This window comes from Saimiri boliviensis, chromosome 1 (assembly GCF_048565385.1).
Source record: "Saimiri boliviensis isolate mSaiBol1 chromosome 1, mSaiBol1.pri, whole genome shotgun sequence".
Taxonomy (NCBI): domain Eukaryota; kingdom Metazoa; phylum Chordata; class Mammalia; order Primates; family Cebidae; genus Saimiri; species Saimiri boliviensis.
This window is the reverse complement of record NC_133449.1, coordinates 159382608-159453632: the sequence shown is the minus strand read 5'-3', so window position 1 is coordinate 159453632 and position 71025 is coordinate 159382608. Positions and strand designations below refer to the sequence as shown.

The window sequence follows — 71025 nt, the reverse complement described above, 5'->3', positions numbered from 1 at the left end:
CTAGCCCTGGACTAACTCTCATTCACTTCTCAATGCTGGCTTCCTGCCTACAAGCTCTCATTCTGAGCTCTGCTTTCTAGGGGGAGCTCAGGCTAATACAGAGTTAAACTGGCAAATCAAAGGGTAACCATATTTAAGAAACACTGGCAGTAAGCCCTTGTGAAATGCCAGACCAGTTTATACTCCCACCATAAGAGTATGAGATATCCATTTTCCACTGTTTTGCCTACCTGGAATATTATCAAATTGGAGTGGATAGTTTTGGCACTTTCTAGCTATGTGATCTTGAAAAAGCCACTTACACCTCCGAGTCTTGTTTCAAGACACATAGAATAAGAAGAATAATCCCTGGCTTGGTGAAAATAAAAAATCATCCAGGCTGTGAAAGCGCTTTGTGAGCTATGAAGTACTAAGCACATGGAAGAAATGTGTTTTTAATCCCAAGTATATGAAAAACCAAAACTGGTTTTCATTTTTATAAAGAGTCCTTCAGAGTAAATCCATAATAATAATGGAAAAAGCTGGGAGTTAGTCAGACTTTGGTCAAATGAGGTCTTGTGAAGGGAACTGAATCTGGGCTCTGACCTCAAAAACTCACGGTTTTCTACAGCTTAGGAGTCCTAGAGAACTGCTGTCACCAATGCTAGCCACCTGCCCAGCTACCTTCCTCACTTGTGGTTTGCTACTTGAAAACTATATTAATGACAGGTTTGTCTGTGTTGAATCTATCTGCAGGCTAATCTAAAAGTCATAGTAAGTGAACAGAGGGGGAAGAAAAAAGAAGCCCTTGTTTCATCAACATCCATGCTAGTCCCTGCGGGGGCTCTGCCCAGGGAATGTGGCGGTGGCAGGGCTAAAGCTTATTTCCCAAGTGTAAACGTGGCAAAAGGCTGCTGGCCTGTTTTCATTCTGGGAAATAATTTTGAATCATTTTTGTTTTTGAATGGAACTGAACTTTGAACTTTTTTTTTTTTTTTTTTTCTCTCTGAGACAGGGTCTTGCTCTGTTGCCCAGGCTGGAGTGCAGTGGCTATTAGAGTTTACTGCAACCTGAATTTCCTGGGCTCACATGATCCTCCACCTCAGCCTCCTAAGTAGCTAGGACTACAGGCACATGCCACCATGCTTAGCTTATTTTTAGTATTTTTTGTAGAGGTGGGGGTCTTGCTATGTTGCCCAGGCCGGTCTCTAACTCCTGGGCTCAAGCAATTCTCTGCAAATGTGGCATCCCAAAGTGTTGGGATCACAGGTGTGAGCTATTGTGCCTGACCAAATTCCATCTATTATTATTATTTTTTTTTATAGAGATCATTTTTTCCCCTATACCTGATTCCTACTCCTACAGTAGCTATACCCTTACCCACACGTAACTGCCCCAGCCAGACACCTGGGAGCTTCCTTGGTGGCTTCTTCCTTTGATTTTTACCACCTGAATAGCTCTAACACATGCCTCTCTATTCCACTCATCTCTTTTTCTTCTGCATGTTTGTCCTCACCCACCTCTGGGCACACACACTGAACAAGGGGCTATAGCTCCCAGTGAAATGAGCGTGAAATCATGAAACAGTAAAGCCAGAAGTGACCTTAGAGATTAACTAATCCACTCCCCTTATTTAAAGATAGAAGAAGATGAAGCTAGGGTTTGAACTCAGGGCTTGGTTCCAAGTTTCCTGCTTTTACATTTGGCTGGCAAAGAAAAAATTATTCAAAGACACTTGTTAAAGCACAGGAAGGAAGACTTTATTCAGGACCATCGTGATAAGTATGGGGACCACTACAGTGGGGTCTTGCAGTAGAGGAGAGAGATTGGGCTCGACTCCCAATATAACATGGGCCAGTGGGAATGTATAGCCAAGGAGCTCGGTGGGGTCACTGGAAGGAAAATTGCTAAGAGCAAACATCAGGAGTAAGGGGGATTGTGGCTAAACTCGCCTAACAGGATTCTTGCTGAGGACAGGCCAGGGTAATCAGACAGCACCTGGGGGATGGTAGAGGTCAAGGAACCCAGTCATGGGGGGGGCTCTCAGTAAACCGACTTAGAGTTCTTTGCCAAAACCGCTTTGCTATGAGGAAGTGCACAGATGCGGCCACAGAAGATTCAGAAGCCTGACAAAAATTTGGCCAAGCAAAGAATGTTCTCACCTTCCCTCTTGCACAATTCACCACCCAACCCTAAGGCTTGCTTCTAGGAGAGCACCAGTGTATTGCTCACTGAATGGAGCAGAACAGAACTGAAGACTGACTTCCTGCCTAACTCGGTGCCTGGCACAGAGCAAGCCCTCGGCAGGTGTTTGTTCAGTGGATGAATACTGTTTTAAACTGTCTGGAACTTGCTGCCATATGGAAGCTGGCAACTAAAACAATTTTTTTTCTTTTTCACCTTTAAGCAATTCCTTCCTTTAGAAGGCAGAACAGGAAATGGGGGGAGAAAGGAAGGTTGCGATTTTAAATTGTGTGGTCAGGGTAACCCTCTTGAAAAGGTAAGGTTTGAGCAAAGATTTGAAGGAGGTAGAGCGAGAGCCCAGTGGATATCTGGGGAAGGAGCCTTTTAGAAGGAGCTAAACCAGGTCCTTAAGGTGTAAGTGAGGAGCGGCAAGGAGACCTGTGTCACTGTTAGGGAGTGAGCAGAGGGGAGAGGTTTAGGGGATGAGGTCCCAGAGGTAATGGGAGCTGGGGGTGCACTCATGTAGGATCTCAAAGGGCATTTAAAGGATGTTGAGTTTTTCTCTGAAGGGAATGTGGAACCATTGCAGGATTTCAAGCAGAGTGGTGATGTGATCTAATGAACATTTTACAAGGGTCACTCCTGACATCATTTTGGAAATGGACTGTAGAGAGACAAGGATGGAATCAGGGCACAGTTAGTAAATTGCAGTAGTGATCCAAGCAAAAGAAGATAGTCCCATGGACCAGGGATTCTGGCTGTATTTTGAAGATAGAGCCTATGGGATTTCCTGATGCCCGTAGTCTGCCATATGGGAGGGGACAGCTTGAAGTTAGGCAATAGGGAGGCCCTGGCTGGGCCAGGGGACAGTTCCTTTCTCAGTTTGACCAAATTCAGCCACTGAGGGTTTATTTCCTCAGAAATTACCAAGACGATTTCTGCTCTCTGAGGTCAAAATAAAGACATCCAGGAAGGGACTAGACACTTTTATATTTAAGAGAAGGAAATGAAGCTAACTTGTTCAGTCTCTTGTTTATTTTGTCCCAACTCACAAAGTATGGTCATGACCACAGAGGAAGGCATATTTCACAAGAGGCCAGAGAAGGAGCCAGTCAGTCAGTTGCTAAACACATTAATCAGATCTTCAGCGCTCCAGCTCAGGCTGAGGCGAGGCGGATGTGGGAGAGCCCAGCCCGTTTAGAATGGGGCCAAGGGCTCTCCACAGGAGCTTCTCCCTGTGCTGTGAAAGTAAAATGCATTAATACAAGTAAAGTGGATAGAGGGCAGCACACTGTCAGTGCTATCAGTGCTATGGAGGTATTGGTTATTAGGCCATGGAGCATAGTCCAGTCCTTTCATTAACAAGTGGGAAAACAGGTTCAGAGAGAGGAATTCATTTGTCTAAAACTACATGGGCTCTCCGGCTTTACTTATGAGCAGCACTAAGTTGGCTTCTTAAAAAAATTGTTGAACAGCCTGGCCAACATAGTGAAACCTGTCTCTGCTAAAAATACAATAATTAGCCAGGTGTGGCGGTGGGCACCTGTAATCCCACCTACTCGGGAGACTGAGACAGGAGAATTGCTTGAATCCAGGAGGCGGAGGTTGCAGCGAGCCATCTGAGATTGTGCCACTGCACTCCAGCCTGGACAACAAATAGTGAAACTCCATCTCAAAAAAAAAAGTTGTTTGGACAATTGAGATTTCCTTTGTTGCCCCTCTTACCATTTATTCCTGGGAAGTTCTTTTAGACGTTTCAGCTGTCATCTGAGAGTTTAATGGGTTGTTTTATTACTCTTGAGCACTGGTGGAAGTGAGCCTCTAAGCTAGCCATCAGTGGCCACTGCCTTCTGGCGTTCCTACCCTGGTGTACTAGGGTAGATCTGTGTGACCAACAGCATACAACAGAAGTGATGGGATGACACTTCTGAGACTAGATTATAAAAGACTGTGGTTTCTGTGTTGGGCCCTCTCTTGCTGGAGCTCTCTCTCTCCCCTCTCTCTCTGTCACAACACCCCCTTTATGTTTGAAGCAAGCCGCCATTTTGTGAGCAATCCCATAGCCAAGTCCCGTGTGGCAGGAAACGGAAGCCTCTGGCCCACAGCTGGTGAGGACGAAGGCCCGCCAGTAACCAGCGAGTGAGCTCAGAGGTGGATTCTCCAGCTCCACTTGAGTATGGAGATGGTTACAGACACAGATGACAGCCTGACTGCAAACTTGTGAGAGACTCTGAGCTAGAACCACCCAGGTAAGCAACCCCTGGACTCCGACCCTCAGAAACTGTGAGATAATAAATGTTTAGGCGCCTAAGTTTGGGGATACTTTGTTCTTTCCTTACCACCACTGTAACAGTTAACCTCTGACACACTGTATACTTCTCTTTCCATCTCTGCCAGGTCCACTATCCTATTCACGGCTTCTTGTGCTCCCTGCATGTTCCCATAATGAACTGTCTTCTCTGAGGTCAAACCCAGAAGTCATCAAACCAGCTGAATCAGTCACAGTACCAACGGGAAACAGATGGTGGGCTAAAATAGATAGTTGGAAGAAAGTTTAATATAGGAACTCTTTGCGGAATTGTGGGTGGCGGGGAGAGCAATGAAAAGGAATACGGCAGTCCTTGGGGCTGCAGTAAAGGTGGGTGTTCACTTCAAAGGTGGCTGCTGTTTATGGCCTAAGACCTGAAGAGGCAAGGGTGGGAGCAGTTACTGGACTCTGGAGACAAATAGAGCTGTATGAAGAGGGTCCCCTGACAGGACATTGGGCCACAGAGCCAGCCTTGCAGCCCCTGGGGTAGGGGTTGTGGGGCAGAATGCAAAACACCTCAGCTCCTGCAGGTGCTTCCCTCTTTGATGAGCTCACCAGAAAGCTAGACATCAAGGAAATCTATCTTAGTTTCCCTCAGAAACAGACTGTGGGATAAGGGTTTAAGTGCAAGTCATTTATCCGAGAGGTTCAGAGGTTCAGGGTACACCAGTAGGGAACTGAGGAAGTGATATAAAGAAGTGAAGGCAGCTGTTATGATTGTGTTATTAAGCCAGCTGTCATGGGTGACTGGAGCCTAGTCGCACAGAGAAACTCTGGAAACAATGTAAACACACCTCTCAGAATTATTCCACTGAAGAGTAAGGGAGCTGGGGTATTTATACCCCTAATGTCTTTGGTTGAGGGCTGCTCCTGGAGAAAAGGGTTAATTCTTGGATGCTTTTGGACTGACAGACCAACCTTCTGTGGTTCTGGGAAAAGCTCTCAGACACAAAGATACAGACACTGGCAATTAGAACTCTGTGAAACACTGAGGTGGAGAAGGCCCAAGAGATTTTTGCAGAGATTGGCAGTGTTTGCTACCAGGCCCTCTGATGGGGTACATTCAGATGAACTTCCTATTCACAAGGCTGGATGGAGAAGTGTGCAGAGGGTGAATCTGGAAGCAAAAATAAAACAAGTGCATGCTTAAAGTTAATAAGTAAAATTTACTAATACGCTCTCAAATATAGATGCACTGTATAGGTTTCGAAACGATAATTTTTCCCTTTTCTTCTCACAGTTACTGTCTCTACCCTCTCTCGTAACCATGTAGCTAATTGGCTGATTCTGCTTGTGCACTGTGCAGTGTGCATTGCAGTTCTCATTGTGCCTGTGCATCTCACTGTGCCTTAGCTAGGTCAGGAATCACTCCATTTCAGTGAGGAGAAAAAGAGTCACAGAGAGTAAGAGTCATTCAGATGCAGTAAGAGTCATTCAGATGCAAGACATTTAGAATCAGTTCTTTTACTTCCTGGTTGGGTAACCTTAGACAAGTTAACAATCCTCTTTGGGCCTCTGTTTTCTGATGTGTAAAATAGGGGTTAATAACATTTTCATCCTAAAATAGTAGTATAATGCTTATAAAATCCTTGCTATACAGTAAGTTCCCAATAAATGTTTTGTTCAAGTAAATGATCTTTTTTGAAAAATATAATATAATGCATATATATATTTGAGACCAAAGTTTACTTCAAAAATTAGGCTGACTGAATGGAGATATCTGCTGGTAATAGACATTCTATTTTCTCTAGCTACATGACTGTGTAATAATTGAACACTTTGGAATTAAGCCATGAGAATTGATTCAAATAATTATAACCACACTAATGAGACCATATGGCTATCACTCCACTTCAAAGCTGTAAAATGAAATCCTTCCATTGCCTTTTCTTCCTCCCTGTCTGCTTAGCACCTTGTTCTATCTCAGATTCCACGTTTGAGAAATGTCATCATTTACCATCCTTCCTAATCATTAATTCAATGAAGTATTTCAGCCATAATACAAAAGTTATAATTAAAATAAAAATTCCTGCATCTTATTTTCAGTCTAGAAGTTTCTTTTTTCTTTTCTTTTTTTTTTTTTTTTTTTGAGACAGCATCTTGCTCTGTCACCCAGGCTGGAGTGCAGCAACACAGTCTTGGCTCACTACAACCTCCACCTCCCAGGTTCAAGCTATTCTTTGCCTCAGTCTCCCAAGTAGCTGGGATTACAGGCACCCAGCACCACACCCAGCTAATTTCTGTATTTTTAGTAGAGACAGAGTTTCACCATCTTGGCCAGACTGAGTCTTGAACTCCTGACCTCATGATCCACCTGCCTCAGCCTCCCAAAGTGCTGGGATTACAGGCGTGAACCACCGCGCCAGGCTGGTTATTTCTTTTGATTTAGCAAGTGAGTGGAGCTTCCCCGAAACAGTAAGAAGGCGTTTGTTTGGGAATTTTTTTCAGGAAGAAAGGGGAAAGGAGGGAGACTAGTAATTTCAGGAATCCTGGTGTTTATTGCCTGACTTTTGGGAAGAACTGAGCTGTTTAGAGGCTTGTAAGCAAGGAGCTAATGTCTGAGCCAGGGCAAATTCATCAGTGAGACAAAACACGTCACACCCACACAGGTATTGCTTTTAATTCAAAACTGTAGTGATCTTAAGATCCTTGAGCCTTAGCTTTAAAAAATTTTTGGAGGTACAAGTGACTCCAGAGAACATTTAACTCAACTCTCTTCTTTTCACTTCTGGAGCCTGAAGATTTAGAAAGGGGAAGGAACTTCTGCAAGATCACATGGCAAACTAGTGACAGAGCCAGGACTAGAAGCCATGGTTTAATTCTCTGTAGTACCTTTACCTTGTGCCAGTGACACACTCCCTGCCCCTTCTCCTAGTCTTCCACTGTCTCAATGAAACCCTTCTGCAGCATCTCTCTACTTCCATACCTCCAGTATTAGGGAGCCCATGACATCCCAAGAAAGCCTGTTCTGTCCAATTTCAGATAGCTCTTTAAAAACATTCTTTGGATGAACTGAGATCTGCTTTTCAGCTGACACTCTCCGACTCTAGGTCAGCTTCCTCTGCCCCAGGCATATATCAGAGGTTTGCTCAGGTTCTCCATTGTCTACCTGAGTCCTCCCATCTCTAGACTAAACATCCTATTTTCTTACAATTCTATCTTTTTTTTGGCTGCAATGATCTATGATTGTGCCACTGCACTCCAGCCTGGGTGACAGAGCAAGACCTTGCCTCTTTTAAGGCTGGGCACAGTGGCTCATGGTTATAATCCTGGCACTTTCGGAGGCCAAGGCGGGTGGATCACCTGAGGTCAGGAGTTCGAGACCATTCTGGCCAACATGAAACCCTGTTTCTACTAAAAGTAAAAAAAACTAGCCGGGCATGGTGGCTAACACCTGTAATCCCAGTTACCTGGGAGGCTGAGGCAGGAGAGTCGCTTGAACATGGGTGGCGGAGGTTGCAGTGAGCTGAGACAGTGCCATTGCACTCCAGCCTGAGCTACAGAGTGAGACTCTGTCCTCAATGTCCCCCCCACCCCCCCAAAAAAACAATGAACTTTATCAAAGTTCAGAAGCAAAGAAGATTATCAAAGATTATCAAAGCAAAGAAGATTATCCTCCATAATGTGGGTGGACCACATCCAGTCAACTGAAGGTCTTAAGGAAAAGATAGACCTTCCCTAGGAAGAGGGAATTCTGCCAGCAAATTGCTTTCAGACTCAAGATGCAACATCGAGTCTTCCCTGGGTTTCTAGCCTGCTGGGCTACCCTGCAGATTTTGGACTTGCTAGCCTTCACAATCATGCAAGCCACTTCCTTAAGAATCACTCTCTCTTGTTCTCTCTCTCTCTACACACACACACACACACACACACACACACACACACACACACACACGGTTCTGTTTCTCTGAAGAACTCTGTGAGTTAATACAATAGTTTTTCAAGCTTAACAGCTTTGCCTTTGGCACAACTTCAGAACTGGAAAGAAGAGTCTTACTTGACCTCTCATCGTTATTCATTTATTCATTCATTCAACTTACTCTGTACTAGGTGCTGGTGATAGAAAGAAAAATACTGTAACCAGAAATTTGAACTTAGGGAGGACTGTGATAAAACCAGACCCCACTCAAAATTGTTAGTGCAGAGTGGCAAAGAGTTTAGGCTCAGTAGTCAGGCCATCCTGGGTTCATACTTTGGCTCTAACAATTGTCAGCTGGTGGCCTTGGCAAGTCACTCAACCTCCCTGAGCCTCAGTTTCCTCATCTGTAAAAGGGAGAATTTGGATTAGATTGTTTTTAATTTTTCCCTTTAATTTTGGACATGCAGTGTTTCAATTTAGTGAAAATTCAGGAAGGAAAGAATTGTACACAGTATGAAGGCTCTACTTTAGGGCCTAGGAAAAAAATCCTGTATATGAGCATGTCATTCAGATATACTGTCTTTTCAAATAAGTAATATTTACCAAGCACATGCTCTTTCACATTCATGATTTCACTTCATTCTATTTCATCCTCATTAAAGCCCCTTAAGGTAGGCATTAGCATTCACATTTTGTAGAAGGGAAAACAGTCTCATAGAAATTAAATACTTCATCAAGATCACAGTTAGTAAGTGCCAGAACCAGGAATCAGGCTCAGTTTTCAAAAATTCTGAACTACATGATCTTGCATTACCTCCTTTTTCCTGCAAATTCTTGGCAGTTCAGAAGAATGGTATGAGTTTAAGAACTCTGAAATCTGTTTCAGCATTGTGTTATCTTCAAATAGTTTGTCAAAGTATAGTCTTTAAGCTGGGAGTGGTGGCTCATGCCTGTATTCCCAGCATTATGGGAACCAGAGCAGGTGGTTTACTTGAGGCCAGGAATTCAAGACCAGCCTGGGCAATATGACAAAACCCCATCACTCCAAAAAAAAAAAAAAAAAAAAAAAAAAAAAAAAAAAAAAGAGTAGGACAGAGATCCAGGATGGCCAACTAACAGCAGCTCAGGATTGCAGCTCCCAGTGAAGGTGCAGGGAGGGAGTGGATGCCAGACTTGCAGACGAATTTTTGTTGCCCATGGACCAGGAGATTCCCAGCGGAGGAGCCTCACGGGTCGCCAGTGTGACTCTTTTGGCAGGTACGGCTGTTTTGCCGACACGGCAGTTCTCAGTGTGGAGTATGTGGGACTGGGTGCCCTTTTAGTTGGTGTTTGGAGCTCTGGGAAGGCAGAGTCACCCATTCAGCTGATTGAAAAGGGGACTGAGGCCAGGAGCCAGACCAGGAGATTCCCGGGCAGAAAAGCGCCAGGAATCTCAGTGCTGCTGTTTCAGCCAGCGCGGTTACCGAACAGGAAATTGCATAGATCCCGGCGCCTTTTCTGCGGGCGACTGGGGCACCTGGGAGAGAATCGATGGTTCAATTAGGAAAAGAGAAAAAGGGAGCTCTGAGGTGGGGAGCCAGGTGATTGCGCTCAGCCGGTCCCACCCCCACAAAAAAGCAGCAATTGGAAATGCTGACAGTTGAGACTTTCACAGCAAACACAACTGAACCCGGGAAGGTCCAACTCTGTGGGGGAGGGGTGTCTGCCAAAGGAAAACAAAGAAATAGAAATAACATCACCACCAACAAGTAGGACGTCCACTGAGAGACCCAATCTGAAAGTCAGCAATTACAAAGATGACAGGTGGATAAATCCACAAAGATGGGAAGAAACCAGTGCAAAAAGCCTGAAAACATCTGAAATCAGAATGCCTCTCCTCCTTCAGGGGATTGCAGCTCCTCATCAGCAAGGGAACAAGGCCTGATGGAGAATGAGTGTGATGAATTGTCAGAATCAGGCTTCAAGGTGGGTAATAAGAAACTCCTGTGAGCTAAAAGAACATGTTCTAACCCAATGCAAAGAAACTAAGAACCTTGAAAAAAGGTTTGACAAAATGCTAATGAGAATAGACCATTTAGAGAGGAATATAAGTGAATTAATGGAGCTGAAAAACACAATACGAGAACTTCACAAAGTATGCGCGAGTTGTAACAGTCAAATTGACCAAGCAGAAGAAAGGATATCAGAGGTTAAAGACCAACTCAATGAAATAAAGAGAAGGCAAGATTAGAGAAAAAAGGGTAAAAAGGAATGAGCAAAGTCTCCAAGAAATATGGGACTATGTGAAAAGACCTAATCTACGTTTGATAGGTGTACCTGAATGTGATGAAGAGAATGAATCCAAGCTGGAAAATATTCTTCAGGATACTATTCAGGAAAACTTTCCTAACCTAGCAAGGCAGGACAATATTCAACTCCAGGTAATACAGAGAATGCCACAAAGATAGTCCTCAAGAGGAGCAACCCCAAGGCACATAATTGTCAAGATTCACCAGGATTGAAATGAAGGAGAAAATGCTAAGGGCAGCCAGAGAGAAGGGTCAGGTTACCCACAAAGGGAGGCCTATCAGACTCACAGCAGATCTCTTAGCAGAAACCCTACAAGCCAGAAGAGAGTGAGGGCCAATATTCAACATCCTTAAAGAAAAGAACTTTCAACCCAGAATTTCATATTCAGCCAAACTAAGCTTCATAAGTGAAGGAAAAATAAAATCTTTTGTGAACAAGCAAGTACTCAGAGATTTAATCACCACCAGGCCTGCTTTACAAGAGCTTCTGAAAGAAGCACTACACATAGAAAGGAACAATCAGTATCAGCCATTCCAAAAATATACCAAAAGGCAAAGAGCATCAAAATAATGAAGAATCTACATTAACTAATGGGAAAAACAGCCAGCTAGCATTAAATGTCAGCATTAAACTCACACGTATTAATATTAATCCTAAATTTAAATCGACTAAATGCCCCAATCAAAAGACACAGACAGGCAAATTGGATAAAAAGCCAAAAACCCATCGGTATGCTGCATCCAAACCCATCGCACATGCAAGGATATACAAAGGCTCAAAACAAAGGAATGGAGGAAGATTTACCAATCAAATGGAGAGCAAAAATAAATAAATAAATAAAAAGCAGGAGTTGCAATTCTCGCCTCTGATAAAATAGACTTTAAAGCAACAAAGATCAAAAGAGGCAAAGAAGGACATTACATAATGGTGAAGGGATCAATGCCACAAGAAGAGCTAACGATCCTAAATATATATGCACCCAAAACAGGAGCACCCAGATACATAAAGCAAGTTCTTAATGACTTATAAAGAGACTTAGACTCCCACACAATAATAGTGGGAGACTTTAACATCACATTGTCAATATTAGACAGATCAATGAGACAGAAAATTAACAAGGATATCCAGGACTTGAACTCAGACCTGGAACAAGTAAACTTAATAAACATTTACAGAACCCTCCACCCCAAATCCACAAAACATATATTCTCAGTACCACATCACACGTACTCTAAAAGTGACTACATAATTGGAAGTAAATCACTCCTCAGTAATTGCATAGCATTTCACAGGTTTAAATGAACTATTGGTTGGCTGCTTGTTTGTTGTTTTCCTCCATTATTCCTTCCTGTCTCCATTGTTATGCACATTATTGGCATAAAAAAGGTTTTAAATACCCATTTTTAGACTGCATTCTAGCCTGGCTAATAGAGCAAGACTCCCATTCTCTCTCCCTTTCTCTTCCTCTTTCTTTTTTTCATTCTTTCTTTCTTTCTTTTTTCCCTTAAAAAAGTATAGTCTTCAAAATGTTAAAAATATAATAGAAAGCATGAATAGAAAGCATGAATGTAGTAAATGAAAGCATGAATCAAAGTTTTATACAGATGTTTAATGAAGGAACCAGTAGGATGACAAGGAATGCTAAAATAAATTTAATAGATTAGATGCAAAATTGGTTAATGACCTATAGGAAGGTAAAATCATAACCTTTGAGGTTATCTTTTCTATGAGACAGAAATCAATTGTATTTCTGCTGGATGGTGCAAGCCAAAACAATAAAAAGCACATTTGTACCATATCAGATGTTCTAAAGTTAACATCTAACTTTATGGCATTGTAAAATGTCTAAATCCCAAGTAATAGTAAATAGTCCATCAAACAAAGGTCCGTATCCTTAGAGAGTCTGATAGTTCTTCAGAGCACACATGTCCTGCTCTAGTGTGATGTTAGTAGGACATGTAGTCATCCTTTTAGTGTATTTCCAAATTTCTGGACGATTTTTCTTATCAGTCTGCCTCAAAAATTATAATAAGAAAGATGAATGATTTCATTAGAGGATATTTGGCTTGATTCACTTGCACAAAAGCCTTGTTGTATGGCCAGCAAATCTAGAGCTATATGTTTCTGAGCAGCTATTGCAGCTTCTGGAGTTATCACAAGGAACTAGGGTTAAATTTTCCATACCCAGCATCATTTCAAAGATATTCTCAACTAGATTGAGATATAGTTCACATATTATACAATTAATTTATTTAGAGTGTACAATTCAATGGCTTTAAGCATTTACAGATTTACACAACCATGACTACAATTAATTTTAGAAGATTTTTATTACCCCAGAAAGAAATACAACAGTCTTTAGACATCACCCCACATTCCCTGGTAGGAAAACACTAATCTATCTCTGTTGATTTGCCTGTTTTGGTTTGGATATTTCATATAGATTGAGTAATTGGATATGCAGTACTTTGTGCCTGGCTTCTTTCTCTTTAGCATACTATTTTTAGAGTCCATCTATCTTGAAGCCTACATCAGTAGTTTTTTTTTTATTGCTAAGCAATATTTCATTGTATGTTCATGTAGACTTACTCCAAGAGTCCAACTTTATTCTTTTGACTTTTTTCTCTTTATTAATTGATGTGATATATTATATCAATTTTTGGATGTTATACCAACCTTGCTTTCCTGGGATAAGTCCTAGTTGGTCATGTTTTATAATCCTTATATAATTCTGGATTCCATTTGTGAGCATTTTGTTGAAGATTTTTGTGACTATATTCATAAGAGATATTGGTCTGTAGTTTTCTTTTCTTGTGATATCTTTTTTTTTTTTTTGAGACGGAGTTTTGCTCTTGTTACCCAGGCTGGAGTGCAATGGCGTGATCTCGGCTCACTGCAACCTCCGCCTCCTGGGTTCAAGCAATTCTCCTGCCTCAGCCTCCTGAGTAGCTGGGATTACAGGCACGTGCCACCATGCCCAGCTAATTTTTTGTATTTTTAGTAGAAACGGGGTTTCACCATGTTGACCAGGATGGTCTTCATCTCTCGACCTCGTGATCCACCCGCCTTGGCCTCCCAAAGTGCTGGGATTACAGGCTTGAGCCACCGCGCCCAGCCTCTTGTGATATCTTTGTCTTATTTTAGTATCAGCATAATACTGTGAAAGAAAAATATCTTGGACCCCCAAAATCACTAAGGAAAAGAGCTGGAAACTGCTTAATGCAAATCTGCCTTCCATTCTGTTCAAAGCTATCCCTCACTAGGTGTGGTGGCTCATGCCTGTAATCCCAGCACTTTGGGAGGTGAAGGCAAGTGGATCACCTGAAGTCAGCCTGGCCAAATAGTGAAACCCTGCCTCTACTAAAAATCCAAAAAATTAGCTGAGTGTGTTGGCATGCATCTGTAGTCCCAGCTACCCAGGAGGCTGAGACAGAAGAAGCACTTGAATCCAAGACATGGGGGCTGCAGTGAGCCAAGATCGTGCCACTGCACTCCAGCCTGGGTGACAGAGTGAGACTTTGTCTTAATAACAAAAACAAAGACAAAAATCCCCACAAAGGTATCCCTCTTCTTATTGACATAGATGCGTCTCTGATCGCCTTCCTTGTAAAGGCTAATAATAAATGCAAAACAATGCAACCATTTGTGTCTCACCTGTGACCTGGAAGCTCCATCCTGCTTTGAATTTTCCTGCCTTTGCTTCAAGATGTCCCACCTTTCCAGACTGAATGTACTTCTTCCATATGTTGATGCATGTCTCATATCTCTCTAAAATGTATAAAACCAAGCCATGCCTGACCACCTTGAGTACATATCATCAGGACTTCCTGAGGCTGTCATGGGCACGTCCTCAATTTTGGCAAAATAAACTTTCTAAATTAACTGAGACCTGTCTCAGATTTTCTGGGTTCACAAATGCATTGGGAAGTGTTTGTGAAGAATTGGTATGAATTCTTCTTTAAATGTTTAGTAAACTCACTGGTGAAGCCATCTGGTCTTGGACTTTTAAAAACAATTACCAGTTTAATCTTTTCATTTGTTATCAGTCTATTCAGGTTTTCTGTTTCTTCTTGAGTGAGTTTTGGGAGTTCATGTCTTTTCTAGGAATTTATCCTGTTCCTCTAAGTTAGTTAACTGGTTGTCAAAGAGTTATTAATAGTATTTTCTTGTAATTCACTTTATTTCTGAAAAGTCAGTAGTAATAGCTCCAATTCCATTTCTAGCTTCAATTTCATAAATTACTTTTAGTAATTTGGATCTCAGTCTTTCTTGTTAGTTCTGGTTAAAAGTTGGTCAATTTTGTTGATCTCTTAGAAAAAAATCAACTTTTGGTCTTCTTGGTTTTCCTTTTCTCTATTTTGTGGACATGCATTCTAATCCTTATTATTTTCTTCTTTATAATTGCTTTTGATTTAGTTTTCTCTGATTTTTCCAGTGTCTTAGTTGGTAGGTTAGGTTGTTGATGTGAGATCTGTCTTCCTTTTTAATTTACAGGCATTCATAGCTGTAAATTTTCCTCGACATTCTGTTTTAACTACATCCCATAGCTGCATCCCATAGCTGTGTCTTCATTTTCATTCATCTTACTTTATATTTTTTGTATGATTACTTCTTTGATACACTGATAGCGTGTTGTTTTATTTTCATATATCTGTTAATACTCCAAATTTCCTTCTGTTCTTGATTTCCAATTTCACTTTATCATGATTGGAGAATATACTTTGCAAGAGTTCAGTCTATTTAAATTTATTGCATCTTGTTTCATGGCCTTGCTTATGTCCAATTCTCGATAGTATTCTATGTACATGTGAGAAGAGTATGTAGTTTGTATTACTCTGTTGTTTGGTAGAGTGCTCTGTAGATGTGTTTTAGGTCTAGAGTGTATATGGTATTGTTCAGTTCTTCTAATTTCTTGTTGATCCTCTGCCTGTTTGTTCTTTACAATATTGACAGTTAGGTATTGGGATCTTTGACAACTGTTAAATTGTCTACTTCTTCCCTAAATTCTATCAATCTTTATGTTATTTTTCTCTTTTCTTAGTGCATATATTTATAATTATTATAATTTCCTGATGGATTAATGCTTTAACACAAAATGTGCCTCTTTATCTCTAATAATGTTTGTTTTTGTTGTTTTTGAGACAGAGTCTCATTCTGTCACCCAGGCTGGAGTGCAATGGCGCAATCTTGGCTCGCTACAATCTTCATCTCCCGGGTTCAAGCAATTCTTGTATCTCAGTCACTTGAGTAACTGGGATTACAGGTGAGCACCACCATGGCTGGTCAGTTTTTGTATTTTTAGCAGAGATGGGCTTTTGCCATATTGGCCAGGCTGGTCTTGAACTCCTGACCTCAAGTGATCCACCTGCCTCGGCCTCCTAAAGTGCTGGGATTACAAGCATGAACCACTGTGCCAGGCCTTTTTTGTTTTAAAAATCTACATTTTCTATTACTGATATAGCCACTTTGGCTTTTTTTTTTTTTAACCAGCAACATAGTCATTTATTATCATTATTATTGTTATTATTATTTGAGATGGAGTCTCGCTCTGTCCCCCAGGCTGGAGTGCAATGGTGTGATCTTGGCTCACTGCAACCTCTCCCTCCTGGGTTCAACCAATTCTCCTGCCTCAGCCTCCTGAGTAGCTGGGATTACAGGAGCCTGCCACCACACCTGGCTAATTTTTTGTTTTTTCAGTAGAGACTGGGTATCACTATGTTAGCCATGCTGGTCTCGAACTCTCGACCTCATGATCCACCTGCCTCAGCCTCCCAAAGTGTTGGGATTATCAAGTATTATGTACTATACATGATCGTATTTGCTGTTCTTTCATATGTCTGGCAATGTAGTAGGTTTGTTTAAACAGCATCACTACAAACACATAAGTAGTGTGTTGTGCTGTCATGTTACAATGGCTACGATGTCACTAAGTGATAGAAATTTTTCAGCTCCATTATAATCTTTTTTATTTTTACTTCAGCTTTCCCAAGGTTGCTGTTTGCCTTATGTACATGTATTTCCTTTCTTTTGCTTTCAATCTATGTATAGTTTTGAATCTAAAGTGTGCCTCCTGAAGACAGAATGTAGATTAGATCCTGAAGACAGAATATCGGTTAGATTTTTGCATTTTAAAAATCCAGTCCGGCAATCACTGCCTTTTGATTGGACTGTTTAATCCATTTGCATTTAACGTTATTACTCATATGGTTGGATTTACATCTGCTACTTCACTTTTTGCTTTTATATCTTTCAAGTATGTTCACTCTTATTCTTCTTTGACTGCTTCCTTTTGCATCAAATAAATATTTTTCTAAAGTAATAATTTATATTTTAAAATTTATTTTCTTTGCTTGTTTATTCCAATATCAGAAAACCAAAGCCAAGACATTAATTTCCACCTCATTTTATATGCAGTCTTTAGAAGTGAGTGACTTTCTCTTTTCTCAGGGTCCTTAGTGTTTGCTAAATTTGCTGGCATGACGGTAAATAAGCATTATGATATAGTTTGGATGTTTCCCCTGCCCAAATTTCATGCTGAAATTTAATTCCACTGTTGGAGATGGGACCTAGTAGGAGGTGACTGGATCATAGTGGCAGATTTCTCATGAATGGTTTAGTACCATCCCCTTGGTACTGCGCTCATGATAGTGAGTGCTCTTGAGATCTGGTCATTTAAAAGTGTATGACACCTCCCCAGTCTCTTTCTTGCTCTTGCTTTCGCCATGTGATGTGCCTGTTCCTGCTTCACTTCTGCCATGATTGTAAGTGATGCTTCTTGTACAGCCTACAGAACCATGAGCCAGTTAAGCCTGTTTTATAAATTACCCAGTCTCAGATATTTCTTTAAAACAGTGCAAGAGAAGCTTAATACACATTACTAGCACAATGCTGAAACCCTGTAAGCCAAGTAATAGGTATCAAACCAGTTTCCTGGGAAGGCTTTGTAGCCTCACTTCCACACAGGAAGTACAGCACTTCTTCTTTAATGGTTATATGATAATAGCTGATTAAATGAATTTATTCTCAAATATAACTCTGGATTCCTTTGATCATATGATTGATTTTTTTCAATACAATCTGGTAAAAAGGATGGCGGATTCATGGAATCTGTTCAAATAATTACGTAGCCAAGGACTCAGTAAAAATACTTACTCTTGAATTCTGACAGGCTAGTGGAAACAAGGTATCATTAAAACTATTTTATTTCAGTTTGCAATAAGCATTGTTTGCTAAATTGAGGGTTAGCAGTAGATCAAGAAGAAAGGACTTTCTTTTGTACTCATCAGAAAATGGGACATTAAAAACAATCTAACCATATTCCAAAACAAATAACCATGATTACATTTCCCTTGTTGGCTTATTAGGCTCATGTGATTCATTCTTGACTCACAAGTCTTGGATCAGCAGTATACTTCCATGACTTTTTGCTTCAGGACTAAAGCAGAGTCCTAGCAATCCTGATTCAGTGTTGTGGTTCAGTCTATAGATGTTTATTTGTGGTCAGAAGTCAGTGAATACTGAGAAGTCTGGCCCTATAAGTCTATTTCAGCTAAGAGCATCTGGTACAATCTTTTTCACCAAGGCTCTGGGGTTGTCCTGTGTTGATGACTCTTTAGCTTATAGACTCTTTAGGCAAGCATGGAAGAAAAATAAAAACCATCTTTTTTTTGATTAAACAAAAGTTAACAACTGTAAAAAATTAATAGAGCCTTCAGTTTAATCAGAATAGGAAAAAATAAAATCTTCTATTGTGTTGTGGATTTTGTCAGTGTTTCCTCAAGGGTAAGAATATACTATGGACATGGGGACAAGGACATATCTACTTTAAAAAGTAACATAAAGAAGGTAAGACATAAGTTTTTTTTTATCAGACATCTTGTGGGCTTAATATATGATGAAATTCTGACAACATTATTGAGCCAATTAGGAAATATGGAGCAGGCCAGGCACAGCGGCACACACCTGCAATCCCAGTATTTTGGGAGGCCGAGGCCACCAGTCACCTGAGGTCAGGAGTTTGAGACCAGCCTGGCCAACATGGTGAAACCCTGTCTCTACTACAAATACAAAAATTAGCCGGGTGTGATGGTGCCCTTGTAATCCCAGCTACTTGAGAGACTGAAGCAGGAGAATCATTTGAACCTGAGAGGCAGAAGTTGCAGTGAGCCAAGATTGCACCACTGCACTCCAGCCTGGGCAACAGAGTAAGACTGTCTCAAAAAAAAAAAAAAAAAAAAAGAAAGAAAGAAAGAAGGAAATATGGAGCATATCAAAATACCTAATTAATTCTTGCATCCTTCTTATGAACAACACATCGTGTGTTATAATATGAGAGACTAAAATGCTAAATCCTTAGTATTTTAGCCATCTAAGAAGCACCAACTATGATTTGACTTGTAAAATCACATGTAAACATTATATTTTTTCTAAATTCTGGAACTTATCATGGGAATGCAACATTAAAAAGAGTTTTCAAAGAAGAATTATCGCTAGTATAAGACAGAAGCATAGATGCCTAGGAACAACGAAAGATTGTGGTTTGGCTCTCTATTAACCAGAGTGACAGTACACTCAGTAAACACAACTAACGGTATAATTATAAGGAACTTCAGCTATTTCAGCAATGACGAACTGTTGTTGTTTTGTTTTGTTTTTGAGTTGTCAAGGGCATGATAAAGTCAGCATAAAGTGGAGAAATTTATTCTGATTAGATACACATCTCCTATTCGGGCGGATAACAGAAATTAGAAATAACTGTTACTATCCCTTGTTAAGAACAAAGTGAATATTCTAAAACTAGTCTGTCATTTTAACATAAAGAAAAAAAAAACCTAAATTCTCCTATTGCATTAATATAACAATTGCCAGTAAAGGATTCACAATCCTTTTTAAAAGTTTTATGAGTAAGCCCATTAAAGCAGAGCTAGTTTAGTGACAACTTTAACATATTTCATTGTCTCTTTCCACACTCATTATTTGCAGGTGCAAATAAAGTGTTATTTTCCTCAAACTTCAATTTGCCCATTCAAATATATGTCTATACTGAGGGAGTGGGCATGGTGGCTCATGCCTGGGATCCTAGCACTTTGGGAGGCCGAGGTGGGCAGATCACCTGATGTCAGGACCAGCCTTATCAACATGGCGAAACCCTGTCTCTATTAAAAAATACAAAAAATTGCTGGGCATGGTGGTGCACAGTTGTAATCCCAGCTACTTGGGAGGCTGAGGCAGGATGATTGCTTGAACCTGAGAGGCAGAGGGTGCAGTGAGCTAAGATCATGCCACTGCACTCCAGCCTGGGTGACACAGCAAGACTCTGTTTCAAAAAAGAAAACAAAACAAACAAACAAACATATGTATTTACTAATCTTGCACAGTCTGGTACATTCATTTTGCTTCCAGACAAAATTTACTCACTTTTCCCTTAATAAGCCAAGCTGCACTCATAATTGTATATGCACCTTCCTATTTCTTTGCTATTTCAGTTCTTAGTATAGCCTCAATAACCCATATAAATTACAACTTTTAACCAATTTCTGTTTCCTCTTTTATTTCCTCACAGAGATAATGGCAGGCAAGTAACTGAGTATGACTTGAAATATACAAACATTTAGCAGGCCAGCATAGGTCAAAAGCAATCATTATAATGTCTTCTGTGGCCACACATCCCTTTCGCAATTTTTTTTTTTTTTTTTTTTTTTTTCATGATACAGAGTCTTGCTGTCTCACTCAGGCTGAAGTGGAGTGGTGCAATCTCAGCTCACTGCAACCTCCACCTCCCAGGTTCAAGCGATTCTTGTGCCTCGCCTCCTGAGTAGCTAGGATTACAGGCATGCACTACCATCCCTGACTAATTTTTGTATGTTTAGTACAGACAGGCTTTTGCCATGTTGGCGAGGCTGGTCTCAAACTCCTGGCCTCAAGCGATCCACCCACCTCAGCCTCCCAACGTGCTGGGATTACAAGTGTGAGCCACTGTGCCAGCCCTTTCTGCATTTCTTTAAGTGGTAAAATAAAACATATACATTAATATAATCTAAAGGTTTATCAGCTCTGAAACATACACAAATAAGGGGCAAAGCTGTGCAAATGGTGTATAATACCATGCTTGGTGACCAATGTTTTTGCATTCTATCTTTCTTAGAAATTATCTAAGCAGCTAAGATTATTCATCAGTTTCCTTGATCTAGTATCGATCTAAATTCTCAGTTAATTAGAGATCTTGGAAATTATGTTTAAGCTGATATATTACAGAGTAACATAATCACTGATGACTGATGACATAAACTATTTAGGAAATTCAGATTAACTACAATCTCCACGATAAAACACTCTTCATCACTCTCACATCATCTTGCTTTATGTTCTTCATGGTTTCACAAACTGATATCATTTTGCTTATTTATTTGCTTACTTATCTTTTTGTGAATATTTTCCTACTAGATGTAAGCACAATAAATAAAGATAATTTGTCTTCCTTAGTGCCTAGAACATGTAGGAGATATTGAATAAATAGCTTCAAGTAAAGGAAAACAGTAATTCTTCACTCAGCCTCCTTGGTAGGTTCTTGGAAACTTTGATTTTAAGTGAAGCTATATATAAGGAAACCAATTTTACCATAGACAAATGGACATGAAGAAGAGTTAAGTTCCTACAGCATATTTCTGATAACAAAACCCACCAAACTTCTAAATAAAGACTAAAACACTTTCAATATTGAACATTGACATAATTGTGAGCCATACATACATTTAAGAAAGATTAGTAAAAATAAGGAAGAAAATTATTTGCCTGCTTATTTTAGTTTAGAGTTCGGTGGCCAGAGCCTGTCCTGGCAGCTCAGGGCTCAAGGCAGTAACCAGCCCTGGATAGGACGCCATCCCATTACAGAGCACACTCACACACACCCACAGTCATTCACACTGGGACTACATAGACACACCAGTTTGCCTAACATGCACATCTTTGGGACGTGGGAGGAAACTGACCGGGGTACCTGAAGAAAACTCACGAAGATGGGGAGAACATGTAAACTCCACAGAGACAGTGGTCCCAGCAGGCAACCAATTGTTTTTCCTCATCAATGTTATAACGGAAGAATATGATTCAGGGATCTGCTGTACATGAATAAAATCTTTACTTATCATAATTGTACCAGATGTGAGGAATAGGTTTCATTTTACTGTTTTTACAAGTAAGGAAACTGAGATGTTAAAGAGCCTTTAGCTATTGGATGACAGACTCAAAATTTTGGTTTTCTGATGTCTACTACAATATATCATATTATTCCCCACAACTAAATAAATATGTTTGTACAAGTAAAAAATGAAAATAAAAAGTCTTGTGTAGATATGATTCCTAGAGAGGGTATTTGCTACGCATTGCATCCTAATGGGTGCCCCTTTAGGCAGTGACTTGTTTGTTTTTTGGATACAGAGTCTCTGTCACCTAGGCTGGAGTGCAGCGGGGCAGTTTGGCTCACTGCAGCCTCTGCCTCCAGGGTTCAAGTGATTAGCGATTCTCCTGCCTCAGCCTCTCCAGTAGCTGGGATTACAGGTGCCTGCCACCATGTCCGGCTAATTTTTGTATTTTTAGTAGATATGGGGTTTCACTATGTTGGCCAGTGTGGTCTGGAACTCCTGACCTCAGGTTATCCGCCTGCTTCGGCCTCCCAGAATGCTGGGATTACAGGCATGAGCCACCATGCCCGGCCAAGGCCGTGTTTTGATGGAAGCCAATGTCATTAGACTACAACTTCTTCTGTACGAGTTTCCCCCACTCTCAGGGGCTCTCTGAGAGAGTATTATTTCTTTGAGATCCTGATCTCTTTGGAATAGTTGTCATAGAGGACCAAGGAAGTTGTGTCTTCCCTGGCTTTTGCTGTAGCAAAAGCTTGATTGCTGAAATTGGCTATTTTCCCTTCTCCTACATCCCAACACAGCATCCATTATTCTTCCCTTCAGTGCTCTCTTAGCAAAATCAGTCCAGCCAAGGCAGCTGACTTTATGTGGTATGATCCCATGGGGATTCAAGCTTTATTTCTGGATTCTTTTAGGGTCCCAGGGCAAGTCAATGTTAAAGAAATACTAATAAGCTGCTAAATGGAAAGGGAGACTAGGCCTTGGCTGGCTCCAGTCCTAAGCTTCCCCTTGTCTCAGAGGGAAGTCAATGTTCACGGCAGGGCACATGGAGTTACCAGTTGTCCACCCAAAGGAACTCTTCTAACCAGGGAAAATGTTGTACTAAGATTGCCCTCCTGTTGCAGTAAGCCAAAATCACACCACTGCACTCTAGCCTGGTGACACAGGGAGGCTCCGTCTCAAAAATGAAAAATTTAAAAAAGACTGTCCTCCTTCAACTCTTTTTTTTTTTCTATTAAATGAGAGTTTTGTATTAAACTGTTCAGAATTGGGTTGACCTTGTTTTTAGGATCCCACATTATCTCTTTTGAATAAAACATGTTGTTGCGTGACAGCCCTTAGCGTTTTTGTCAAATCATTTCCCATGTGAATCCACTTTATCTTCATTGTCCTTGGCTTAAGAAGATGGTATCTGATAATGATGATTTAGAGGTAATTTCTGCTGACCTCATCCCTGAATCAGAGGAAACAGCAGAGAGTAAGTTCTAAGTTCAGGGCCCACACCGTATCAAGTTTAGGCCTGGGGAAGACAGTGTGACTCTTTCCAAATCCTCCAAAACATGACTGGGCTCCGACTGCCCAGGGTCTCACTGATAGTCAAGGCTTGGGCTCCTTTTTTCAGAAGAGTAAGATTAAAGAAAACTTCTGTAAATTAAAAAGTGTTGGTGCCGAGATGGCACTCCATGGATCACATGGAGGGGACAGAAGATTGCAGAACCGGCAATGTCCTGCGTGGAAGCTGGGCCACCCACAGTGGCCTGGGAAGCCTCTCAGATGCTGGAGTCTATTGGGCTGTTGATCACCTTGGGTTGGGCTATTTCATTGTTATCACAAAATAAACAGGATGCTGAAAGTCATGTTCTGGCAGAGAACCAGCCAGCTTCACACTGGTCCCCTAAACCAATCCTCACAGCCGGGCTGGGAGACAGGTGTTACCTTTCCCACCTTACAGAGAATGAAACAGAGAGGCAAAGCCGCCGAAGGACCCCACACTTCCGACATCGCAAAGTAGGATCTGAGTCCGGGATCCTCCGTTCAAACCCGCTAGACTTTCTTTCCCATGTGTAGACTGCAGCTGGAAGGGTCTCGGAGGACACATTTTAGGCCAACCCTCTCGGTTTACAATCCAAGGAGCGGAGAGCCCCGAGAAGCCGAGTGACTTGTCCAAGGCCACGCAGCGAGTGTGTGCAAGGTGGGCGGGGAGCCCGGGACGCCCCGTCTCTCCTGTCCTCGCAGGTGCCTTCCTCCCCGCAGCCCGCAGGGGACGCTGGAGGAGGAGCTGAGCCGGGCGTGCCGGGGCCCCGGGCCGGGGCGTTCCGGGGGCGGTCCCCAGCGGCCGCGCATTCCAGAGCCAGCCGCGCGTCCCGGGGCTCGGAGGAGCCGGGGCAAGTTCCGGGCGCTGCCTGGAGCCGAGGTTCCAGGCCTGGGGGTAGCTTCCAGCCTCCAGACCCCGTGCGGTTCTGGGGACCCTCAGAAGCACCGAGCCATCCCTACCCTGGGAACTTACCGCAGACTCGCCGGGATCTGGGGTGAGTGGGGCCGCCGGCGGGTGGTTTGTGGGACTCTGGCAGAGCCGATGCTTTCGGACTCGCGACCTCGCTCTCGTGCGGCCCCTTCCCCAGGGCTCCCAGCTCTCTTCTTTAGGTCCTCTCTCTCCTTCCCCACGTCCCCCTCTTCAACACTTTTGCATTTCTTCCCCTCACCCCCTCCTCCCTTGTCTCCTGCTGTCAACCCCTAAGTTCGAGCCACCTCGTGCACAGAATTTTGGGCCTGGGGGAGGCGGAGCTTGGGTGGGCGAGCCCCAGCCCCACTCGGAGACAGGCTTCTCTCCGGGTCCCCTGCCTTTGCCTTCTCGGGAAGCCTCCTCGGGCGCACTGCCACCTCCTGGCCCAGCGTCGGGGTTCAGCGCCCGGGCCTGAGCACCTGCTTGGGCGCTGCGCTGGGTTTGGGTCTTGGCACGACTCAAGACAGCTGCTTCTCTGTCCCGCGTAGAAGGTGCCAGGAGTTTGGAGTCCGGAGTGGCGGGTTCCAGCCCTGGTTGTCACTAGCTGCTTTACTCTCCTTGCTTTTCCATCAGTGAAATGGGGAAAATATTTTTGTTTTTGTGTGTGTTTTGCGTGCAGAAAGCAAACGAGAAAGGACGTGAGAAAAGTATCTTGGAGAGAAGCCTTCCTTCACTCTCCCTCCTGCTGGTTATCTGCCCCTTTCCTGAGGACGTAGTTGTTCCAGTTGCCGGTTCTTTTGCTCCCTACTCTCCCCTATGCCAGTTTCTTGAGGGTAGGGACTGTCTGTGTATCGTCATCTCTGAGGCATCCTCAGCTCTTGGCACAGGGCCTGGGTAACAGTAGGTGTTTCATACATACCTACTGAGTGAAAGGATGAAAGGTGTAAACCCCCCAAATCCATTCAAATCTCAGGGACTGTTATTCTGATTGAGCGCCAGGCTGCGCTCTTACTCATGCAGCTGCACTTGTTTCTTCTGGACCAGCTGGAATCCTGCTGCCCCTGGGGCTGAGTCGTCTCCCAGGTGTCTGTAGTGAGTACTACGGTCCTGAAAGCTCCAGGGTGTGGTGGTGAAGGCTGCGCAATCGCACAAGTATCCGAGATTCCTTGAACATCTGCCGTGATGCCTGGTGCCACTGCAGTGGGCAGCTGGTTTGGAAGGATTGGGGATGCCTGAATGGGGTGGAGGTGGGAGGGGGAGGAACGGTTCTCTGGGGGTCAGGAGACCCTCTGAGTTACCTTGATGGAGGCATTTCCCCTCTCTGGGCCATGCCCTCACACATCTGTAAAATGAAGATGCGGGTGTGGAACAGATGTTTGTTTGTCTATGGTTGAGCATGCCATGCTCTTTGGTTATGTGGGCGGCACAGCAGTCCTCTAGACACACGCAAGGCAGCACAGCCCTCTAGACACACGCAAGGCAGCACATCATGTGCTTCTGCAGTAATAACTGAAAAAACCAAAAAGTGTTTTCCTACCCCAACTGGGGACCTCCTGTTCCCAGCTGTCCTGGGTTTATGAATCATGCTGTGGGGGTTACAAGTCGTGCTTCACGAAGTCTTCCACACACTGACCTCTCCAGACCTCAGAACTGACGCTCCATGCCTCAAAAGGTCTGGGAAATCCCAGAGGACAGCCAGAGAACCACTGAGCTGTGGTGAGGTGTTAGAGACACAAAACAAATGAGAGACTCTGGGGGCCTGTGGTTGGGTCAGATCCTGGGCCCTTGGGGGTGACAGACCAAGGGGATAAGGGCCAGTCGCAGCCTCAGCTATTTTTCCAGCCATATTCCAATCCCTCTTTAAACACTGCCTCTGCTTCTCCTCTATGGATTGAAACATGCAAACAAAGGAAATACTTCCAAGGAAAGAGGATATCTTGGTTGGGCTTACGCTACCACACATGGCACTGGCATAAAAAATAGGCATGTGTACTCACAAACACAGTTTATTGGAGTATAAGAGTCAATGTTGGCATTGCCAAACCCTATATTGTGCTCCCAAACTCTGACTGGCCCAGTAAGCTGAATTATGTTATAATGATCATACTTGCCATTTACTGAGTGCTTACTATAAGGTAGGCATAACTCTAAGTATGTTACTTGTATTAATTCATTTAGGCTTTACTACAATCCTGTTAGGGAGGGACTGTCATCACCTCCATTTTACAGATGAGGAAACAGGTCCAAAGAGGGTAACTCGCCCGCGATCACAGAGAAAGTAAGTGGCAGAGCTGTAATTTGAATGAAGGCAGCCTGGCTCTGGGGCCTATCCTCTGAACTTCATTGGAATTGGGGGTATCAGGTTCAGATCTTGCCTCTGTCACTTACTTTCAGGGTGACCTGGGGGAAGTTAAGTGAGAATTTGATAGACACTGTTCCAGTGGATCTCTAGAGACCTAGTACCCTTCCAACTCACTAGATAAACAGAAGGTGAACCTCAAGACAGAATGGAGACATCTAGCAGGAAAGGCTAAGATGTAGGTAGTTAGGAAGGAAAATCTGGTCAGAAGTACCGTTGCCTGGCCCATTAAACAACAGCAAGCCAGATTCAACTTCTAAACTGTATACTTTAAATTGCTTAGTTGTATAGAGCTAAAGCTTCCTTATTTTATTGATTTGCACTCTGATTGGCTGATTGGATATGTTTTTTGCTAGTGACTCACTATATTCATTCCGGAAAAATGAAACAGAAGTGGGAGAAGAAGAGACAGAGAAAATGAAATGGATTCCTCAAATTAGTTTCAATTAATGATGACGCAAACCTGGCATAAAAGTCTCTACTGCTAATCCCCTGCCCCAGGCAGACATTCGTAATTAGTACCTTGCTCCTTACCCAACACCAGGCCCTGGACTCCTTCTTAACTCAGTGCTCTGGACACCCCCACCAGGTGATACTGGAGCTTTCATTCAGTTCTCCCAGACTTCCCACTTCATTCTTCTGGGTATGATCAAGGAATTAGCAAGCAGCTAAACAGGAAATCTTTCCGTTTGTTTTCTAAGGTAGTAGGTGCCTTAGGAAACACCTTTGGGCTTTTTAAAGCTTAGTTTTCTCTTCCTTTTACTCTTTTCTGGTTTTTCTCTAACAACGTTCAACCCAAGACCATCCTGGAACTGGGGACATGGCTGTGGGGGAGGTTGGATGTCAGGAGAGCAGTCAGTCTTTGAGAGCTGGCCAGACCTTTCAAGATCACCCTGTCCATCCGTTCCAATTGATGGACAGTAAAACCCAGGTCCAGCTGGGAAGAGTGACTTACTCAGGATCATACAGTATGTATTTGTTTTCTAGTGCTGCTATAACAAATTACCACAAATTTAGGGGCTTAAAAGATGCCTACAAATTTATTATAGTTCTGCACATCGGAAGTCCAATATGGGTCTGGGAAAATAAAATCAAGGCGTCATCAGGCTGTATTTCCTTCTGGAGGCTCTAGGGGAGAATCAGTTTCCTGCTTATTTGAGTTGTTGGCAGAATTCAGTTCCTGTGGGTATAGGGCCAAGGTCACTGTTTTGTTGCTGGCTGTGAGCTGAGGGCCATTCCCTGCTTCTAGAGGCCACTGCCTTCCTTGGCTCATAGCTCCTTTCCTCCATCTTCAAAGCTAGTGACAGTAAATCAAGTCCTTCTCATGTCATGTCTCTCTGACCCACTCTTTTGCCTTCTTCACTTTTTTTTTTTTTTTTTTTTAAACCCGGGGCTTCATGCAGCCTTCTTCACTTTTAAGGGCCACATGATCAGGTCACAGCCATGTGATTAGGTTACACCCACCTGCCTATCCAGATAATCTCATCTCAAAGTCCTTGACTTCAGTCACATCTGCAAAGTTCCTTTTCCTTCTCTTCTTTTGGCTCTGCCCTCTGAGTCATGCTTCCTTTTTCATATTCAGGATTCTGGAGACCAGGACATAGATGTCTTTGGTGGTGGCGGGGGGGCATTATTCTGCCTTTCACACACATGAGGCCCACTTTGGGAGAGCCACCTGTTCAGGCTCACACATTGAGGCAACGCACTACCGCCGACCAGTGCTCCCGCAGCTCTGTCACGGAGCCTCCTCCCAGCCCCTCTCATGGAGCCCGCCACACAGCACTTAGTCACTGGCAAATGGCAATGATGGATGGTAGTGGCTTAAACAGGATGCTGGGGATTTGGCCTGGGCTTTCTCCTCTGCTAGCTCTCTGTTGGTTTCCAAGACTCTGATTGGTTGGGTCAGATGGTACGTGCTGCCTTACACAGCTCTGGCTGTGCCCTGATCTCTTTGAAATATCCTGGTGTTTTTCCATTTTTCCAGCCACAGAGAAGCAGATGGAAACTCAGGCAGGGAACAACTCTGCAGCTTGTTAGGAAGTTCGGAGAGTCAGAGGCCAGTTCGGGTGAAATGAGAACAGAGTACTCCTTAGAGACCTTGGGTCATTGGAGAAAAGCCTGTGATTTGATTCATTTCACATTTTTGGTAGTCGTAGGTCCTGTCCATTCCTTCCTCTGGCCCCTTTATTTGGACCGAAGGTCCCTGATGAAATGACTGTGCTGGGTTGGTAAATGTTTGAGGCTAACTGTTACACAATGGGAGGAGAAATACTTCCAAGAGTAAGTGTGAAGCTGGTTTGTCCTTTTCAGATTGTACTTGGCATGGAAAACCTGCTCCCCCTTTTATCAGCCTCCCTGTCCTCTTCTGAGAACAGAAAGATTCACATCTTGGGCAACAACTCTGCTCCCCAACCCCTGCTCCTCCCTCCCCACCTCAGTGCCCAGTTCCTGAGCACATGGAGTCAGAACTCAAATTTGAGCTTACCAGCCCAAGCAAATCAAGCAGCGGGAATCCTGGAGGACTTCATTCTGAAAAGCCAGCTCTCCTCTGCCTGGCATGTACAGGGTGGGCTGGGGAAGGAAGAAGCCCCCATAATCCTTTCTGAATGTACAAAGAGGCTAGAAAATGATAAAATCAGAGGATGCCATGTTATTCTGGAGACAAGGTTCTGACGTTTAGGATCACTGGAACTTTGGCAGGGATGAGGATTCCTTCTGGACCTCTTCAGTCAATTAGGTTCCATGAGTAAGCTCACATCTGAAATAGTCTTCCTGTATTCATTTCTTCATTGATTTTATATTTGTTGGCACTTATAATTGACAGGCCCCGTGATACGTGCTGAGGACACAGCGATACACGAGAGATGAGGCTTCTGCTCTCCTCGTGCTTGCATTTGAGGGAGCAAAGGAACAAGTCTTTAGCCTGGTAGGAAGAAAGCCAATAAAAACAAACAAGCAACAAACAAGCTAATTTTAGATTGTGAAAAGTATATGCAGAAAATAAAACCAGGTAAGAGTGGCAGTTTAACAGAGTGGGTCCAGAGAAACTTTACTAAACCATAACATTTAGGTTGAGGTCATGGACATCGAGACAATGGACAGGGGAGGGAAAGAGCATTCTGAGAAGGAACAGTCAGCGCGAAGGTCTTCAAGTGGGATCAGCTCCTGGGACACAGTTGTGAGGTTCCCAAGGCTACAAAGTGGCCAGTGCAGGCTCCCATCTAGGAACTTGAATTGTCCTCTCTGTCTGGCTTACATCTCCCATTCTTCCCTGGCAACCTCAGCAGCATCTTCTGAAGATGGAGCCTTTGGAAGGGGTCCTATAAGGTAGACAACACTGGGAAACCCTGTAGTCCTGTGCCTTGGGAACCATCCGCCTTGCTTGCATTCTGCAAAATACTTGAAGAGTCATGCATCTTTGAACGCTCCAGCATCAGTGACTCGGAGCTGATTCTAGCTGTCTCGTCTCTGGCAACTGTGGCTTGTGGAAACAAAACAGCCGCAGCAAGGTCTGCCCAGAGCTCTCAGGGTGCTGGGCTAAGGCCACACCCATAAGAAGCCACCTGCCTTTATCTACCTCTTCTACCACTTTGGGATAATTAAGCTTGCTTGCCAGCAGGAAGTCACTTCTTTTATTGCCTTCTTCCTCAGTGAACTCTCTGGCAGTGAAACCAGTTGGATAACCATTGGCAAGCTCTCAAAAGTTGACTGTTAGCTGCAGCTCAGATGTGGAGGCTGTAGGTTTCCGGTGAGAAGTTCAAGCTGGGGACAGCTTAAAAGTTTTTTACTCAAAAAAACTTTTCACTGTGGTTTTCTACATTGGGCCCAGATCAGTCACGAAGCAGTCACGGCACCCTAACTAATGGCAGGGCCTCTGAACTCCTTTTTAATTCAGGAATGATGCTGAGTTCGCCAGCTCAGTTTAACTTTGGGAAGCCCTCACTGTGCCCTGGCATTGTCCTGAGTGCTTTATGTACATTAGCTCATTTAACCTCCAGCACATCCCAATGAAGTGGTTGCAATTATTCGTTATTGTTTCCATTTTACAAATGAGGAAACGAAAGCTCACAGAGGTCAAGCCTCTTGCCAAAGCCACCAGGACTACATACGGTTCCAACACATCGTGTATCTCATCATCTCCGGGTTTTGTTGATAGCATCTGTTCTGTTCCTCTTGCCTTTCCCCACAAGCTTTTTGTTTTATCAGTATCTGAGAGGGATGTCTTGAAGCCTCCGACTGTAATTGTGGATTTGTCTATTTCTCCTTATAATTCTGAGATTAGGTACATAAAAATAGAAACTCACTTTACCTTTCCGGTATCTCTAGTGATACTTTTTGCTGAAATGTCTACTTGGCCTTATGCTAGGATGGTGCCACCAGCGTAGGTGAGTCATGGTTACACAGTGTTTTACTTGTGTCCTTTGACTTTTAACCTTTCTAATCCCCAGGTGTCTCTTATAAAAAATACATATGTATGTGTTTGTTTTATTTTTATCTGTGTGTACCCTAACAGTACTTGTTAGTTTGGGTTTAGATCTACCATCTTTCTCTATGCTTTCTATTTGTCCCTTCTATTCTAAGTCTTTGTGTTGTTTTTCTCCTCTCCTATTTTCCCCTGGAAATTGTGCACTCTTTTACTGATAATTTTAGTGGCTACCATAGAGATTATGATATGCATCCTGGATTTAACAAAGTCTAATAGGATTTGATTCTTCTGCCCTTTCTTAGGCAATACAAGAAAATCGAAATACCTTAATTCTGTTTCTTCCACTATTTGTTTGTTATTGCTTTTTTACACTGTTATTCTGTATTTTTTTTTCTGAAAATATCTTTTTTTTTTTTTTCTTTTTTACACAGAGTCTCACTCTGTCACCCAGGCTGGAGTGCAGCGTGTGATCTTGGTTCACTGCAACCATCACTTACTGGGTCCAAGTGATTCTCCTGTCTCACAGTCTCCCAAGTAGCTGGGATTACAGGCGTGTGCCACCACATCTGGCTAATTTTTGTATTTTTAGTAGAGACATCGTTTCACCATGTTGGCTATGATAATACAAAGCTGAGTTGTAGTCTCTGGGAGGACTGGTATACTTCCAGTCCATCCTTAGCACTAAGGGTGCTTTTTTAAGGTCCAAGCTCAAACTCCAGAAGTTTTACTCCCTATCTTATATAATTTTTTTTTTTTTTTTGAGACGGAGTTTCACTCTTGTTACCCAGGCTGGAGTGCAATGGCGCGATCTCGGCTCACCGCAACCTCCGCCTCCTGGGTTCAGGCAATTCTCCTGCCTCAACCTCTTGAGTAGCTGGGATTACAGGCACGCGCCACCATGCCCAACTAATGTTTTGTATTTTTAGTAGAGACAGGGTTTCACCATGTTGACCAGGATGGTCTCGATCTCTTGACCTTCTGATCCACCCGCCTCGGCCTCCCAAAGTGCTGAGATTACAGGCGTGAGCCACCGCACCCGGCTTACTCCCTATCTTGATAGTCCTGGACTCCAGCTTTTGTCCCCTTAGCCTCCTGAGTCTGTCACAACTGCTTAAGTCTCCATTCTCCATGAGGGGAAAAGCTATCCCAAATGACGGGCTCACCTCCCTGGATTTTTGCCTTCTCCCAAATCTTAGACTGGTAATTCTTCATTATTTCGTTAGTTCTTAGTGCCTTCAAGCAAGTTTTTTTTGGTCCCATTTTTCCAGCTGTCTTCAGTAAAATGTCTGGTCCAAATTGCCTACTCCACCATTACCAGAATTGGAAGTACTGATCTTTATAGATTGCATATCTCTTCTTAATTCTCTAAGTATGGAATGGCTTTCAGCTAAAAACAATGTTTGACCTGGACTTAGAAGAAAGCTGTGGGTCTGGTATACTCCATGCTTACCCACTGGGTCTGTGTGGACTCTTTGGAGGTAGCGGTAATGTAGTGGTAAGTTCAGGATCAAGATTCCTGAGTTTGAATCCTGTTCACTTAGCTTTATGATCAGTAGCTGGCTAACCTCTGTTAGCTTTAGGTTTTTTTTGAGTCTTGCTCTGTCCCCCAGGCTGGAGTGCAGTGGCGCAATCTCGGCTCTCTACAACCTCCACCTCCCAGGTTCAAGCAATTCTCCTGCCTCAACCTCCCGAGCAGCTGAGACTACAGGCACCCGCCACCACACTCAGCCAATTTTTTGTATTTTTAGAAGAGACGGGGTTTCACCATATTGGCCAGGCTGATCTCAAACTCCTGACCTCGTGATCCACCCTCCTTGGCCTCCCAGAGTGCTGGGATTACAGGTGTGAGCCACCTTGCCTGGCCAGCTTTAGTTTTCATAGCTGTAAAATCCACATAGGGTTTTTGTGAAGTTTTAATAAGTTAATGAATGGGATTTGTTAAGCAAATCCAAATAATATGAATTTGTGAAATGAAACAAATTTCTGTGTTTACAAATTTAAACAAATACGATTTGTTAAGCAAATGCTGGCTCGTATGACCCTGTGTTTGAGGAAATAAGGGGAGTGGTACTTCACTTCTCTGTGCTTCCTGAAGCATAGAGTAATAAGGTGTAAGTAATAGTAACCCCTGAGAGAGTGTCTTGCAAATACCAAGTATTTGACGTATGAATAAATGAATGAATATCCTGGACAGAGTTACTTGTCATAATAGTACTCAACCAAAAAGAAAAACAATATTGTCTTGTCAGAGAGGAAAAAGTTGCTTTCTAGTGAGTCTGGTGAGTAGATAACACAGAGTTATTGCCTTGAATCCAATTACCCTAAAACTATCAACTTGTGGGAAATTTTAATTTATGAAATTTATATAATTTTTTATATAACTAGAAAACTTGCCAAGTGGTGGGATTGGCTGGAACAATGATTCTTTGTTTTGCAAAAGGACTTTTAGTTGCTTAAGAAAAATGATCCTAGAAGTAAAACTTGGTGTTTCCTAATCAGGCAGTAGGGCTTCCCCTTTCCTGCCTAAATTGGATCAAGTGGAATACTTGATAGAGAGAATGAATTTTCTACCTTTGGAAAAAATAAAATTTGGCCAGGTGTGGTGGCTCATGCCTGCAATCCCAGCACTTTGGGAGACTGAGGTGGGTGGATCACGTGAGGCCAGGAGTTCAATACCAGCCTGGCCAACATGGTAAAACCCCATCTCCACAAAAAATACAAAAATTAGCCAGGTGTGGTGGTGCATGCCTGTAATCCCAGCTACTCAAGAGGCTGAGGCACCAGTTTGCTTGAACCTGGGAGGCAAAGGTTGCAGTGAGCTGACAGCACATTACTTTACTCCAGCCTAGGCAACTGAGCGAGATTCCATCTCTAAATAAATAAATAAAACTTTTTTCCCTCTTTTGTAGAAACTACATTGTTTTTTCTCCTCCTTTACATTTGGTCTTGTTAGTAGATACAAAATAGTCATTTTGGGATTATTGACTTCTCCATTAAATTGGCTAAGTTACTTAACCCCTATGGACTGAGGAGGAGTAATTTAAGTCCAGTTCACAGGGCTGCTGATATAGGACCTGTCATCTGATGGGATGGCATGTTTGGTACTAGTGGCTTCTCTGCTGGTGAGCTCAGGTGGTTTTAGCACAATTTCTTAGACAAACTTACATTGAACATATGTTAAAGCTTATTATTTGCTAAGGAGGCACATAGCAGATAAAGTATGCTAGTTCGAAATGATGAGGGTAGGCCTGACTGATGTTTTACCTCCTACAGTCATAAAAACATCATGTTCTTATCAGTGATAGGCATAAATTTGTGACATAAATGGTGTGGGCCATATCCAACATGAACCATTAATTAGAAATAACAAGCAATAGATCTGTGAGGCAAATGATAAATTAATGTATAACTATTAGTTAATGTACCAAGAAACAAGGTTTTACGCACTCATGCCAGAGAGGTCAAATAGAAGTCAGATAAGAGAAGCTTAGAGTCCTGCTTTTTCTCAAGCAAATATTTCTAGTGTGCAATTAAAGATGCTGAGCGTATGGTTTGCTTACCTCTTATCTGGGAGACAAAATTTTTCTTTTTTCTTTTTTTTTGAGACGGAGTTTTGCTCTTGTTACCCAGGCTGGAGTGCAATGGCACGATCTCGGCTCACCACAACCTCCGCCTCCTGGGTTCAGGCAATTCTCCTGCCTCAGCCTCCTGAGTAGCTGGGGTTACAGGCACGTGCCACCATGCCCAGCTAATTTTTTGTATTTTTAGTAAAGACGGAGTTTCACCATGTTGACCAGGATGGTCTCGATCTCTCGACCTCGTGATCCACCCGCCTCAGCCTCCCAAAGTGCTGGGATTACAAGCTTGAGTCACCACGCCCGGCCAAAATTTTTCTTTCATAGAAGGGAGAGGTGGAAGTGATTGGAAGCCGTGTGACATGGGGAAGAACAGTCCAGTGAAGGACACGTTTGAGTATTGAGAAGAGTAAAACAGAGAGAAAGAGCTCCCTTTGTCCTCTGACACCCGACTCCATCTATGGCCAGCCTTAGAATCCCAGAACAGTAGCTCTGGAGAACACTGCAACTTGTGACTTTCAAACTGTATTTCGAGGAGCCTGGGGAGGCAAGGGGAATCTCAACAGCAGAGCTGCACTGCCAAGGAAGCCCACTGCACTGAGCAGGGATGCCAAAAGACAGCTGGGTAAAATTTTTTTTTCCGATTTGTTTCAGTTAGAAGAAAAAAATGGGCTGGGCGCCGTGGCTTACGCCTGTAATCCCAGCACTCTTGGGAGGCTGAGGCAGGCGGATCACCTGAGGTTGGGAGCTTGAGATCAGCCTGACCAACATGGAGAAACCTCGTCTCTACTAAAAATACAAAATTAGCTGAATGTGGTGGTACATGCCTGTAATCCCAACTACTCGGGAGGCTGAGGGAGGAGAACTGCTTGAACCTGGGAGTCGGAGGTTGCAATGAGCAGAGATCATGCCATGGAACTCCAGCCTGGGCAACAAGAGCAAAACTCCATTTCAAAAGCAAAAAAAAAAAAAAAAGAAAAAATAATTTTAATTTCATAGCATGTAAATTTTGTGTGTTATGATTTAGTATTGTTTTTAGTTTGAATTACATATGTGAAGGAGGTGGGCACCCTAATCTCTAGTGCAGGGATCCCCAAACTACGGCCCTTGGGCCGCATGCGGCCCCCTGAGGCCATTTATCCGGCCCCCCGCCGCACTTCGGGAAGGGGCACCTCTTTCATTGGTGGTCAGTGAGAGGAGCACAGTATGTGGCGGCCCTCCAACGGCCTGAGGGACAGTGAACTGGCCCCCTGTGTAAAAAGTTTGGGGATGCCTGCTCTAGTGCTTAGGGTCTCTGAGATATGTATTCAGCCCTGCTGGGTAGGCAGCACTGCAAGCTTCTTCTGCCAGCTCCCCACTTCCCAGGCTCTACTAGAGCAGCTTTACTTTAACTGTGTATTGGGGTTAGAAGCACAATTTCATTTGCAAAAGAATTACATTGGTACAGTTTAGGATACAGGTTACAGAAGGATTTCATTTATTCATCTACTTGCTCTGTTTTTTTTTTTGTTGTTGTTAATTCTGTTTTGTTTTAGTTAGAGGCAGCGACATAATCAGATTTATGTATTTTAATGATTATTCCGTTAAGAAATAAGAATACAGGAGGGAGAAGACCCCTGGACTTCAGTTTTACCATCTGTGAAACGGGACTGGTTCTAGCTTTAATGTTCTAGGATTCTTGATTGCGGATGAGCCCTGAAGCCTGAGTTCCTGTATATTAGAGGTTTTACTCGTGAAAATCAGCCAGGCATTTGTATTCCTGGCATTTGAAGTGACGAAGACTGTTTGATGTTAATGGGTTTACAGGAAAGGGCTCTCATGGGGTTCCTTTAGTCTAAGGCAGCTAGCTGATGATGTAGTTAGGAGACCACAAAGAATGATTTATCCCGCCCCCGGTCCTCTAACAGTTTCAGACTCCTGTGACTCATGCTTCTGTGTCTTAGACCTTGGAGAAAGTTACTCCATTTCCTAGGCTGAGACAGGGCCAGCCCATGCTTCTGTCTCCTCGGCAAACCTCAGCGGATAATCCTATGGCCCTGGGGAACTTTGTCAGAGGCTTCTCCTTCATCTGGGAACTTGCCCAGATCTGCCCGGCCTGGCTACAGAGCACCAGGGAATCAATTTCCAAATCTCAATGCCAGAGAGGGTCCTAGAGGTCTTAAAGATGTTGAGTCTAGAGGTTTGCAAATCTGGCTGCACGTTGGAATCACGTGGCAATGGGAAAAAGGGGCTCCTCCTCATCCCCTTTTGAGTCTAATTCAATATGTATAGAATGATACCCAGAAATCAGTGTTTTTTTGTTTTTGTTTTGTTTTGTTTTGTTTTGTTTTTGAGATGGAGTCTCACTTTGTTACCAGGCTGGAGCACAGTGGTGCTGTCTCAGCTCACTGCAATCTCCACCTCTCAAGTTCAAGTGATTCTCCTGCCTCAGCCTCCTGAGTAGCTGGGATTACAGGCGTCACGGATACACCATTTTGTATTTTTAGTAGAGATGGTCTCCTGACCTCAGGTGATCCACCCATCTCGGACTCCCAAAGTGCTGGGATTACAGGCATGAGCCACCATGCCCAGTCAGTGAAGTCAGTGGTCCCTTATACTGCCTTGAGGTCACCTACTATGGTATATGGCATTTGGTGACTACTGTTCTAGTCTCATCTCTTAATTTTATTTGATTTTAAAATTGTATATGTATATTTTTACTCTTTAAGACAAAGAATTATGAAGATAAAACCTCAAAAAAGCCTCTGTTTCCTTAACCCAGTTGGCATAAAAAAATCAGAAGTAATAAATGCTCATGTTGAGAAAATTCAAATGTCATAAAATCATGTTTTATGAATGAAGAATGAAAAGCAAAAACCTCTCATTCCTAATCCAGCTCCTGAAAAGGTAACCACTGTTAAACTTTCCTGAGAGTACAGTGAGAAAGTAATTTTCCTGTATATATCCTCACCCATTTACCTACTTAATTCCACAAAATATGAACCAAAGGAATCATCCTACACACACTGTTGCACTTCATTTTTATTTTTTCCGCTTGAAACTTTTGGGGCTCATTACAGATCAGATTCCTCTTAAATGACTAATAAATAAATTAATTTTTTAAATCTCAAGTATTTTTCATTTATTCCTCCTGCCTAACAGAAATGTAATAGCCTTTGACCAACATCTCCCCATCCCCACCTTCCAGCCTCCGGTAACCACCATTTTGCTTTCTGTATCTATGTGTCTGATAGTTTTAGCTTCCATATATAAATGAGAACTTGAGGTATTTGTCTTTCTGTCCCTGGCTTATATCCTTTAGCATAATGTCTTCATGTTCATCTATGTTGTCACAAATGGCACTCATTTTCTTCTTTTCCAAGGCTGAATAGTATTACATTGAGTATATGCCACATTATCTCTATCCATTCATGGTTGATAGACAGTTAGGTTGATTCCATAACTTGGCTATTGTGAATAATGCTGAAATAAATATGGGAGTGCAGAAATCTCTTTGATATTCTGATTTCAAATCCTTTGGTTATATGCCTAGAAATGAGATTACTGAGATCATACGGGAACTCTATTTTCAGTTATTTGAGGAACCTCCATTGTGTTTTCCAGAGTAGCTGTATTAATTAGGTAAATTAATATTTGTAGTGCATTTGGAACAATGATTGACATGGCGTAAGCACTGTATGCTTGTTAAACGAATGAATGAATGGGTGAGTGAATGGATACACAAAAATCGCTGTATGGCATTCCATTATATAGATATACCCTTCTTTATTTTACTATTAGTGGACACTTGCTGTGTCTGTTACCTGAACAAATGATGCAGAAAGTAACATCTTTGTACATATTTCTTGGGTACTCTCCTTTGGGTATTCAATTTGGTTGATGAGTACCTTACTTAGGGTGGCAACAGCAGACATGGAGCCAAAGGCATTAGAAAGGAAAAATTAGTGATTAGGAAAGAACAGAAAGTAGGATTGCAATTAGGAATGTTGCTTAGAACCTAGAATCACGGAAATATCAATCTTACTTTTGAAAGAAACTGCAGGAGATTGTTCCAGCCTTGCATCCTCTGAGCAGGGAATGTATTACATCAATGATTCCCAAGCTGTGCACTGAAGTGTCCTGGGAGCCCCAGTGAACTCACCGGAAGGAGGGGAGTGCTGCAGGAGTTTTAAGATTTTTGACAGAAATAGTGCTACGTGACATCTCTGACACTTTACAAATGACTAGCTTAAGATAGTTCACAGTTTAACACTAATCTTACTACATTCCTTTTGTTAATGTTATAATTTATGAAGTTGATGAAAATAAATTTTTTTTGAAATAGGGTCTTGCTTGGTCACCTAGGCTGGAGTGCAGTGGTGTGATTATGGCTCACTGTAGCCTGGACCTATTGGGCTGAAGCAATCCTTCCACCTCAGCCTCCCAAGTAGCTGGGACTACAGGCGCAAGCCACCATGCCACGCCAATTAAAAAAAAAATGTTGTAGAGACGATGTCTCACTATGTTGCTCAAGCTGATCTTGAACGCCTAGGCTCAAGCAATTCTCCCACCTCGGATTCCCAAAGTGTTGGGGTTATAGGCATGATCCACTGCACCTAACCTGAAGTTGATTTTTTGGTGGTTGCGTGGTATGGCAAGTACTGGGCAAAAATTAGTGTGAAATAATAAGTGAGGATGGCATTGTCCAATATTATTCCAAATTTTCAAAAGTTACACAGTGTTCAGCAGGTGCATATATTCCATTAGTAACTAGTTACAAATGAAAATAAAACCTTTTTTTGTGTGTGTATTTTTTTTTGCAAACAGCTCCTAAGTTGTTAGGCTGTAAATACTTATTAAATTGGTCGATTTCGTCATCTATGATTTCTTTCAACAGCGTTTTGTAGTTTTCGTTGTACAAAACACTGCTAAAAGAAATCATAGACGACACAAGCACATGGAAGCACATCTCCTGCTCATGGATGGGTAGAATAAATATTGTGAAAATGACCACACTGCCAAAAGCAATCTACAAATTCAACACAATCCGCATCCGAATACCATCATCATTCTTCACAGAATTAGAAAAACAAGTTCCAAAATACATATGGAACCAAATGAGAGCGTGCATAGCCAAAGCAAGATTAAGCAAAAAGAATAAATCTGGAGGCATCACACTACCTGATTTCAAATTACATGATAAGGCCATAGACACCAAAATAGTGTGGTACTGGTATAAAAATAGGGACCAATATTAGTGCCTGTAAAAATAGACGAATGGAACAGAATAGAGAACCCAGAAATAAACCCAAATACTTACAGCCAACTAATTTTCAACAAAGCAAACAAAAACATAAGGTGGGGAAAGGTCACCCTTTTCAACCAGTAGTGTTGGGATAATTGGCTAGCCACATGCAGGAGAATGGAACTGGGTCCTCATCTCTCACCTTATACAAAAATCAACCCAAGATGGATTAAGGACTTAAATCTAAGACCTGAAACTATAAAAATTCTAGAAGATAACTGGAAAAACCCTTCTAGACACTGGCTTAGACAAGGATTTTGTGACCAAGAACCCAAAAGCAAATGCAATTAAAAACAAAGATAAATAGCTGTGACCTAATTAAACTAAAGAGTTTTACACGGCAAAAGGACCAGTCAGCAGAGTAAACAGGCAACCCACAGAGTGGGGAAAATCTTCACAATCTGTACATCTAACAAAGGACTAATGTCTAGAATTTACAACAAACTCAAACAAATCGGTAAGAAAAAAACAAACAATCCCATCACAAAGTAGGCTAAGGACATGAGCAGACAATTCTCAAAAGAAGATATGCAAATGGTCAATGTGCAAAAATGCTCAACATCATGAATGATCAGGGGAATGCAAATCAAAACCACAACGCAATACCACCTTAATCCTGCAAGAACGGCCATAATAAAAAAATCAGAAAACAGTCGATGTTGGCGTGGATGCAGTGAACAGGGAACACTTCTACCCTGCTGGTGGCAATGTAAACTAGCAAAGCCACTGTGGAAAACAGTATAGAGATTTCTTAAAGAACTAAAAGTGAGACTACCATTTGATCCAGCAATCCTACTGCTGGGTATCTACCCAGAAGAAAAGAAGTCATTATTTGAAAAATATACTTGCACATGCATGATTACAGCAGCACAATTCAAATTGCAAAATCATGGAACCAACCCAAATGCCCATCAATCAATGAGTGGATAAAGAAACTGCGTTATACATATATGATGGAATACTATGCAGCCATAAAAAGGAATGAATTAACTACATTTGCAGTTATCTGGATGAGACTGGAGACTATTCTAGGTGATGTAACCCAGGAGTGGAAAATCAAACATTGTATGTTCTCACTGATATGTATGAGCTAAGCTAGGAGGATGCAAAGGCATAAGAATGATACAATGGACTTTGGTGCCTTGGAGGGAAGAGTAGGAGGGTGGTGAGGAATAAAAGACTACAAATATGGTGTAGTGTATACATGGGTGATGGGTGCACCAACATCTCAAATCATCACTAAAGAACTTACTCATGTAACCAAATACCACCTGTACCCCAATAACTTATGGAAAAATAAAACTACTTAACACTACTACTAACTACTTAATAAATGGAACTTCTTGGTATTTGACCTGGGATGCTGTTAAAAAATGACTAAGACACTAAAAGATACAGTGAATTGAAAACTATTGGGAACAGCTGATTTATATCCTCATCCATCCGAACTCTTTTAACTGCAAGTGAAAGACACCAAATAGACACTGCTTAAGCAAAAACAGGGAATTATTGGCTCATATATCTGGCGTGTCTAGAGTTGCAGATGGCATCAATCTTGGCTGGATTCAGGTGCTCACATGAGGCCACTTGAGGCGCCATCTGTCTTTCCAGCTCTAGGAGGGTCTTGCCGCTTTTAGGAGAGATAGCCTCAGGCCAATTCTCTCCAGACTCACATCCTTTCAGTTTAGCAGTCCAGGGAGAAAGGATTGTCTTTCCTAAGAGCTTGTGCATAAAAGATCTGAGGAGAAGACTTTGGTTGACCTAGCCTGGGTCACTTTCCTAACTCTGAACTGTGGTTATGGAGATTTGTAATGGTCAGCTCTGGGTTCAGGTCAGTGTCCCAACTAAACCATACGGAATAGGTAGGTTCTCCCCAGAAAGGGGAGAATGGGATAAGGGATATAGGACCAAAAACAATGCATTTCTCATTTTATAGATGAGAGAACAGACTGGCAGTGTGATAGCTTAATAGTTAAGCAGGAAGGCTCTGGAGTCCCACCCATCTGGGTTCACTTTCTTGGTCAAATTAATGACCTCTTGTCTTTTAAGGCTTTAGAGTCCTCATCTGTAAAGTGGGTATAACTGAAGGTAAAAGCAAGAAATAAAAAACAGTAATTGTAGTCCCTACCTCATAGGGCTAGTGGTTTAAGTAATGACTGAGTGAGTTAATAGACATCAAGTGTCCAGCATAGGTCTGGCAATAGGAAGCCCTCAGTAAACAAAGCCATTATAATTACTAATCAGGGAACCAAGTTTGCATATCCGGTAAGTGACCCAGGCTTCTGACTCCTGACGGTTTCCCTCTAACCAGGGAGGCAGGGAGAGTACACAACAGTGATCTTCCTTTCTTGTCTGTTGCAGAGTGAAGCGACATGGACGCAGTCAGCCAAGTCCCCACGGAAGTCGTGCTTCCCAAGCACATCCTGGATATCTGGGTGATTGTCCTCATCATCCTAGCCACCATTGTCATCATGACCTCCTTGTTGCTGTGCCCAGCCACTGCAGTCATCATCTATCGCATGCGGACTCATCCTATTCTCAGTGGGGCTGTTTGAGAGCCTCCCAAGAGGGCTGCGTGTGGGATGAGGACAGGCATCCTGTCCCCAGCCTCTTCCTGTCTTCAGAAAAGCGGCAGGAGGGACTTTGGGGCATGGACCTGAGTTCTGGTTTTGATTTCTGCCATGAGCCAGCTGTGTGAATTTGGTCAAGGGACCTAACTCGCTGAGTTCCACGTTCCTAATCTTTCAAATGGGGATGGCGATCCCTGCCCTTCCTACCTCACAGGGGTGTGGGAACCACCTGACTTAGTGGAAGTGAAAGCTATGTGAGCAGTAAAACTACCACAGATATAAAGGTGTTACGCTGAATGCTGAGAAGCTTTGAAGAACCAGAGAAACTGATTGTTTATGATGGCCTTAAAGGTGGCGGGGGAGAGAGTGGGGGCAGCGCAGACTTTGCCAGGGCCCCTCAGGTCAAACCAAACCAAGCAAGCACCCCGTCCCCATCCCAAGGGGCCAGCAGGGCTTTGGCTCAAAGTTATTTTCTTTAAGGTGCCGTTCCTTCATGTTTTCTCAGTTTGGAGGGAGATGGGTAGAGCTTTCTAGAACCTTCTCTATGCCAGAATCTCTGCCCTTGTGTAATCTGAAGGACGACTGTGCCATCTTTGGGCACTGCCAAGGGAGCTGGGGTGATGGGCTTCTTTCTGCACTGGAGTCTCACGTCTGTTAGCTTTGACACTCAAGCCATGTTGGAATACGCAGGGTGGTGGAGTTCCCTGCCCAGCCTTTGGGGTCTGTGGCCCCCTTCCCCTTTTGTGTGTCCCTCTGTCCAGCTAATGCTGTAATTAGCTCCATGTGTACCCCCTTCACTCCCTCCCACCAGCACTGCAGCCAGCCTAAGGCAACTGTATTTTAAGAGATGTTCCCAGGACTTTTGGGACCTACTAAAACAATGATGGCTATTTTAGATGTGATAATTTATATTTATGTAGAGAGATTTCTGGACCACTCAAGCTCTTCAATATCAATATTAGGAGCATCTTGCAATTTATTAAATTATGTAAGAAGATAGCACCGATATCAGGATATTATTGTGTGAAAATGATGCTTTTACTTTGATGTGATCTCATTCATGTACACAATCAATTTCCAATAAAGTGCTAGAATGCGCATGTCTGAGGTCTTTCTTTAAAGAGCAGCTGTTAAACTCAGAACTCAGGTAAAAGCCTTACACTGAATTTATCGTCCTTCGAGACAGTTTGAATTTAGTAACAGGAGAAGAATCAAATTTACTTCCAGGGCTCTAGCTTCAGCATGTGGGTAAAGTTGTGCAGGTTACACACAGATAGTATAGAGGGGAAGAACAGATTTTGAATATCAGATTCAAATAATGACAAATAAGACAGTGAATTTAGCATTGGACATGTTGCATTTGAGGTGCTTGTGATATTGAGGTGGACACATTCAGGATGCAATTGGATATCTGAGTCTGTTCTTGGAAAAGATGTTATGTTTGGCTTGAGGGTATGGGGGATTAACCCCTATGGTAGATAAGCCCATACAAGTAGATAGGATCAGAATATACAGACTTAGAAGAGTGAGGTGCTAAATGCAGAACTTTGAAGACACTAAATAGGAGTGGAAGGGTCATAGAAAGGGGGAAAAAGCAGAGATATTGAATGGGTCCTGTGATATGAAGTGTTTCAACAGAGGTGCAATAATTTTTTTTTTTTTGTGTGTGTATATATATATATATATATATATATATATATTTTTTTTTTTTTTTTTAGTAGAGATGGGGTTTCACCATATTGGCCAGGCTGGTCTCAAACTCCTGACCTCAAGTGATCCACCCATCTCCACCTCCCAAAGTGCTGAGATTACAAATGTGAGCCACCGTGCCTGGCCCCAGTAATATTTTGTAGGTGAAGAAATGAGAGGAAGGTTAAGAAGTTGAGACAGTGAGAACAGAAACCTTTCCAGGAAAAGCACCGTAATACAGAGGTAAGAGTTAGAGGGGGCATCAGGGGAAAATGGTGAAGGGGATTTCTGTCTTAGTACATTTGGGTGGCTCTAACAAAATACCTGAGACTGGTAATTCAGAAACCACAGAAATTTACTGCTCAGCGTTCTGCAGGCAGGGAGGTTCAAGGCACATGCAGATTTTGTGTCTGGTGAGTCTGTCCCTCATACATGGTGCTTTCTATGTGTTCTCATGGCGGAAGAGGCAAGCAAGCTCCCTCAAGCCTCTTTTACCCAGAAACGAATCCCATTCATGAGAGCAAGGTCCTCATGACCTGATCGCCTCCCAAAAGCTTCACCTCTTAGTACTAACACCATGAGGATTGGGTTTTAACATATGAATTTTGCGGGGGACACGAACATTCAGACCAGAGCAACCTTGTATGTCGTAAGATTCTGATCGGTTTGCTTGGCATCTCTTCCAGCTGTTTTTCTGGTAAGCCTTCCAGCTGTTTTTCTGGTAAGCCTTCCTGGATGGCAGAGGCTGGAAAGTAAAACAAACAAAAACTACAGTGAAAGTAAAAACCTGTATGTCTGTGACTATACTTGATAGGGATTCAAACGTGATTTAGGCTTTGCTGTTCAGATGCACATATGCCAGGTTTGAGTTTGGAACCTAGCTGAGCTGGGAGAGATAGGACAGGGTGTAAGGCAATCACAACACTGGTGTGAATCCCAAAGCTACAGCACACTCTGGAGCCAAGCCCACAGCTTTCTGATCCCTGGATCTCAGTTGAGATGGGACAGTCCTGCAGCCCACAGCCAAGACTGTGGCTTTCTTGTTCCCTTGCTTCCCACTTGCTACAGGAGTGGTAGCTCCCCAGGATGGTCAGTTTTGCACTGTCGATCTGGAAGGAGTTCTAGTAACCCCTGCCTTCTGTGCTCCCCCAATCCTTTTAATGATTTTAAGCACATAATTCCCTATATTAAAGCATGTTTAGGCTGAGTGTGGTGGCTGACACCTATAATCCCAGCACTTTGGGAGGTCAAGAGGTCAGGAGTTTGAGACTAGCCTAGCCAACGTGACGAAACCACCTCTCTACTAAAAATACAAAAATTAGTCAGGCGTGGTGGTAGGCACCTGTAATCCCAGCTACTCAGGAGGCTGAGGTGGAAGAATCACTTGAACTTGGGAGGTGGAGGTTCCAGTGAGTTGAGATCACGCCACTGCACTCCAGCCTAGGGAACAGAGCAAGACTTTGTCACAAAAATAAATAAGTAGGCATATTTAATTTTTATTTGCTAGAGTACACCTTAATTAGTCCAGATGGAAGAAAAATCTTAATTCCTACAAATTATTATTTTAGCAATTCCACTTGTAAGTCCATCATGTGATCCAGAATTATGGGGGAAGAAGTTTGTTAATGGGAGGCAGATGGTCTTCTAGAAATAGAGATAGCAAGGAACTGGTGGTTTCGAGGAGAGCTCAGAGAGGTCTATTGGTGGTGATAGAATGAGAACTTTGCTTATAGTATTTCTGAAACAATATTATAATAGTGAGCATTCTGAGAGGCCAATATAGGCAGATCACTTGAGGTCAGGAGTTTGAGATCAGCCTGGCCAACATGGTAAAACCCTCTATTAAAAAAAAAAAAGAGAGCAGCACTGTTTATGACAGCAAATACTTGGAACCAACCCAAATGCCCATCAAGGATAGACTGGATTAAAAAAAAATGTGGCACATATACACCATGGAATACTACGCAGCCATAAAAAAGGATGAGTTCATGTCCTTTGCAGGGATATGGATGAATCTGGAAACCATCATTCTCAGCAAGCTGACACAAGAACAGAAAACCAAACACCACATGTTCTCACTCATAAGTGGGTACTGAATAATTAGAACACATGGACACAGGGAGGGGAACATCACACACTGGGGTCTGTTGGGGGATGGGGGGCTAGGGGAGGGATAGCAGGGGGTGGGGAGATTGCGGAGGGATAACACTAGGAGAAATAGCTAATGTAGGTGACAGGGGGATGGAGGCAGCAAACCACCATGGCATGTGTATACCTATGTAACTAACAAACCTGCAAAATCTGCACATGTACCCCAGAACTTAAAGTGTAATAATATTTTAAAAAGGGAAAAATAAAAGAAGAGTGAGATCTTTGGGTTAGAAAATGTATAGTGTTTTTTGAAAAGAGAATGAAAATACAAATTCCAAATCCAAACTTGTTGGCCTCTTTGAAAAATAAGGGGTCTGGTAATAAGTAACAGAGTTTACAAATTGTATCTATTAAAATTAGAGCTTATATTATTTAGTTGGGTGAGATGATTTACATTTAAAAATGTAAAGAATATATGTGTGCTTATAGGTAAGAACAATACATGAACATATTTTCCAATGCTCCCAATACATGTTAGTTCATGTTTCCACATTTAACACTTACTGAAGGTAGCAGAGGTAACATTTTGCAAGAAAAGAATGTTTGGTAAACACTATTTCTTGTGATAACCAAAGAGCATGAATAACATTTCTGCCAAACTTCTCCCTCCCCAACGCCTGCTCCAGAAATAGCCAACTAGTTTGATAATTACTAGAAGAAAAAAAGTGAAACAATTATAATATTTATACAGACATAAAGGAATGGTCTGGTAATATGGTACAAACAATGAAATTAAACATGATAACTGAGCACTATCTATTATAATGGTAGTCAACAAAAAGCAAAATACAAAATTGCACCTTCTCAACAACACCTTCAGAATTTTCATATAATGGGCTAAGGGTGATAATCTAGTTGAAAAATGCAACCTAGACTACTATAGGTTTTTCATAGCCCTTTATGTAAGACGGAGAAAAGCTCAAGGCCCATTCAAAAGAATTTGAGGGTGCTGTGACCAGAGATAGCATTTAGAATGCGTATGCATCTGCATCAGACACAGATGGGAAGGAGCATAGTGGAGATTAGGAGAACTTTGTTAGGGGCAGTGAGACAATGGTGACAATTTCTCTGCATTTGATTCTTTATTAGTTATTAGGTTAGTGCAAAGGCAATTGTGGATTTTGCCATTACTTTTATTTATTTTTTTAAATTTTATTTTATTGCATTTTAGGTTTTGGGGTACATGTGAAGAACATGCAAGATTGTTGCATAGGTACACATGTGGCCATGTGATTTGCTGCCTTCTTCCCCATCACCTGTATCTGGCATTTCTCCCCATGCTATCGCTCCCCAACTCCCCACCCCCCACTGTCCCTCCCCTATTTCCCCCAACAGACCCCAGTGTATTTGCACCAACCCAAAACAATGATCTATAACAAAGTCGTGAATGCATATATTGTCAATTTGTCACTAATACAATTATTTTGGTGGTATTTTGTTCTGTTTCTTGTAACGGGGTAATTTTTGCTGCTATGCTTCCAATGTAACTGGCTTCATCTGATTTCTTTTTTTCAATGAAACCTGTGTCTTTGGAAACCAACATTCTAACGGCATGCCTCTAGACATCTCTACTGGTCCAAGGAATGCAGTTTGGGAGACAGTGTGTGTGTGTATGTGTGCACACTCCTGTGTGTATGTGTTGAAGCGTAACATGATCCACCTGACATGTACATGCTCCTGTTCATATTATGCACCATCCATTTCACGATAAATATGTTGGGAAATAAATTTGTAGTACTACCTCCCACACGGCAAATCTTATTTCCTTTTAGTTTCATTAATAGTATTTAGTATTAGTTGCCACTAATAAGGATTATTTTTAATTTGCAGATGGAAAGCTTCTTCCTTTCCATCACAAATCGAGTGTTTCTTCTCAAAGGTCATGGTTCTCTAACTTTAGGATGTACCAGAATCCCCTGAGAAGCTTTTAAAAATGCAAAATCCTGGTCCCTATCTGCAAAGATCCTATTTCAGTGGGTCTACAACAGCCAAGAATTCTGCATTTTTAAGGCAACTTCCTATCCTTTGAGAACCATTGCACTGAAGTATTTGGGAACTTTGTTTCACTGTGATAGCTGTCTGGGGCTTAAACCTTCTTTTAACTTCTGGCCAAAGGAAAATTTGGAAAATGTTGTGACTGACCAAGCAATGCGAGCCCACGAGAAGCAGTAGACTGGGAACCAGAGGGTGTGAGACCTAGGCTCTATGTGGCCTAGACTCTTCGGAACCCTACTGAGTCTTGATTCCTGGTGTGTGAAGTGTGTGGTGTATCCCAGTTAAATGAGAAAATCACACTGCATTTTTAGGGTGAGGAGTGTGAACAACTTTCAGGCAGTCCACCAGATGGTGATACAACTTTTTTTTTCCAAATGGAGTGGTTAGCCCGCCAAAGTTCTGAGGGTTAATCTTACCACACTCCTAGCAGATCAAGATTTTATGTTCCCAGTTCTGGTTTCAGAGACTGTATAGGTAACACAGGGGTCAACCGGTCAACATCCCACACAATGCAGGTTGCGAGTTGTTGCCTTCTCAGTGTTTCTCCTGTGTGGTCCTGGGCTGCTTGTGTCAGATCCACACTGGAGCATTTGCTTACAAACGTAGCTTCCAGGGCCCTGCTTCAGAGTACTGACCGAGAATCTCTGGGAGTGGGTCTTCAGTGTCTGCTTTGCTAAAACAATCCCTAAGTGCTCAACAAGCAGGTTAAAGTCTGAAAGCCACGTGCCAGTGAAAAGGAGGTGCACTTCTTGCTGAAGCCACCCCTTATCAGCTCTGTTGTTAGAATTCGTCCCTCGGTGAGAATGGAATTAAGATTCAGGGATGCCAGCTCTGCCCTCTTGAGGCCACACTGAAGACATCACTTCCTTTTCCTTGGGAAATGTCTGAACATTTTGAAGGTAGCTGTCAGGACTTACCTCACCCCACCCTCATCTTCTCTGGGGGTGGGGAAGAAGTCATACTGTGCATTACATGTTGTCTGTCATCCCCCTTCCCTTTCCAGGAAACACTATCACCAGAGACTAAGAGCAAGGACCTGCACGCTTATTAGCTCTGTGATCGTGAGCAAATAACGTAACCTCTTTGGCCTCAATTTCCTCATCTGTAAAACAGGGGTGAAATAACTATACCTACCTCAAAGGATTGTTATGAGTATTAAATGGGGTCCTGAATGCAAAGTGAAAAGGTAAAATACAGCGAATGCGCAATAAATGTGATCTATTATTAATAATGAGCCTCAGTTTCTGTATCTGTAAAATGGTGACAACAAGCACTAGAAGCATGGGGAGGATTAAATGAGGTAATACAAGTAAGGTAGTTGGTTAATGTCTGACTTTGAAGAAGCTCTCAATAGTGGCAATTATAAGATGGCCAATAATGCAAGAATACCAAAGGTCTGTGCCCCTAATTATGTGGGATTTTAAAAATCACTAAAGTAATAAGATTAGCCATTTCCTTACTGTCAACCTGTAGGATCAGTCCTTGAACAAGTATAAAACTTGTACCTCTTCTCTATTAAGCTTCTCTTAGAAAATGTTTCATAATGAACCCACAATTACTTAATGAGACACAAAGTATTCCATTTTTAAGTTTTAATTCCTCACAGAAATTGCTTTTTAAACTTTTAAGGGTGCAAAAAAAACATTAAAAATCTTTCAGGAAGCTAAAACTTTAATTAGGCCCTTATAAAATTCTTGCTAGAGAAAGAGAATGCAACTGAGACTGTGAAATGAAACGATGATGATAATATTTCCTTTAAAATCTTTAAGGCCAAGTTACATTAACACAACTTTGAAATTGTTCAAATAACACAAAGTATTTAATTGAAGTGAATGAAAGGTTCTTCAATTCCCATAAAGATTTACATGGTAGGAAAAATGTTTCTGTTTTGGCAGGTCTATAACATTATTTTAAAAAATTACAAAAATTATCGTATCTACTTTTAAAGCTGGACAGCTATGGTTATACAGAAAATCATTTAACTTCAGAGTCAAGCAGACCAAATTCCCATCTGGCTCCCCCAGAGTGTTGCCTTTCAGGGCAATGAAACTCTGAAACATTGCTTTCTAGGGAACGTTTCAGAGTTTCATTGCCCTCGTTTGTAAAAGAGGGGATCATACTTACTTCCACAGTGCCGCTGAGGGGTTAAATAAGCTGCTGAATCTAGGACACTTACAGAGAGCCCGGCCTGTAATCAGTGCTCAGTGCTTAAATGTTACCAAAATACAAAGGAAGATCATTAGCACTGCCTTAAAGAATTATATATGGGTGAGGCACATTGGCTTGATTGGTTTCACTGTATTGATTTCAACCAGACATCTTGGGAAAAAATTCGGCAGGAGATAAAAGGAGAGGGAAAGGACACAGAGGCTTGAAGTTGGGGAGGGCAAGAGACAGTTATGACAGTCTGAGGAAAAATCAGGAAACAGCATAGAATTCTAATTCAAATAACTCAATTACCCTTGCATTTATATTTTTTCTTATTTTACTTTAGTGAGCTAGTCTTTCTTCTCAGATTGTGTCTTAGCATGTTAATGAAGAAAAAACAGATTATAATGTTACTGTACAATAAGATTATAATTTTACAATAAGATTAAAATATTACTGTACAATTATTATATTACTGTACAATAAGAGTTTAGCAGTGATTGAAATTCAGTGACAATGAAGACACAGACCAATAAAGAGAAAAATCATAGATACCTCACTGAAATAGTTTTAGTAATTTTTCATTTCAACCACAATTTCATAATGATGATGTAATAAGTATATTCTGTATAAAATATTTATATATCTTTCTTTTTATAGAGATGGGTTCTCACTATGGTGACCAGGCTGGTCTTAAACTCCTGGACTCAAGCAATGCTCCCATCTTGGCTTCCCAAAGTGCTGAGATTACAGGTGCGAACCATCATGCCCGGCCTCAGAATTTTAAAACAGTTATGAGTGCCTTTAGAATTTCTGTGGTCGGAGCCCTTTATTCTTCTATTTATCTTCAATCAAGATTTTCACCTCAGAAAACATAATTACTTTTTGTTGTTGTCAGGAAAAGTTCAATACGAATGCTGTTGTCTCATTCTACGTAGCAATTGTTTGGGTCATGTATAATAAAGAATTGATACCTACTCTAAAAATGAAGATATTTTGTTCTAAGAATTGAGTAGCACTCGGTCAAAGGATGATCTGTGGAATCTCTGGGCAAAATGGCAATCGATTCCTCTTTTCTTTTTCTTTTTCATACTTAGTACTACATTATTTTGAATTTATGGGAAGTTAAGCTAAGTGAACCACATCTTTTCATTTTGTTGCAAGGAGCTTATCACTTTCAAAAGGGATAAATATATTGTCTCGGAATAATGGGTTGAATAGTGGCCCCCCTAAAAATTATGTCGACTTCCTAAATCCCAGAACCTGTGAATGCTACTTTGAAAATGTTAGGCCCCCAAATTCAGGCCTGGCCATTTTAGCTTTGGTGACCTGCACATCCACTTCTAGATGGTCTCCAGGAGCCAGAAAGTCTGAGGCAACCACAAGTAACCAGGTGGCCACAGAAAACAACTTGTTCCTGCCTCAACTAATCGCTCTGCAACCTGCATCCATTATTCCTGTTCAGCCTTACAAAAATTTTCCCCCTGACATTGGGTTTCTCAAGACTCCCACCCCTGTAACTATGTAATCTACCACACCCTCCCCTCTGACTGCAACTGATACTCTCCACCCTTATGATCATGCTTGATTGTAATAAATGACCCCTACCTTGTGATCATGCATGCCGTGACGTCCTCCCTTTCCCCAAGATAGATTACCACTGTTAATTGACCATTTACCCCAACCTACATAACCAATCCTCTCCTACCCCCTTTGCCTAACTTCTTTCTTGGACTTAGCCTGCTTGCACCCAAGTGTGAAATAAATGGCCTTGTTGCCCACACAAAGCCTGCCTAGTGGTCTCTTTGCGTGAGTGGCACACATGACAGAAAAAAAGGGGGGTCTTTGTAGATGTCATAAAGTTAAGGATCACCTGGGGAGGTGATCCTGGATTATCTGAGTGGGTTCTAAGCCAGTGACAAGAGTCTTTACAAAAGACTCATGAAGGACAGACACACAGAGACGAGAAAGAGGCGATGTGACCATGGAGATGGACACTGGAGTGATGGGATCACAAATCAAGGTGAGTTTGTAGCCACAGAAGATGGAAGACATAAGAAGTACATCAGCCCCTCCTCCAGAGGAGTGTGGCCCTGCTGACACCCTGATTTTGGACTCCTGGCATCCAACTGCGTGAGTTTACGTTTCTGTTGTTTTAAGCCACCAAGTTTGTGGTCATGTGCTGTGGCAGCCACAGGAAACTAATGTACAGGGCAAGCTGATGGGGGATGAGAGAGTTTTTTCACAACTCCATGTAAGAATTCTAAAGAATAATGAGCTAAGCGTGGTGGTGGGTGTGCTGTCCCAGCTATTCAGGAGGTGGAGGTTGTAGTGAGCTGAGATGGTGCCACTGCGCTCCAGCCTGGGAGACAGAGGGCGACTCTGTCTCAAAAATAAATAAATAAATAAATAAGTGTTATTCTAAAGAAAGAATAAACATTATTGGATAGGGGGAGATGACATGATAGCCATTAGAAAGCAGGATTGGGGAAGCAAGGAAAAAAAGGAAGAAAACAGAGACCTGGAAGGTGAAGAACCAGAATGAGAGCTGAGGGGATGTGGCCGGGAGGACACTGTGGTCAGAGCATGGACTGAGGAGGAAAAAAATGATATCCCTAAATATATTTTAATTAATTTTTTTTTTTTTTTGAGACGGAGTTTCGCTCTCGTTACCCAGGCTGGAGTGCAATGGCGCGATCTCGGCTCACCGCAACCTCCGCCTCCTGGGTTCAGGCAATTCTCCTGCCTCAACCTCCTGAGTAGCTGGCATTACAGGCACATGCCACCACGCCCAGCTAATTTTTTGTATTTTTAGTAGAAACGGGGTTTCACCATATTGACCAGGATGGCCTCGATCTCTTGACCTCGTGATCCACCCGCCTCGGCCTCCCAAAGTGCTGGGATTCCAGGCTTGAGCCACCGCGCCCGGCCAGATTTTAATTTCATGGAGTTGCTTTGGCTTCTTATATTTTACTCAGATCCCTCTGTGTGTGTGTGTGTGTGTGTGTGTGTGTGTGTGTGTGTGTGTGTGTGATTAAATGCATATTTTAAGTATTTTACCTCAGAAACAGTCTCTCGGAGAAAGTTTCTGGATAAAATGCAATGTTGTGGTAATATGCTGTTCAGAAACATTAAGTCAGGATGTTAATGTTTCTGGATAACATCCAAGATAATGGAAAAAGTTCAATAGAAACCAGTAGCTTAAGTATGGAGACACGCAGAACCGAGTCATCGCATTGGGAAGAAAATGAGATAATGGAAAAGAATGTCTCAAAGAAAAAAAATAATAATAAAAAGTCACCCAGAAAAGAGCCCTAGAAAACTTCTAAGAGTCAGAGTTTCTCACTCATGCTTACCAAAACTTGGCTGCATAGAATAATGGGGGAATGCATCCTCTTAACTTTAGTCAAGCTTTTTAAATTCTGAAAATGGGACTCTTTCACTTAGAGTGCCGCAGCACAAAGAAAGCAATTGTTTGAAGAACATAGGCTATGCATTTTGAAAAAAATATTTCTTTTTGGCAAGGGCTATGGATTCCTGCCAATCTGCAGGAATCTCTAAACTTAAAGAGAGGGTGGGATAAGTAGCTTTGCCCTTTGAGAGGCTCTATTTTATTCTGAAAGGCTGGATGTGACAAAAGCAGTTTTAATGATCAGACAGAGCTGAGTTATCCAAAGCTACATGTAAAATAGAAGCTCAGGACACCTAGGAAAATAGACAAGAACTAATACATAGCAAACAAAATGGCAGACTCAACCACTGCACCTGGCCAAATTATTTCTATTGACTCAGAATTTAGCTAGGTACCAGAGCAATTGTCTCCCCTAAAACTGGGTAATGAAAAAAATTTGAACGGAAGAGGTGAAATGTGCTAATTAATTTTATGTATTAACTTGACTGGGCTGAAGGATGCTTAGATAGCTAGTAAAACATTATTTCTGAGTGTATCTGTGAAGATGTTTCCAGAAAAGATTAGTATTTGAATTGGTAGTCTGAGTAAAGAAGATCACTCTCACCAATGTGTTGGTTGGGGAGTCCATCAACCCACCCAATGAGGACCCAAATAGAACAAAATGGTGGAGGAAAGGCAAATTTGATCTTTTTTCTTGAGCTGGTATCCATCTTCTCCTTCCCTTAGACATCAGAATTTCTGGTTCTCTGATCTTCACACTTGGGCTGAATTACCCACTGGCTTTCCTAACGCTCCCACTTGCAGACGGCAGGTTACAGAGCTTCTCAGCCTCTGTAATCACATGAGCCAATTCCCACAATTAAGCTCTGTCTGTCTCTCTTTTTCTCTTGCTTAATAAATATGGAGATTTGTTAAAGAACCAAGAGGATATACCACTGGTTTTCTTTCTCTGGTGAATCCTAGTACATAAGGTTAAAATAGATTAACATTAGAAGCAAAAAGTAAAAATGCCTCAAAATATATTTTAAAACTTCTACTTCAAACTTACTCAAGAAAACATGATTTCGCCGGGCGCGGTGGCTCAAGCCTGTAATCCCAGCACTTTGGGAGGCCGAGGCGGGTGGATCACGAGGTCGAGAGATCGAGACCATCCTGGTCAACATGGTGAAACCCCGTCTCCACTAAAAATACAAAAAAAGTAGCTGGGCATGGTGGCGCGTGCCTGTAAACCCAGCTACTCAGGAGGCTGAGGCAGGAGAATTGCCTGAACCCGGGAGGCAGAGGTTGCGGTGAGCCGAAATCGCGCCATTGCGCTCCAGCCTGGGTAACAAGAGCGAAACTCCGTCTCAAAAAAAAAAAAAAAAAAAAAAGAAGAAAGAAAAAAGAAAACATGATTTCTTTGGTCATCAAATCATGAAAGAACTTCTCACTCTTTTTTTTTTTTTTTTTTTTTTTTTTTTTTTTCATTGCTCTGGTCAAGATGGCAAGAACATCTCATTCTTGGAATATGTTGAGGTATATGAGAAATCTTTTCATTGCTTCTCAGATTAGCACCTGCAAAACCATTATTTTGTTTATATAATCTTACAGAAATGTTACCTAACTACTAGATTCATGTGAAAGAATGTTTTTTTTCTTTTGAAAGAAAACCAGCGAAATCAGTAATTTTCGTTAGGAGAAAAAGCAGAAGAAACAATTCTTCTTACACAAATGCTTAGGTGTCCAATTGAAAACGTTCCAGAAGTGGGGTGGACAGCGGCTGGTGGGAAGCACAAATGTCAGAGCCAGATCCCTAATGCTTGTTGAAAATGCCAGGAAAAGCACCAAAGAAACACACAGCCATGCACCCCTTAACAAGTCTACCTTGTAAAAGCACTTTTGTTCATCTCTTTCTTCAGGAAACACTTTTTCTTGTGGTGGTGTTTACTTTGTTAAATGAAGAAAGTTCCCTTCCTTCTTTCTCTCCAGTTAAGAATAAAATCTGAGCACCAAGAGAGCTCATGTATGTCTGATCTAATCAGTCAGGATCAAGTGGGGGAAAAGCAATAAAAATAAATTTCAAAACGTTCTCTACTAAAAAATTTTTCAAGAAAAATGTTGTAATTAAGAATCTCCCTCAAATATGTTTCTGTACAATTGCAGCAGTGAACAGCGACTGGCAGTGTCAAGAGGGTTGTGGAAATGAAAGTGCTGTCTCTTTTTTTTTTTTTTTTTTTTTTTTTTTTTAGTTGGCGTGTAGCTCTCTTGCCCAGGCTGGAGTGCAGTGGTGTGATTTTGGCTCACTGCAATCTCTGCCTCCAGGGTTCAAGTGATTCTCCTGCTTCAGCTTCTCGAGTAGCTGGCATTACAGTTGCCCGCTACCACACCCAGCTAATTTTTGTATTTTTAGTAAAGATGGGATTTCACTGTTTTGGTCAGGCTGGTCTTGAACTCCTGACCTTGTGATCCACCCACCTCAGCCTCCCTTCCAAAGTGCTGGGATTACAAGCGTGAGCCACGGCGCCTGGCCTAGTATTGCCTCATTTTGTGATTTTTGTTCCCACCCACAGGAGCTCACACAGTGTTTTACTCTTTCCATTTTAGGGAGAAGTTGTAGAGCAGTACAACTTTTTTCCCTCCATGACACATCCCAGACCTTTCCAAACTCTTTAGCGCCTCTGATTGTGAGTAAACAACTCAAGCTTATTGATGGAGACTGTAACTTTGATGTAATTTTTCTTCTCCTTGGTTTACAGCCAGGAATCATTGCATGTCTTCCAGATATTTGCAGAAACACATACATTTCCCAAACATATTAGTCAGATTAGTATAAAATAAACTTATGAAGCCTTTAATATTTTATGTTGCCTCAGACCAGGTAAGTTTTGTCTTAATTTTCTGATTATCCTGAAATATTTCTCCATTTACTCCTTTAAATCTACTTGACTCTGAATTCTTTTTTTCTTTATTCTTCTCTATTCTTTTTTTTAAAATGCTTGATGATGATAATGTCTCTTCACTTTAAGTGATAACATATATTCCTTACACTGTTAGATATTGTTAATGTAATTCTTATAAACCTCTTAATTTTATCAAAGGCCTATGCCACTGTGATAATGATCAGCACTTGTTTAATTTGAAAATGTCGGGCATGTTTATGAGGTTTGATTGCCTAGGAGCTTACAGCTCCTTACTCATTCATGAAAAACAAATCATCAGGATGGCTCCTGCTCTAATGTTTAGAGCTTTTCTTTTAACCAATGGTCTCTTAAGTTTCTTTTCTTTTCTTTTCTTTTTGAGATAGAGTCTGGCTCTTCTGCTCAGGCTAGAGAGTGCAGTGGCACACTCTCTGCTCACTGCAACCTCCTCCTCCCAGGTTCAAGTGATTCTCCTGCTTCAGCCTCCCAAGTAGCTTAGACTACAGGCACATGCCACCATTTCTGGCTACTTTTTTTTTTTTTTTTTTTGTATTTTTAGTAGAGATGAGGGTTTCGCCATGTTAGCCAAGATGGCCTCAATCTCCTGACCTCGTGATCCACCGGCCTTGGCCTTCCAAAGTGCTGGGATTACAGGCGTGAGCCACCGCGCCCAGCCTGGCCTCTTAATTTTCATGGTAGAAAAGACCTTTTTTCCCTCTCTGTGATACAGAACAGTTTTTAATTATTTAGTCATCATGAGCTGAAGCAGGGTAGCCATAGACATACTAGACTATTTTTTCTACAATAACGCGAGCATGTTCTTTATTTAGGAGAAATTTTGACTGATGGTGGAAAGAAATTTAAAGTGCTCCTGCACTAAATGAAGTTATGATTCATACTAACAGTGAAACTAATTATTTGAGTCTTAGAACGCATACATTGCTGAAACAATGTTTGTTATGATTATCTTCTAAGAGAATATTGGGATTTAAAAAACGTATTCTTTCTTTTATTTCATTGTATCATCCTTTTCCTATGTGACCAATTTAACATGGTTTTCCCTTCTTCAGAATGGATTTGGTGTTTTTTCTCTCATTTGTATGCTTTCCGTTTACTTACTTTGTATTTAAAGACAGTCTCAAAGTTGTAAAAAAAGTTGCAAGTACAGTAAAAGAACATTGTTTTGAAATTGGTTTGAGCATAGTTGCCAACACGATCACTCAACTTACCTGACACTTGTATGTATTTCCTGCGAACGAGAATGTTTCCTGCAAACATTCTCCCACATAACCATATTATCATCAAAGACAGGAAATTAACAGTGATAGGTTACTACCATACAATCCTCAAATTCTTTCAAGTTTCCTCAATTTTCTCAATGATGTTCTTCATAGCAAAGGAGTCCATTTTGGAGAAATGTGTTACATTTTGTTGTCACATATGTTTGGTTTTCTTCAATGAGGAACAGTTCCCTAGTCTTTCTTGACTTTTATGAGCTTAACGCTTTTTAAGATTACAGGCCAGTTATTTTGTAGAACAGGTCTCAATGTGAGTTAATCTAATGTTGTCTCATACATAGATAAAGGTTTGCATCTTTGATAGGAATATCATAGCAATGATGATAGTTTTGACTCACCTCATTACTGGTGATGTGAACTTTGGTCACAGATTGGGTCAGCTGGACTTCACTGCACAGTTACTCTTTCTTCCCTTTGTAATTGATAAATATTTTGTAAGGAGGTACTTTGAGACTACGCAAATATCCTGTTCCTCAACAGACTTTCAATTTATTCATTCATTCATTTATTTCAGTGTGGACTCATGGGTTCCTATTTTATTCAGTAGGTTAAAACCAGTTGCTTTCACTATTTAGTTTGATGCTCAAATTATTCCAGATTTGGTCAGTGAGAAGTCTTTCAAGAGTCTTTTTGACATGTCCTCATGAGTCTTTCAGTGCTTCTTTACTTCCTGGCAAAGATGTCGCAGGCTCATCGTAGCGTTTCCCTGCCCTGGGCTTGGGGTCAGCCATTTCTCCAGGGAGACTTGGCTTCTTTTATTGGAGTACGGTCTGCAGAAAAGATGTCAGACCCAAGTGTGGTCATTGTTACTGGGGGTTTGTTACTTTCTGTTCTCAATGGGCAGAGGTAGTTAATACATGTATATATTTACATACATACATAAGCACATTTTTACAACTATATTTCTATATCCCTATTGAAAACCATGGGTTTACTTTGATATCTCCAATTCCAATCTAACGCCACAGGGTTCATTCATGTTTTCTCTCCTTCCGTATTTGAAACCTCCTTCTCCAATACTGAGAAGCCTTGACATATTTTTGATCAAGCCTTCTGTATGTCCCCAGCCTGTCACTGCTGCTGCCTCCCACAATCCCTGTACAATGCTTCCCCACCTGCCTGGGCTCCATTACCCCTCCATGATCCTCGCCTTCCTTGGGCTTTGGGACTCTGATTTGGGTCATCATAGTATTCCCCCTATTTTTGCCACACTCATTTCTCTTACCACTTAGTGGCCTTTGGGTTGATCTGATCAAGGAAAAGATAAAAGAGAATTTATCATTTTATTTTCAAGTTAATATTTGCTGAGTATTATTTATCAAGCTCTATATTATCTCCTTTTAGTGACATAATGACCTTGACTACATTTTACTAATTGAAGCGGTCAAAATGAAAGAAGTTGTCACTTGCCAGTAAGTGGCAGATCCAGGACTGGACCTTATCTCGCTGACTGGAAACCAATATTCCACTTGGAGGCTGTGTACGTGTGATGCATAGAAAAAGTGATTCATTTTCAAAGTCAAGAATCGTAGAACTGCTAGCGTATAAACCTTTTGGGGATATAATTATCAGATGTTTCAATTACAAACCCAACATGGATGATGAATTATTAATTTGCTAATTAGGCATTTTGAAAAGATTGTACATAAAGAAAATATTTTCTCTTGAATTTCAGCATGAAGGATTTCAAAACGTATTTTGTAATTTATACCGTTTCATTTCATAATCCTGTCTTTTCTCTCTGTTTTAAAGCATATTCTAAGGGTTAAACTTTTTAACTTTACACTACACGTGAATCACTTTCAATATGCCTTTCCATAATTTAAAAATACAAGTATATGAAGGAAGAGTTCTTACATTGTTTGCTGTTTGTTAAATATTGGTGACCCATTGTATGAACCCATTTCTGAAAGAAAAACCTGAGTAATTACTTACAAGAGGCTGGTTTTCTAAGCTTAGTTAACATCTATTATTATTTCATTATCAATTTAACACTAACTTGGTAAGTTTCCTGCTTAATCTAACTCCTCTAAACTGCACTAAAAAACCTACCCTGTTCCCCTTATTGTATTTCTCATGTCTTCACAAATTTACACTGAGGCCTTACCTTCCTAGGCTATCGGCCAGCTTAGGTAAAGCCCATGCCAGACATTGTACCATTTGCTTTCTGCAAGTTGTCTCATTTAAATTTCAGAACTACATTCTTATTTTGCAGTTCTATTATTATTCCAATTTTATAGTTAAACAAACTGAAACTCAGTGGGGTAAAGTAACTTGGTTGAGATCACATGGCTAGGAAGTGTTAAATTCTGGGTTCCAGTGCAGAGCTGGACAGAACTTAAAGCAGCGAAGATAGATTTTATGCAAGGAAAGAAAAACGATTGCAATATAGAAAGGGAGATTCTGATCGAGAACTGGGCTTAATTCAAATATAATCAGAATAAGTGGGGATTTATAGACAAGGGGCATGTTGGAGAGGGGCATTTGTCAATGGAAAAGCATTAAGAGGAGATATCAAGTCTGAGGGAGTCTGGCTGAACCAACCTAGCAGGCAGGATGGTCAGACATCAACTAGGGGATAATAGGGATGAGGAGTTTGATCAGATACCAGCCATGAGAGTGGAGAGTTTTCTAACTGGCTTAGCAGGATTCTTGCTAAAACTGGACTCTGTAAGCACACAGATGGGTCTTGGGGAGAGTGTTCAAGGGAGCCTAACAAAAGTTTGGTAAGGCAAAGAGTCTTTCTCACCAGTAGTGTTTGATTCCAAAGTCCCAAGCTCTAGGCACTCATTATATGGCTGCTTAGATAATGTCTGGAAGATGGCAATTAAAATGTGAAGAAGAAATTGTAACTTCTGTCCATCCAAGGGGCAATACAAAAACTGGGATTTTTATACCTGGGGAACAAAATAATTAAATATGAGGGGAAATAAAACTACCTATCTGAAAACACTTCACCAGTTGTGTGGAGGTGGGAAGCAGACATGTGTTATGTGACTCCAATAGGCACGGCTTGCTGGGATTATTAGAAGTATCTTTAAGTCTAGTCCAAAGAAGAACTTTTAAGTATAAAGTTCTCTAATCACCCAATGGGAAGGTTCAGCAGGAGGTGTTCTGTAGAAGGTGCTGAGATTAGCATCATAATAATAATCCATGATGCTATAAAGGGGATTCCTGCAAGCCAGGCATGAGAAGAATAGGGGGAGCAGAGCTAGGTAGGTTCTGAGATACCTTATAAATTACAGTCCTTGATTCCAGGATTCTAATAATGCAACCTTTGATTTGCTAAGAAGATTGTGTGCTGCTGAAGTGATAACTTGGAATAGATGGTAGACTACTCGATTTGAAAAACAGGCACATTGCCTTCTGGTAGATACAACAATTGCTTATTTCATCCACTGTTTTGTGATGCGGTAGAAAGAAAACATTTTAACACCCATGAAGTGGTAACAAATAAATGTTTCCCTACTTGTTCATACAAACCTTTTCTCCAATGTATTTGTCACTGTAACATCCCCTACTTAAGTATATGTTCATTATTTCCATTTTCATTACTATACGTAATTGATCTCTATTTAACTTTATCTTTCTATCAGTCAGCTATCTACCATCTATTTGTATTAGTTTTCTAAGGCTGCCATTACAACTTACTACATACTTGGCTTAAAACAACAGGACTTCGTTGTCTTAGTACTGAAATCAAGGTGTTGGTAGGGCCAGGCTCCCTCTAAACACTGGAGAGAAGAATCGTTCCTTGATTCTTCCTAGATTCAGGTGGCTCCTAGCAGTCTTTCCTGTTCCTTGGCTTCTGGATGCATCCTCCGGTCTCTGCCTTCATCTTTACTTTGCCTTCTCTGTGTCTCTGTGTGCTCCCTCCTCCTATAACAGCACCAGTCATTGGATTTGGGACTGACCCTACATCCAGCATAATCTAATCTTTATAGTCACATGCTGCATAACGACTTTTTGGGCAGTGACGGACTCAGTGACGGACTGTATATACCACTGTGGCACCGTAAGTATTTAATGGAACTGAAAAATTCCTATCACCTAGTGATGTTGTAGTTGTCATAATGTTGTAGTGTAGTGTAGTGTATTACTCACATGTTATGGTGATGCTGGTGTAAACAAACCCACTGTGTTGCCAGTAGTGTAAAAGTATAGCAAATACGATCATGTACAGTAAGTAATACTTAATGATGATAAATGACTATGTTACTAGTTTATGTATTTCCTATCCTATACTTTTTGTTATTATTTTACGGCATACTTTTACTTATTGAAAAAACAGCTAACTGTAAAACAGCCTCAGGTAGGTCCTTCAGAAGGTATTGCAGAAGAAGGCATTGGTATCCTAGGAGGTGGCAGCTCCGTGTTTGTTATTGTCTCTGAAGAGCTTCCAGTGGGACAAGTTGTGGCAGTGGAAGATGGTGATGATGATCCTGATTCTGTGTAGGCTTAAGCTAAGGTGTATTTGTGTCTTAGTTTTTAATAACAACAACAACAACAAAAACCTCAGAAAGTAAAAACAATATCCTCATTTCTTAAAGGAGAAAAAAAGTTGATAGAATAACACTATAAAGAAAATATTTTTGTGCATCTGTAGGGTGGGTTTTTGCTTTAAGTCAAGTGTCATTACAAAAGAGTCAAAAAGTTAAAAATAAGGCCGGGCGCAGTGGCTCAAGCCTGTAATCCCAGCACTTTGGGAGGCTGAGGTGGGTGGATCACAAGGTCGAGAGATCGAGACCAACCTGGTCAACATGGTGAAACCCCATCTCTACTAAAAATACAAAAAAAAATTAGCTGGGCATGGTGGTGCGTGCCTGTAATCCCAGCTACTCAGGAGGCTGAGGCAGGAGAATTGCCTGAACCCAGGAGGCGGAGGTTGCGGTGAGCCGAGATCGCGCCATTGCACTCCAGCCTGGGTAACAAGAGCGAAATTCTGTCTCAAAAAAAAAAAAAAAAAAAAAAAGTTAAAAATAATTACAAAGTTCATAAAGCAAAAATGTTACAGTAAGCTAAGGTTAATTGATTACTGAAGAAAGAAAAATAAAAAAAAATAAATTGAGTGTAGCCTAGGTCTACAGTGTGTGTAAAGTCTACAGCAGTGTACGGTAATGTCCTCGGCCTTCACAGCCACTCACCACTCACTCACTGACACCCACAGTGACTTCTCGTTCTATAAGCCCCACTCAATGTAAGTGCCCTATGCAGATATACCATTTTTATCTGTTATACTATATGTAACATGTCTTTTCTATGCTTAGGTATGTTTGGAGACACAAATACTTACCATTGTGTTATACATGATGATACAGTAATATGCCATACAGGCTTGTAGTTTAGGAGCAATAGGTTATACCACATAGCCTAGAGATGTCATAGGCTCCACCAGGTAGGTTTGTGTAAATACACTCTATGAAGTCACAAAATGATGACATTGCCTTACAATGCGTTACTCAGACCATATCCTATAGTTACATATGACTGCAATTACATCTGCAAATACCCTGTTTCTAAAAGGTCACATTATGAGATTCTGGGTGAACATGAATTTTTGTGGGACACTTTTCAACCTGTCTTTCTTCTTTCTTTCTTTCTTTCTTTCTTTCTTTCTTTCTTTCTTTCTTATCTCTCTATCCATCTATTCATTTTCTCCTTGTGCGGTTATCTGGTAAATTTTTTTTGAGACATTCAAACTATAAGAATCCTAAAAGAAAACCTAGGAAACACCATTCTGGTCATTGGCTTTGGGAAAGAATTTATGACTAAGTCCTCAAAATCAACTGCAACAAAAATGAAATTTGACAAGTGAGACCTATTTGAACTAAAGAGTTTATGCACAGCAAAAGAAACTATCATTATCGTAATGAGAAAACATACAGAGTGGGAGAAAATGCTCACCAACAATCCATCTGACAAAGGTCTAATATCCAGAACCTGTAGGAAATGTAAACAAACCAACAGGCAAAAACCAAACAACATTATTAAAAAGTGGGCAAAGACATGAACAGACACTTCTCAAAAGAAGACATCTAAGCGCCAATAAACATATAGAAGAATGCTCAACATTACTGATCGTTAGAGAAATGAACATCAAAACCACAATAAGATACCATCCCACATCAGTTAGAATGGCTATTACTAAAAAGTCAAAAAATTACAGATGCTGGTGAGGCTGTGGAGAAAAGGGGTCCAAGTATTAAAAGTTTATACACTATTGGTGGGAATGTAAATTATCTAGCCACTGTGGAAAGTAGATTGGAGATTTCTCAAAGAACTCAAAATAGAATTACCATTTGATCCAGTAATCCCATTACTGGGTCTATATCTAAAAGAAAATAAAACATTCTATTGAAAAGACACATGCACTCGTATGTTCATCACAGTACTATTCACAATAGCAAAGACATGGAATCAATCCAGATGTCCATCCACAGTGGACTGGATAAAGAAAATGTGGTACATATGTGTCATGGAATACTATGCAGCCATAAAAAAGAATGAATCACATCCTTTGCAGCAACATGGATGCAGCTGGAGGCAATTATCCTACGCAAATTAATGCAGAAACAGGAAACCAAATACTTCATGTTCTTGCTTGTAAGTGGGAGCTAAAGAAATGAGTATTCATGAACATAAATATGGCAACAGTAGAACTGGAGACTACTAAAGAGGGGAGGGGTCCAAGTATTAAAAAATGATTGGGTACTATGCTCACAACCTGAGTGATGGGATCAATTGTACCCCAAACCTCAGCATCACGCAATATGTCCAGGTAAGAAACCTGCACATATACCCCCTGAAGCTAAAATAAAAGATGAAATTATTTAAAAAAATTAAAAATTGACTAAACATAAATGAAGGTAGTAATGGAGGAAATGAGAGCAGATAAGTGTAATACAGAAAGAAACAGTCAAATGGCAGAAATAAGTTCTTCCTTACAAATGAGTACTAAATGTAAGTGAATTTAACTTCCCAGTCAAAAAGCAGAGACTCCTATAAAGTCATTTCAGATCTAAAGATACACATAGTCTAAGAGTGAAAGAATGGAAAAATATATGCCACAAATAATAATGAAAAGAGATCAAGGTAGAAATTTCCCGATAATAGTTGGGGAATTCAATATTTGACTTTGAATAATGAATAAAGGATCCATACAGAAGATCAAAAAGGACCCAGAGACACTGAGCAAGACTAAAAACGAATAGACTTAACAATATAGAACAATACGCTCAATCAGAGCAGATTATATATATGTTTTCTCAAGAGCACATCGATATTCTCCAGGATGTTAGGCCACAAAATAGGTCTCAGTGAATTTACAAATGTTGAAATCATGCAAAGCATCTTTTCTTTTCTTTTCTTTTTTTTTTTTTTGAGACGGAGTTTCACTCTCGTTACCCAGGCTGGAGTGCAATGGCGCGATCTCGGCTCACCGCAACCTCTGCCTCCTGGGCTCAGGCAATTCTCCTGCCTCAGCCTCCTAAGTAGCTGGGATTACAGGCACGCACCACCACGCCCAGCTAGTTTTTTGTATTTTTAGTAGAGACGGGGTTTCACTATGTTGACCAGGATGGTCTCGATCTCTCGACCTCGTGATCCACCCGCCTCGGCCTCCCAAAGTGCTGGGATTACAGGCTTGAGCCACCGCGCCCGGCGCATCTTTTCTGACTACAAAAAAAAAGTCTACAAATCAGTAAGGGAAGAGGAACTGGAAGATTTTCAAATCTGTGGAATTCAACAGCGCACTATCACACATCCAGTAGGGCAAAGGAGAAATCACATTGGAAATTATAAAATGCTTAGTGATGAGTGAGAATAAAAGTGCAACATACCAAAACTTACATGATGTAGGGAAAGGAGTGCTCAGCGGGAAGTTTACAGGCGTGGACACCTACATGAAAAAGAGGAAATCCCTCAAGTCAACATAACTTAAATCTTGAAGAAAGAGGGAAAAAGGGCAAACTAAACTCAAAGCTAGTGGAGGAAACAATAAAGATGAGAGTAAGGTTTAATGAAATTGAGACAGATAATAGAATCAATAAAAACATCAGTTGATTCTTTGAAAAGATCAATAGAATTGACAAACCTTTAGTTAGACCAGCAAACAAAAACAGAGAAAACACAAATAACTAAATCCAGAAATGAAAGTGAGGACATTACTTACCAACCTTACAGAAATAAAAAGGGATGATCAGAAAGAATAATGAAAAAATATTCACCAGAACACTAGATAACCAAAGGCAACAGACAAATTACTGCATACACAAATGACCCAAACTGACTGAAGCAGAAAATTTGAACAAACCTATAAACACTAAATGAACTGAATTAATAATCATGAAACTCTCTGTAGGGTGATGTCAGCAAAATTTTTCCAGATGCTGCTTGAGGGTCTGATACCAGGGAGTTCTAATCTCTGGAGGGATCCGAAACAGGAGTAGAAATGTGAGTTTTTATTCCCTATGGCCTTTCAAGGCACCTCCCTTCATCTCCTTGGCTGGGAACCTGGCTTTTTCCTTGCTGAGGAGACCTACTCGTAAGGCAAAGGGCTGTGTGGGCCTCTTATCATGAACATTTAAATAACAAATTGTGTGTGTGTGTGTGTGTGTGTGTGTGTGTGTGTGTGTGTGTGTGTATGAACAATTAATAAATTCGGGACACAGCATCTACCTTGAACCAGTATATTACACCATGGAGTAGATACCCCAGGGACTACCAAAACACCACACTTTGGAAGCAGAAGAGTCCAAAGTTGTAACTAAAGTTGATCTTCCCCTGTGTGAACACTGTATGAACCAGTTACAGAAAAGAGAAATGTTCTCCTAGAGAAAGTGACAATCCTCATGGCGAAAGTGGAAAAATCCTGAAATTTACTGCCACACACATACTTTCAGAGATTTGCATAACTGTAGAAATCTTCCCATTTGGTCACCCCATCCCATCTTTTTGTTCTTTATTTACTGTTATTTCAGCGGGATTCAGGAAAACAAGATTTTAATGCATGTGTTCCACTATACACTATGCCATGGAGCCAAATTTACTTTAAGTCCATCTGGTTGGTGAATTTAAATGGTTTAAAACAACAGTCAGAGGGGTAGATGGGCTGTAGAAGAAACCTCTTCAGTATCATAAAGTGATTGATAGAAATGGTAGGATTATCATTCCACAGACTGAAGATAAATTTCACAAACATTTCTAATGATGACTTGGGCCTGGACCTACCAGAATACTGCAGTCCTTCCTAGAGATGACAGCAATCTTTGTTTCCTACGATTCCCGTTACTTCCAAGATCCAGCAATAGGATGTTGATAGTCTAAGACACAGAGGCAATGAAAGTACTACTTTCATCTAATTTAATCTTAGAGGCATTTGGTCAAGCTATTTTAGTTTAGGTTCCACAAAAGCAATGCCCCAAAACAAGGACAAATTATCCTGTGGATGATCCTGCCTTACATAACTGGGGCTCAATCCAACACACATAGGCCCCCAAATTGTCCAACTGGGACAATGTTGGACAGCTTGGGCCTGGCTCCCAACCTACAGTGGTAAAGGTACCCCCCAAATATTTCCTCCTCTCTACTTCTAGGCTGAACATGCACGCTGGGCAAATGGGCTCTCTTGGATCTGAAGACTTCTCTAAAGCAGAAAAGCAAAGAGACACGTTGGGAGGACACCTAATTCAAGTGAACAGAGTTGGCTGACCAGCTTACAGATTCTCTCTCTTCTTCTCTCTTCCTCTCTCTTTCCCTCCCTTGTCAACTTAAGAATTTGGGCAGTTGATTCAAAATTCTTGTGAAGGCAGATCTGGGCAGCTAGTGTCTATTGCCAGGCTCTGTGGATAACAGAGTACATCCTCACCGAGCAACCTCCAGTGGATGCCAGCAAGCTCCCAGAGTCAGTGGTGGGGAGGTCGTTGTGTGCTCAGGTCCACATCTCTGATGGATAAATACCTTGAATATTACCCATGGATACCCAGATAAAGTCAGCAGCGTGCAGAGATGAAGAGTTCAAAAGAGGCCACGACTGAGAAGAGCTAGGATGAAAGAGAACCAGCCTACAACAGATGGGAAGTAACCCTTGTTCCTGTTCGTTCTACTAGGGACCTAGACACACAGCAGGCATGCCCCTGTACTCCAGCCTACTTGCAGTCTCTATGTGAGTTGGATAAGGAGCACTTTATTCTACGTTCTCGGATGAACATCAGCTAGAACAATGGAATAATAATGGGACTTCAAAGAACTAAATTCTTCAGGATTTCTTGAGTGCCTGCACATACGTTATTCCTACTTCAACTTCACAAAGCCTGAATAAAATGAAAATAACTTCAAGGTAATGAATCTTAGACACAATGGAGGAAAAGCTCTAGACACTGGCTGAGGGTGACCTAGGACCTCAGCCCACTTGCAGAACACTTCCTCTCCTGTCAGATGTCCATGCTCCCCTCCATCTGCAGCCTCCCATACCCAGGGACTAACCATCAGAAAAACACCTAGTATCTCTTCCCTCACTCTCAAATTCCCCACAAAATGCATCTCTTCTTGCCGCCTTTTACTTAACTGGCTGTACTTGGCTCAGCCCCCTCGACTCCTACTGTCTTTCCAAGAAAGTCCTATCTGATGGATGTACATTTTTTTTGGTTTCGGAAACCACAACAAGGAGGTAAGAAAGGCTGGCAAAACCCTTTGGCACCTACCTTGCTGTGGCCGAGTGGGGCTGGGCTGTGATGGCAGATTCAGGGACCCTCGTTATGGATGAAACGTGCACGGGGCTCTGTATACTAGTGAAGGAATGTATTCTCTCCCCGGGTCCACAAGGGGACACAGTTTCAAAGGCAAGAACTTCCCAGTGCCATACCTCCCCACCTTCTCCCTCCCGGGCCTAGAGGTCTTTGTTTAAACTTTTGCGCCTGTGGAAAAATAATCAAAGTCAGTCACTCCATCGGAAGTTTGGGGGAACTCCTTTCATAGGCCCAGAAAAATTGAATGGGGCGAGCATTCCTTCCAGGTTAAAAGTCCCCTTCTCCGACCTGGGTGCAGACTCCATCTTTCTGGATCCCCTCTCACTCAGTGTGAGAGCTGTTTTTCACTCCTCCCTCTCTCTCCCTCTCACTCCTCTCTCTCTATCTCTCTTTCTCTCCCTAAAAGAAATCTTTCCTATAAAACTTTTTGGGTCCGATATCTACTCCAAGGAGCTCACCGTCACCGGCTGGGTCCACTCCTCCATTCTTGGGCGAGTGTGAGACCTAAGGACCTCAGGCACACCTGATCACGGAGGGAATAGGGCCACCGTCCCTCTGGTAACATCCTTCCCTTCAGTAACACTAGGGCAACCAGAAGTTTTCTTAGTGTGCCGCCCACAGCCATGAGGGGTATCACTGATGATTAGCATCCAAAGAACCTGAGGCCCAAAGCAGAGACAGTGAGCTCCAAATCTCTTATTAGGTGGAAGACTGAGATTCCCATCTGACTTTTTTTTATTTTTTATTTTTTTTCAAACCAGCCAGAGTATTTGGAACAGAAATGCCTGATTTGTCTGTTGAAAAGTAAGAGAATGCTGAAATTTAAGCTCTGGCTTAAATTTAAGACTGCCTTTTTCTTGAAATCTTCATATATGAAAAAGGAAAGTGAAATCAGATGACGCTTTTTCCTCTTCCCAACAAAGCCAGTATTTCGAAGAACAGGAGAGTGAAAGGCTCTCTGTCCAGTAGTCAGGCCACCGGGTGTGAATGACTCAGTGAGAAAGCAGAGGGTGAGAAGCCATTGGGGCCGAAACTAGGGCTCTCAGTGAGTGAAAAGTGGACAGTCTTCAGTCAGCAGAGTTGGATTTAGGATGACACACCAGGATTTCTGGGGTCAATGGAAAGGCCAGTGAGAGCCTCCTCCTTCCCCTCCCTGCTCAGCCCCTGGGATCGTCTTCCTCCACAGTGACTACTGGTGAGTCTGAAATCTCTTCTCCACCCATGCTCCACTGAGGGAGACCTGGCCTTTGGGTCCTGGGGGCACAGTGAGATAGAATTAAGGGATCTGCTCTGGAATCACTGAAAGCAACTTGATGCCTTCTCGTCACTGCCCCCTGCATCAGAGCTCCAAAAGGGACACGTGATACTCCCCAAGAATTGGAGGGAATAGTTCTCTGGCCATGCTCAGGGGATATCCTCTTTCCTGGTCACACTCAGGTAATCAGAAGTCCAGACGTTCTAATAAACAAGCCCTAGACCCTTGTTGAACTTGAATCTCCCTCTCCCAACTCAGTCCTGCCTTGGAGTGAGAAATCAGCAGTAGGGACAAGAAAAGAGACAGCTTCTGATCTTTTCTTTCCTCTACCTCTTCTGCTACGAGCATCTCATGTTTGGGACTCTTATGAGGTGTCAGTGTGGGAGTGGGAAAGGTGGTGAAGGGTAGAGAGGTGGGGAGAGGAGAGCTAGTGGTAAAAGTCAAGACAGGTTTCCCTTGTCATATGGTGGCAATCTGGCCTTAATGGCCTCTGGGGGCGGTGGTGAATGTGACTATCTATCCTCTAGTATGAGACACCATGAGAGACCCTCTCTGATATTCCTTTTGGGATCTTAGAGATGGGCCAAGCCCTAATCCACAGGTTGCCTCTCACCTCCTCGGTGTTTACAACAGGTGGGCAACCCCAGTGTCTTTCAGCTGAGGTCCTGTTGACTATGTTCTGCACACTGGGCTCTTCCCCTCTAGCCCTTACTGTTGGCCTTTGGTAAAAGCACATTCACATGCCCTTTCAGTGATCCTGTCATCCTGCCTCCTTAACCTGACAGTTGTCCTGTTACAACCTGGGCAGGGAGTCAAGGAGGCAAAGCCAATCTCACAATCTTGTAGCTGCAGAGGTGGTTTTGGTTTTGCAACTTCTCAATTCTGTAAATTTCCAGAAAGCAGACACGCTATCATCTTACTAGTTCAACGGCCCCCTTGTGCTGGGGCATCTCTTCACTTACTCTAAACATCCTGGGGGGTTTTCTTAAAAGAGAAGGAAATGAGATTCTCTGAGAGG

General features: G+C 41.8%; 1 protein-coding gene across 1 annotated transcript; it reads left to right on the top strand.

Annotated features, from left to right (window-relative positions):
- The first annotated feature begins 24196 nt into the window (after positions 1 to 24196).
- Positions 24197 to 44022, top strand: SMIM3 (small integral membrane protein 3). Its single transcript, XM_010344571.3, has 2 exons — positions 24197 to 24288; positions 42209 to 44022. The coding sequence occupies exon 2, from the start codon at positions 42220 to 42222 to the stop codon at positions 42400 to 42402; it is 183 nt and encodes a 60-aa protein (XP_010342873.1). The 5' UTR covers positions 24197 to 24288; positions 42209 to 42219; the 3' UTR covers positions 42403 to 44022.
- Positions 44023 to 71025: the final 27003 nt, after the last annotated feature.

Coding starts and splice junctions, on each gene's coding strand:
- SMIM3 (XM_010344571.3), top strand. CDS start 42,220: ATGGACGCAGTCAGCCAAGTCCCCACGGAAGTCGTGCTTCCCAAGCAC.